This window comes from Neopelma chrysocephalum, unplaced genomic scaffold (genome assembly GCF_003984885.1).
Source record: "Neopelma chrysocephalum unplaced genomic scaffold, ASM398488v2 Primary Assembly neopelma1_73b, whole genome shotgun sequence".
NCBI classification, from domain to species: Eukaryota; Metazoa; Chordata; class Aves; order Passeriformes; family Pipridae; genus Neopelma; species Neopelma chrysocephalum.
In genome coordinates, this window is record NW_020897734.1 from 7,126,002 (window position 1) to 7,198,090 (window position 72,089).

Genomic DNA, 72,089 nt, shown 5'->3' on the forward strand with positions numbered 1-72,089 from the left:
CTGATTTGACTTCTCAGGGAAAAATATTTACATGTGTGTGCCACTAAATCACTGTTCTGGGATGGCTGAGTTCCTGGCAGGGGCTAATAAGTTACACAAGGCTCATTGTGAGTGACATAACCGTGGAGTGTAACTAAATTAGTTGATTTTGTTGGCAAAATAGCGTATAGAAAATAGCAATTGAAAATAGAAGTTAAAATGGTTACAGGGGAAGGTGGTATATTAGAACCGTTTTTATTATCTTTTTTTTAACCTTCTCTTGGCTGTGATACAGAAGAGTCCTGTTGAATTTATCTATCTTTGCCATGTATGTAGATGAACACAAACAGAAGAGTTAGGAAATCAGTCTGTCTCTCTGGAAAAGTTTGAACAAAACCTGTTACTACCATTTAAGTAAAGTTTGCTTGGTAATTTTAGTTTTATATTACTTACTCTTTTAATGTTTACTTTACACATGTACTGAGAATTTTCCCACTGTGTGAGAGAAGTTCAGGTGAAGCTGTGTGTGCCCCTGCCCCAACACCTTGTGTTCCAACCAACCAGGGGAACTGCAGCTCCTTCAGGAAGGGGAGGAACGATGAGCTGAGTGCCTTGCCTTGGCTTTTAGCACTTGAGAAAAGCAGTAATGCATGACTGAAATGTGTAAGTAACTCTTAGTGTTTCTGTCACTGGGATTAAATTTCCTTTTTTTAAATCTGCATCTACCTTGACCTTTGAGTAGTACAATAAGCTTTTTTAATGCCATCTGAAATTCTCCCCTCGCTCAAACAAGTATTTTAATGGATAAAGAAATATTAGTATGTTGTTAATTTGATTTACTGATGGTCTAATTGATCTGTGTGTGGATCAAGGGGTGCAGAGATGCAAATTGTGCTTTACAAAGCAGCCTTGTTGCTCTGGCCTTTTCTGCTCCATGTAATTCAAAACGGAAACTATTAAATGCTGAGGTAAAATGCAAGCTCTGCCAGCAAATTGAAAAGATAGATATTGACTGGGTGTTGTGTCACTAGAACCAGACATTCAGGCTCCCTGAAGTTTTAATTTTTGATTTAATTTTTTGATAATGTGTCACAGTTGTAACTATGTGTCTGAGGCAAGGAAAAAATGACAAGCTGAGCCATTAGGGAGTCTGTATCTACTCACTGTTCCCCTCCACCCCACCTGAATCCCGGTTTTCCCAAAGTAATAAAAGTATGTGATAGAACCATTATCTGACAGTAGGACAGGGACTCAAAATGATTAAACAAAAGATCACTTTAAAGCTTAAGTTGTGTGACTGATTAACAGACACATTTTTAATACACGAATACGTGGTTTTAGCTGGCTTCCAAATGTTGTATGTTTATGTGCATATCTGCTGCTCAGGTTGAGTCAGAGATTTCATAAATCTCATGGAAAGATACTTACATTTGTGGTTGATTCATATATAGGCCATGCTTTTGGAAGGGGTGCAGCATTATTCATTTTCATATGAAAAATCTTCTATGAAAATCTTTAAATGAGAAGTTAAAGCCAAGTTGTTGGCTGACTCTTGGTAGGAGTTGAGGTCCCAGGGTCAAGACAAGACACCCCTGAGTCCCTGGAGGTTTTGTTGGGTGTCATGTGATTACCCAGAAGCCACTGAACAGGACCAGCTAAAGGCAGGCTGATGTTGGCCCGATCTCAAGTGGATTTACATATTTCTCAAATCCAAGCTGTAAAAGTAACTTTTAGTAGCTGATAAATTTATATGGTAATAGGCAACAGCTTCCAATCCAAATGGTGTAAGATCTGGAAGCAGATTGGCCTCAGTTAATCAAGCCCATGGCTTTTGATGCTCTGTTAAATACTGAGAGTACCAGCAGTGCAGTTTTGGTGAGGTACTTCATGTCTGGGTGCACTTAACCACCCTGTGCATGACAGTTTGGGTAGTAGAGGATGTTATTGTTATGCTGATAAGAAGTTCTTAGAATAGATATAATATGAAGAACCATAATCTTAATGGCTTTCAGTAGCATTCAGACTGCTTTAAGTATAAAACACCTTTGTAAACAGGATTTAAGTCATTTTAGATGCTTCGTTATTATTTCATAGTCATCTTTGTCATATTCATAGGGGCTTTTTTATTCTTGTAAGTGCTGGATTATCTTACCTAGATGAAAAAAGAAATGTGAGGAAAAAGAATCATCTTCCTTCTGAAAAACTTGCTAATTTACATGTATTACAATGTAGTTTTTTTAAAAATTGAAGATGACAAAAACTTGCTATAGTTAAACAGTGAATCTGAAGAATCAAACCAATTATGCCTGTTTTATCTTCTGAATTATTTTACAAAAGTCTTGGTCACTGTCAGAGACTGAAGCAGTTAATGACTCCCATGTTCTAAGATGACCACAAACTGAAAAGAAGCAGCAGCTCACCCAGTAAAGCCCCTGAATACTGCCAAAGGATCAGAGGAGTAGGTGCCACTGTCCAGCTACCCTGGTGCAGATTCCTGCCTGAGGAAGGAAAGAGGTTAAGAGGCCAGCCCTAAAAGGCAGCAAGATCCCTTTATTGATATCAGTGTCCTCCCTTTCCATGAACTATCACCCAGCCTGGGCTGTGCACCTCAGCTGTGGGATGTCCTGGAGCAGGATTGATGCTGGTACCACAGGCAGCTGCCTTTGGAGCTGTGGAGGCTCGTGGCTCAGCCTGTGACACTGTTGTGGTACAGGGCATCCCACCCAGGCTGGAAGTGTGGAATAACTCAGAACCTCTGTGAGTGTGCAGGCTTCCCACCCCCACTGCATCACAACCATCTCTTCTGTGACTACCAAGTTCCATCACTGGGCCCAGTGGGTGCTGACTCTGTACGTTTTTCCACCCTTATCCTTTCCTTTCCCTTACTCTTATCCTGTCTTTCCCTTTTTCTCCCTTATGCATTTCCTTAAGCGTTATCTTTGTGCCATATTGCTATGGATAACACCCAAAATGGCAACATAGCTGCTTACCTTTGAAACAAAATGGTTCTAAAATAAACCCTACATATATATGTTCACAAATACCAATTACTTGATGTCATTTCACTCTAATCCACCCCAAGGGATTTATTAATAAGAACCTGGGTTACCCTCCCCTTTCTGGGGCAGGTCACAACAGTAACTGTCTGCATGAACACTAAATTTCGGGTTCCCTTTGGTAGCAGAAGTTCCTGTATATGATCTGCACAGTAAAGGAGTCAGGGCAGTGTGTTATTCAGATCTGGTTTTTGTGTACCTGCCCAATTGCAAACCCAGCACCATTCCCTGTGTTTTGGGCATCACTAATTTCTGTCCGCTTGCATTCAGCCCAATGAAGACACACAAAGGCAGTGCAGCTTCTCTCCTGCTGATTGTCTCATTAATTTCACTTTACTAACTACTTCTCATCCTCTTGCTAAATTTTCAGATTGCTGAAATAGTGCAGTTTATTTCCAGGTCCTTATTTACTTGGTGACAATTTGCATCTTTTTTTTTTAGTTAATTTAGTGGGAAAGGTCATTGCAAAAAAAAATCAGAAAACACGTGCTGGATGTTTATGTTGGGTGCAGCTTATTGATAATAAACCTATATGAGCTGGCAAATCTGTAAGCAAACAAATGAGACAAAATAAGCCTGCTGAGCAAGAGAGCCTGAATTATAAAACACATCCTAAACTTCTTGATTGTCAGGGACAAATCTTGCTGCTTGCGGGTTTCCTGCTCACATTTACAATGACGGTAAATTTTGTTCTAAAATTCCTTGATTTGTTTGCTCACCTGTCAGTTATTCATAGGTAATTTTGATGTTTGCTTTAAAACAAAGTCCTGTGGATGTTTAATACAGAGATTATTCTTTAGTAGATAGAGTGGTAAGTCAGTCTGGGTCAGAGATAACTTCTCTTTCACTTGACTTGTCCATGAAGAGGAAAACTTCTTTTTGTGGGGCACAATCTGATATTGAGTCATATGGTCAAACATCAAAGATCACAACAGGATTTGTGTCTTCCTTAGGAACAGTAACTGAAGGGCCACGACCATCAAGTGACAGACCCTCAGTGTAGTAGTGTCAGTTATTAATTTACAGTGGTGACATTTTCATGCTGTCATAGCAACAGAAGAATATAAGAGGAGTTCATGGAAGATAAAAGACTTAGAAGCAAGAATGGGGGAAGAAAAGGCTGGAAGTAGTACAGATAGCCAGAGCTGGTGTCAGCCTGACACAAACTGAATCAATCTGCAGATGTTTGTGGCATAGAGAGAATAGGCAGCACACGGTTCAGATGTGTTGGGAGAGATTATTTACTTAAACTCTGCTGTCTCCTTGTGATCCCATGAGAGCCATGTGAGGCTATTTCTACAAATGAATCTGTATTTAGAGGGTTTTATTATTTTTCTTTCTTCTGAGTACCCATAAAGAAATACTAAGTTATTCCTAGTGGAATTAGGGTCATGAAGAAAATGGAAGTCTCTGTTTCTGGAGACCCAGCCATTACTTAGAAAATAAAAGTGCATTTTTCCTGGTCCTTAAAAAAAAAGTAAATTGTGAATTGTCTTATCTTGACTTTCATAATTTTAGATCTCTTAAAAGGAGAATTTGAGAGCAGAAGGGGAATTAATATTAAATAGTACTGACGTGTTTTGGAGCTGATAGTCTCTGATGCACTTCACTTCTTTTTCAGCCACTGAAGGAATGTCTCTGTAAGGTACTCAGGATCAGTTTAGAGTCATTTATAACAACTAGACATTTAAAGTAACAGTAATTATTCCACCTAAAATACAGTTTTGAGTCAACAGATATTCATCAAATGTGGTTTAGGTACCTTAACTGGGTTTCTGTTGCGTTGCCCTAATGGCTGAAAACCTCAATGTCCTGCTGTCAGTGGAACATGGAATATCCTGGCACTGCTGGATGCAGGGGGTATTCTGCCCTCACTGGGTTGTTCTCATTTTGGTATACTTGATCATTAGTTGTTGAACTTATTTCTGCTAATAAATAACTAAAAATTAAATAACTAAAAAAAATCATTGATCAAACTTGAATTGAAAAGACTGGACAAGCATTTTAACAAGGAGTCCTAACGAAATTTTCCAGTCTCTCTGGCACCGTGAATATTTAGGGTTTGGTATGGAGTAGCACAATTCTTCTCAGAAGGACTAAAGATAACCCACCTCAGGAAGCTTAAGCTGGGCAACTGCTTTGAAAGGTGGCAGACTTCAGGTAATTAATTTTTGACACTAATTGGCTAAACTGGACTGGTAATGTTTAGACTGTGTAAAAACAAAAAGTACACAAATAGAAATACCACTGCAAACCACCTTTGAACACTCATCTTTAGAGTGTTCTCTGATATTTTCTCCTTATTTCAGAGATTTGCAATATGAGAGACTTTTCTGTGGTGAAACAGAACATGCAGAAAATGGAATGAACTGCTGGTGACTTATTGAGTTCATATGAAATGAGCAAGTTTCTTTTATATCTTGTTTAGCCTTTTGTATTCAGTGGGATGCAGTAATACTACTTTTAACATATAAAGTATGTGTCCTTTATAACTGTATGTCATGACAATCTACTAACTTCTGCAACTCGTTTGAATGGATTTTAATGGCATACAAATGTATAGATTTGATTAAGTGGTTCCAACATAAAACTCTGTAGTACAAATTCTATTATAAAACACTACTAATTTAAATATTGTTTTAATTAATTTTTTTTTTTAGATTTTAATTAAATTCTTCTTTTTACTTTCAGCCTTACTGTCTTGCATTGTTTTTACACTTTTTATTCCACAGAGATATAAAAGTAAATGGTGTTGGGTTTTGTGGTTTTTTGCTGTTGTTTTTTTTTTCCCTAAAAATGCATCTACTTTCAAACAGAAAAAGAGCATAAAGAAAAGCAGTAACAGTATTTGGTCTTGCTGCTGTCTTACCAGCTTCCCTGAACGTGTGTGTGGTTCAGTGAAAGCAGTTTCCTCAGGTTCTGTCCATTTGGACTAACTCTTTTCAGTTTTCTGGATTGAGCTTTAAAGATGAGAAAATAATCTAACAAGGTCTTTTTAAAAAGCAATGAAAGTTCTTTGAGCTTATTTTTGTAAAAGCCAGTTTTATTGTTGTAGGAGTTAGGGAATAGAGGTTATTTCCATCAGTTTTAGTGGGAAATAAAGTGGTTTAACATTCCAAGATCAGTTGGGTGCTTTAGAAGATCTCACTGGGTGGGCTGTTACTTCCCCCTGGTTTTTAATCTCTATCCCTTTCTCCAGAGCTCTGCCTTCCCCTGAGCACTCTGTCTGACCTTTCTGCTTTGTCTGTCATAACTAATTGTAATATCATCCATCTGCAGTGTGGAAAAACAAATTCTTACAGCCAATAAACTGGAGAATCTGGGAGAAAGCCCATTATTTCCTTTGATAGCGCAGCTGAATTGATCCTTTTGTATTTGTGCAGAAGTAAATGGGTTTATACCTTCCCTCTTCCAAGAGAAGTGTCCATGAGAAGTGTGTGGAGAACAGGTTTTCTGTCCTGTCCTGTGCACTGATTGTTCCTGGATCTTATGCAGTCCAACAGAAGTTTCCTTGGAAAGAAGGAACTTGTACAGCTGTGATGCTTCATTTGGGGTTGGAGGGAGAGTGCTACAGTGGTTCCTGGAAATGTAGATTATTTTCTTTCATGTCCAGCTGTATTTAAGATCAGAGGATCTTGTTTTAAACTTATTCTGGAAGATGAAACTGTCCAAGGATCTGATAATGAGTTTTACATATGAAAAACTTTGGAAAGAGAGGATCTGGAGCTTGTGTTGTCTTATCCAACCTTGTCCTAACCAAGAACTGTAATAATGGATTAATACTTCCATTCCACAAGAAATGTCCTTCTAGAAAGTACTTATATAGTTGCTGCTGTTGTATTGGAGGGAGATTTTCATAAAATACTGTGATATATCAATATGAAAATAATAATAGCTGTTAAGAAGTTATGTTTCTGCAATTGTTGCACACCTATAATACAAGCTTCTATGCAAGCTTAGTGTATTTAGCTGTTTTCTTAGCAGTAGGAACACCTAAAAATGACAACTGTGGCATATATTGAATATATCACTGCTAATTAACAAAGTCTTAAACTGTGTCATAGCTGAATAAATGATTGAAACAAGTTCTAAATTGTGTTAGGTAACTTTTGGCTAGCTTGCTTTTTAATTTGTAAACTGTCATTGTAAACATATTAATTGTTGCATGTTAAACAATGTTTGCTTCTGCCTTTCTAGGTGATAATTTGTTACTCTTGCAAGTGGTTAACAATAGCTTTTTTTTTTTGACTAGAGGTTATGGTGACAGTCTGGTACACTGATGTTCTTACCAGGATGGGTGTAACTCCTACTATCAGGATTCTGGTGCAGGTTCAAATCACAAAATCTCTTTTCAGGAACATTTGCTGGTAATTTGGGACTTGGTTGAATATTCTTGCCAATAAGTGAAGTGTTAGAAAGTCAGCAAAGCGTATGTAATGCTGTGAACACACTTGAGTCCTGAGCCACCCAATTGTGTGATCCAGTCTGCATGATTAATATAACTGCAAGGAAGGGATTCAGTCTGTCAAACTGCACTGCCAATTGCATTGATGACAACCTGGTGTCTTTTTGCAGAACAGTTTCCCTTACATAACACTGCAGGCATTTGCTGCCTGTGAAGTAGAAAAACTTGATAACAGAACAGCTTTTAAACAAAACAAACCCTGAAGGTTTGTTTTTCTTCGCTAATAGTTTGACTAGTGGAAATTTTTTTTGTTATTACTCTTTTTTTACTAAAGAAAATCTGTTAGATGTATCATTCAAGTTGAAAAATCTCTGGAGGATTCCAAACATCCTTTACCTGAAGACAGTGGTCTTGGAAAATTCAGCAGCAGTCTACTGCTTCTGTATCACTTTGTCCTAATATTAGGGGTTCTTCAGAAGTGAAGACTGAGCCAAAAGATGATTTTGATGTATCAGAGTACAGGCTGTATTTCAGAACGGTAAATATTGTTCTCATGGCACTCAGACATGAAGTGTTTAAACATTTTCCCTGGAAGTATATGGGTTCCTGGATATTTCTATGTGCTGGTTGTGAAACTATCACTGACAGAAGAGTTTTGTTTCTAGTAGAGTCACTACTGATGGGATCAGCTGAAAATTCTGGATAGTGTCTCAGCAGCACCAGGTTTCTGCTTTTGGGGTTGTGTTATTGGTGTTTCTTTGGAAAAGAACATATTTAAATCTATACAAAGAGGAGCACTTTAAGTGTTGCTTTGAATCAATCAAAAAGGAAAGTTCAGTTCATGGCAACACTCTATGGTCAAGTCGAAGATAAGGGTTTGCTTTACTTAATGTATGGAATCAGTACCTTCCTCTCCGTGTGCATTTGGACAGTCAAAAGCTTCCATTTTCAAGTGCTGTCAGTGGAAACACAAGCAGTGATTCCTGGTGCACTTGTGAATTCAGAATAGGTCATGGAAAGTTACTCTTTCAGTCTACATGAAAGGGAAAAAGTCATTATTGCAGGCTGTGGATAACATTAAGTAGAGAGGCCAGATGAAACAACAACTTAAGGCCATAAGACAGTGCTGTGCTGAATGACCCTATAGACAGTAGATAGAAATTTCTGTTTCTAATAACCGTGTTAAGTAGGAGGAAATAATACACATAGAAACATGTTCTCATGGAATAAGAAATACTTTGGTCCAACAGTATCCTGTGGCTTGCAAAAGACTATTGAAAGAGATGACTGATAGCACAGTTCTCAGCAGCATGACTATAAACAGGGTCAGATTTTTGTTCTAGTCAACAAACTGGAGCCTTTGTAAAAAGAAGACTTTAACAGGAATCCAGGCCTTTGGCTGGTGAACAAAACTGTTCAAGCCCCTGCCTTGGTATGAAACTGTGAATTAGAACTGTCATAGTGGCTTGAAACAAAACCTGTCCAGACTGATAATTGGGTAGAGGAAATCTGTACTATGATCCTAAGTGTTGGAATTATTTGCCCATAGACAGGATAAGAAGCATGAGGGGTGCAGGGGGAATGTCAGCCACGAGGCTGAAGAGATTGAACAGATTGTAGGGCAGAAAAGGAAGTTCAGCTGCTCAGTACAAGGAAAAATGTCACAGTGAATGTTATAAAATTAATTTTAAAAAACCGACAAATGAGGGAAAATTCTAAATATGGCATATTCTATCATCTTTGCTATGCACTGGTAATGTCTTGTGTAATATTGTTAACAAATCAATTTTGGTTGGAATTGTAGCTTTCTTGCAGGTATCTAAAGGTGTAATAATTTCTTTAGGCTAGGAACAATTATTTTTCACCAGATTTAACAATTGTGTTGCCCCTCTCCTTCCAGGAGGAGTTCAACTCTGGTAGCTATTAAGTTCTTTTTGTTTGTATTTGGTTTTATATCTGTAGATGTTCAAATGTAAGGAAAGAAATCCCAAAACAGCAGTAGAAGTTTGCCTCTAATTTAACTGCTTTGTATTCCTAAAGTCATTTGAAGAGTCAGCCTTAAGTAGTAGAAGCAAAAATGCGTTTTACATACCAACACTTTTAGTAGGCTAATGGTGATACTTGTGAAAATAGCAACAGCAGTCCATTCAAAACTGCTAAAAATATCACAAGGCTATTAAAGCTTAATTGTGGAGCACAAGGGGACTGGAATAACAAAGTAAAGGTCTGGCCTTGCTCCTGCCCTTCTGTGTGTGTGAATTGTAATGGATTTTGCAGAAGTCGTCATTGTTATAGCAGTGCATCTTTTATCAGCCTCTATTTCACATTCTGCACTAATGTTACTAATTCTGTAACGTGGAATATTTTCCTGAAACTGGAGTGCTTGCACGGCTTTTGCAGCCATAAGAGTTCAGTACATCCCCATAGACTTTGGACTTTTTATATTATAACTTCCTCTGATTCATGTATTTTAATATTTCTCTCAGCAGCTGCTTGCTGGAAATTCTGTTGTCAGCCATCAGTAAGTGTAATTAATCGAGTAAGAAAAATGGTGAAAGCCATCAGAGCTGTAATTTTAACTTAAGTCTTGTGTGCAAGACACATTTAATGTGTGCAAACAAGCTTTTGTTCACTTTGCTTAGACTTTTGCTTTGCTTTGGACAGGTGTGGGGTAGCAGTGTTTTGTAGACAACAGGAAGCAGGTGATAATTGCAAATTATTTAATGAAACTATGCACCATGAATATAAAGAAAATAGAAGGGAATAGCTGAAGGAAAAATAGCTGTGTCTACTTTGTCAACAGCAGTTAGGTCAGAACAGCCTGAGAGAAGAAGGTAGTGAAATAGAGAACTTGTGACTAGCCCGACTCACAAATATCCCATTTTGGATATGCTTTTGCAGTGATTGTTTCCAGATAAAGAAGCTTAGTGGGCTGTTACTGTCTTGATCTTTATGCCCAGGGCTGTAATACTTAATTCTCATTCCACCATTAGACTTTCAATCCATTTGTTTTTATTGCACTTTTATATTTTAAACCCCAAGTTTCCCAATTCTCTTTATTGTCATGGTTGTTCCCAAGGTTCTGTTCTGGTGCTGTGGGTCACATACTCTGGCTGCAGATGTGTTCATACTGTGCTGAGATTTAGGGTGGCTGATTTTGGCAAGGCTCTGAAAACAATAGTGAAGTTTTCTAAGCACAGGGATCTCTTCACAGGAAAGAAACACAGATTCATTGGTTTAAAATATAATATGGTTACAGTAATATGCTTAATAAGTTTACGAATAGCTTCTCATTGAGGGGAAAAGCTGTCACAAAGAGCCAGGCTTCCAGAGAGGCTGGCAGAGTAAACCTGGAATTGCTGAATGTTGTAGTGAACATGATTTTTTCCAGTTTTGTGAGTCTCTTAGGTAACCTCAATTACTGTCCCTATCACTGCATGACGGGGGAGGCAAATCCACCATGGGGATAGTCTCTGGCTACACACTGTGCTGCTGGCACAGTGCAAATTCAGGATGTCCATAGAGGCAGGTTTAAAAGCAGTTTTTCTTGCTAGACCTCACAAAACTTCTCTTTCTGCTACTGAGGAGAAGTGGAATAGGATGTTGTCAGAACATTCTTCAGTGTTACTGTCTACATCCACGTGAAGCAGTGCCACAAAAATCCTGATTATTATTGTGGATTGAGATGGTAAATGTGCTTGAATGCTGGATGCTGTTATGACTGTGGTATTACCTTGCCTTTTTCAGGTTTGTCAGAGTCCATCTTTTTATAGTATCTGGAAGGCTGTTCCTCTTGCAAAGCAATACCCGTATTTATTTACAGCAGCCTTTTCTTTGTGACTTGTAAAGTAAAGTCCATGTTAAAGGACACTCAGCCTTCTCAATGGTTTAGGTTGGGTTCCTGCAGAGATTCTTACTGAGGCAGTACTGCTTCCTACAGCCTGAGTCAGCAATTGGGTGTTAATTGCAAGTTGGTAGCAGGTGTCATTATGCTAATGACTTCCTAAAATGATAAGTTTTTCAGGATCAATGAAGCTGTTAAGGGTTATGAGAGTGGCAGGTTTCCCCAGAGCTGAGCAAGGATGAGAACCAGTATTTCAACCATTTGATTTCAGAAAGGTGCAAGGACAGCTTGTTCATCACAAGCAAGATGCAAAACAAAAAAAACAAAACAAAAAAAAACCACAAAAAACCCCAAACCTCACCTCAACAAACCAACCAAAAAAACACGAGCTCCCAAAACCTTGGAGAATGTAATCTATGGGAGTTAAAATGGTGAGGGGTGTTTTTATGTTTTGTGGTTTAGAGTGGGTACCCTTGCTATGACAGTTTGTTTCCACCGCTGGTAATTAATGAAGGTTGTCACTTCCATCCTTACCTTTATTCCATCCCCGGCATAGCAAGCTCTCCACTCTTTTACTGTTGTTAATTATACTCAAAATATTTCAAGTTTTACTTCTGTTCTGTAACTTTGATTATCTGAAAAGAATAAACCACAGTAACTGTAACACCCCCACACTGCTTACCCAGTCCTTTCACATACCAGACTGTTTCTTTGGTTACTCTTATCACTGACATAGCAGCATCTCTTTAACAATTATGTTTGTGGTTCAAAATGTCTTAGTTGACTTATTTACTAACTATATGGTTGATATCTGTACTATTTCCATAGCTAAAACACAGAAGTTGCTTTAACTTGGAAAAATAGGTCTTAGTGTCAATTTTCTGCTAGAAGGTTGACTCTGACCCTACCACTAAGAGTGTCTTCAAATGGAACATATGTTAGCAAATTTACTGAAAGGATTCACAATTTTAATTTAGTGTTCACTCTATTATCAATTTTTAGGCATGGCATAAACTAAACATTCCTCTCAGAATTGTAATGGAATATATTGTTTATTGACTGTCTGGTTTGACTAACATGTAATTTAGGCTTTGCAAGGAGATCCTGCGTGTGATTCCATTATAGTGTTGGTAAGAGTGGATGCAAGCTTTGATATTTATTTTTTTTTCCTCTTGAAAATCTATTGTGAGGTAAAAGCAGACCTGATAATGTCATTTTACAGTGGTGTCATATAAAAGGAAAAACCACAACTCGCCACAGGCAACAAGAGAATATCACCACTTTCAAGAAGGAAAGGTGATCGTTAGTTTTAACCACAACAAGCAAATGATGAAAGGTGGGGAACAGGAAAATGAGATTACACTGCATTTAGATAAATAGATATTTAATTTAGATGGATTGAGGCACTTCTATAAAGGTAAAATTACAACGGATTTTTGCAGGCTAAGCCAATAAAATTATTGCTCAAAATATTTCCTAGAAAACATCAATTATAAAATGACTTTAGTAATTTCCTCTGCAAGTCTGCCCTATAAACGTGCCCCATGTGTTTACTCTGCCACTAAAACCCAAGAGAATTTCTGAGAATTTTCTCAGACTCCTTTTTAAAACTAGAATTGATTATCATTGTGTGACTTTATTTGAGCTTTCATTAAAACATCTGGAAAAAAACTGGAATTGCTGGAGGATTTACTTCGTTCAAACTCTGGTGCTTTTGCGTTTCTTTGAGGGGGTGGTAATTTGATGCTCACAGTTCCATTGTGATCTGAGCGCTGGTGTAACACAAACTGTCACCACTGACACTTGTGTGCCCTGACAGCTTTGTTTCCAGTGCGTGGGTAATTGGAAATTAGGCTTATAGAGGTTTTAGCCAGAACGGAGAGACCTCTTGTTCACCTTGTTCTTGAATGTGTGCTAAGGAGATGTGCACCGCAATTACTTATTTTGTTTAAATATTTAATGTTTTACCCTTAATGTTGCACTTGTCACTGTCAATAAGTAATGATGTAACTTTAGATTACCGACTGTCAAGTTGCTTAACTGGCCTCTTTTTTTTTTTCTCCTTCCTAATATTAAGTGAAGTCTTATCAAACCTGCTTATAGTGACTCCCACAACCTTTCTGAAAGCCTCCTTCATTTTTAATGAATTAGTCAACATAATTGAATACTCTGGATATTTATACTTCATAAAAGCAAGTAATCTTCAATTGAGCTAACAAGGTAGATGTTCTTAAAATTATAATAATTTATCAGGAATTTTTTAGCTAGAATTTTTTCACTTTGCCCTGTATGATCTTTGTCATATTTGACATGACGGTTTTATTCAGTTTTCCCTATTGAAACTTCATAGTAGACTTTGAATTAAGGTTTTTTCCGAACTGTGTAAATTAAAAGTGAATTGGAAATGACTCAGCAATTTATTAAGTGCTTCCTTGGAATTTGTGCTTACTATAACTATTTTGAGAAGAGAAATAATTGTTTTGATTAACAAGTTTTCAGAATTAAATTACTGGATATATTCCTGATGCAGTGGGAAAACCAGTGGTATTTCTCCCCCTCTCTCTACTCAGTTTATCCAAGAGAAAAACTAAGCTATTTTTCCATCTGCAGCATACAGGAACACCTTTCCTGGTATGTACCAGGTAAGGTAAGAAATATGGTATTAAAAACCCCCCAAAAGCTACATAACTTGGGATTCAGGTAGGGATTGTCCTACACTGATTTTCAAACAGAAGATTGCCACCCCACTATTAAAATTACCTACAGACTGCTTGTCTACTACAGTCCTAACTCCTGTGTTTCTATCGTGTTTGAGAATTAATTCCATTTAATCTTCTTTCAGAAGTTTAGAGTATCTGAGGAGTAAAATATAGCATTGCCTAATAAAGAATAATTATCACTTATGGATTTTAATTGTCCTGTAGAATAAAAAGGAAGTGCATTCTTGGAATGTGTAGTAAAAATAGAGTTGAAATACATTTAGAAAGAATTAGTCCAAAAAGATGATTCAGATTGTGACTATGCTCATCATAACAGTTTTCTCTAATTGTGGAAATTCAGCTTTCATAGATAAGAACCTACTGAATAACTTCCTTGTGAGAAGGAATCAGTTATGCAAACTAACCAACTGCATTCTCTGCATGTGTGATTGGGAAAGCTTTAATTTTATGAACCATACTGATTTTTTGTGTGTGTGTGGAAGCAATATGAACCTGCTAATAGAATCTTAAAAATCACTTGTTATGTTCCTTTTGGAGTGTAACAATAGCATGGCTATCAAATTAAAATAGGTTAAAGTAGTAAAGCAAGTGGAACTTAACCTTCCTGAAAAGGTTTTTTTTTTTTTTTGTCGGCAGTTTCAAGTATTTCAGCTGAGTTACCAGCATTGTGGGGCTCTGGTTTTAAAGCAGGAGTGAGGGATGAAGACATTATTAATCCCTTTTATACAAAAATACTGTAGTAGAGCAACTCCTTTACTGCATGTGCTGCCAGACAGATGCAGTACTGTATTTTTCATTCAAATTCAGGATGTAAATATACTATTCCCCTTTAATCTGGCAATGCAAAAATAAAAGGAGTTCTTAAATGCCTAATTGGAGTTTCGTGCTGCAGGAATTTGATATAAGTTTACTGTATCATGACAAATGAAAGTGTGTAGAAATGTTTTGAAGGCAGTAACCTGATGTGTGTGTTTGCAGACAGGTTGAGCAGAAGTGCCTTCTGCTCGCTGTTTCTGTGAGAGAACCTGTTACCATCAGAGTTACAATTGTGTAAACGAGTCGTTAATACATGGCATAATGATCTCAGTAAAGAAAGACAGCGATCAATAACCCTTAAATCTAGAAAAGAATAACAACACATAGAGTAAACTGTGCAATTGTTAAAGAGTTTTTGGTGCAGTTGTTTGTTGTTGCCAGTTGTTTGGGTGAATGGTTTTAGATCTGAGGCAGAGCTGGTGTTGAGAAGATGGTAAACATTGAGAATTTCCTCTGACCAGAAGTGGTCATAAGATGCTGCTAGTCCAAAAGAGTTTTATGTTTACAAGGAAGACATGGAATATCTTGGAAGAATGGAGTTTGCATGAACAACAACCTAAAGTGACTTTAGTCATTCCCTTACTACAGGAGTCCAACCCGAACAAATTTTCTGTAAGAGTTGAGTGAGCTACTATTGTAAAATTGTCCTTTCATCCTACAGGAGATGCAGCAACCTAGAGCATCTTTCTGGCTTTACTATTTAGAATTCACTGTTTGTAAAGATGAAATATCTTCCTGTTGTCCATCAGAAAATCCTATAGTACAACTGTAGAAAGAAGAGGAAAATCTGTGCCCAGCAGTCTTAAACATCATACTACTAATATGCTTAAAACATTTTCCAAGGAAATTGGAGCTCTGTGACAAAGCATGTTTTCAGAGGAATTATTTGGGTGTAGGGGGAGGCTCTCAGCCAATCAAGAATATTTTTTTTGCACAGTCAGTTCATGGATTGAAAAGCAGATGCATTATTTGATTCCTGTTGATGGGAATCAGGAGGAGAATAATCAGCCAAGAGTTGTCCAGTAAGAATATGGCTGATGCACAGATAAGGATGGAAAACAGTGCAGTGTTTTCCCCTCTGGTTTATGCTCCTTGCAGTCTGAACTGCATAGATTGTTCCTGATGAATAGTGGTGCTATATGATACAGACACTAGTCTGGGAATGGAACAGCACCACAACCATTATGGGCCACTGAGAAAACATTTCAGTGCAGTGCTGCTCGTGTCCAAACTTAATCAGAATTAATTAAACAGATAATGTGGTTTGTCCATATGATAAGCATCAGTTAATGGCCTTGAGCAGGGAAGGATCTAAAGAGCTTTTCTAAGAAAAGGTAATTAGAGGCTCAGTTCTAGTATTTCCTCATCCTTTCCTCCCCCCCCACCAACTCCTGCAGTTTGGAAACCAAGAGATATTTCCACAGCAGGAGAAGAAAACCTTCTTCCCCCTAACTTGTTTTACGAGGAGAGATCACTTGGCCAGCTGGGAGCTCCGTGGATTTTTGTGCAGAGATGGGTGTGGCTGTTGGGAACCATCCTGAGTTTAGGGAGCAGAAAAGCAGCACTTGGTTGTGTTGCAAACTGAGTCCCTGTCCTACCAAGGCACAAAGGGCAAACTGGGATCGTGGTGCAGGGAGAGCTCAGTGCTGGGAGGGCTCCTCGAGGGAGGGGAGGTACTGGAGGCAAATGTGTTGCTTGTTCCTGCAATATCTGTTGGACTTCACACGGGTTATCTGTGCCTTCCATAACTTTGCACTGGACTTGGTGCAGTCAGGGAAAAAATCTTCTAAAGCAGACCTGCTACACGAGATGAAGACTTATTGAAAAAACAGCTTGCTGTTCATAGGGCACAGCAGATATTTTCCTCCTGCACCTCTACTGTACTCACCAATCATGCAGCCAAAAAGTTAAATGTAGTTCTTTTGGGCTGGGAGGAAGAACAATCTGGAGAGGGAGTAGAATATTTATATAATGAATAAAGGCTGGAACGTGCTGCAGGCTTTAATTAAGCCTCCAGAAACATTGTGTCAGAGGAAAGTAGATACCAACATGAACTGAGTACTGATCTACTATTCAGAGATCATAACCTTGGTCTAATTACATTATTAGTATATAAATTATTGCATGAATTATTTATTTAAAATTAATATTACAGATATTAGTTTTCATTAATAATGTGGAGGTGCCTTTTTGTCACAGAAGAACAGATGAACATTATAATTACTGCATGAAAAATAGATATTGATGAAAAATTGCTGTTTGAGACATATCATTGTCATTACATTATGTATTTTTTCCTATTCCCTTTTCTCTGTTCATTAGTTTGTATTTCTAATTATTGTCGTTGAGAAGAGCTGTTAACTTCGTGACTTGCTAGCAGGTATACTGATATGGGATATTTCAGCACCTGAAAGAATAAAGGTGCTTGGTAACTTGTGGAAGGTTAAGCAGAGAAAGAAAAAGTTTGCAACATGTAATAAACTAAATTGCAAGTGTTGCAGGTACAGTTCTGTGAGTCTGTGCTGAGTCTTGGTCTCAAATAAATGACTTCACATTTGTTTTCCTCCTTTGAATTTTTTCCCCTTCATCTTCTCAAAGAAGGTGAGAAGAATCAGCAGCATAATTAAAGCCATGATACACACTGCAAGGAACTAGAGGTGTTGACATTTTACTTTAATTGTTCAGTGCCAACTGTTGGGCAATATTGGCTAGACAACAATTTAACACAGGAAGGCTTCTCAGTTTGAGATCTTCAAAACAAATGTTGTGCCTATATTGTTGTGTTTGTGCGGAATCGTTAAACCCCCTCGTTGTGAGTGACCTCCTGAAGCTGTTCCCAGATGAATAATAGCTGTAGTTAACAGCTCACTGAGGAGTATCCCCTAGACTGTCTTTTGGAGTAGAGGTCTTTTGTGCTTGAATCAAAGAATCCTGATGCATCTTTGGTTAGACAAACATTTCGGCTTTAATAGCAAAGATATAACAACAATCTGCTACCCAATTATTTTAGAGAAAGAGACCAAGATAAGTTTCTATGAGTGGTTTGTCCACAGATTCTTTTTGCTCACTTACTTCCTGATACTTGACTGTATTCTGTGTATGGATGCCCTTTCAGGTGTCCTCTGTTCAGAGCCTGAGTTATACTACATTTTCTTGTTCTCTAATTGTACACCTTTTTTATCCTTCATACCGTATGTACCTCACTCTTAAGTTTTTGGGTATGGATTTCTGGGTTTTTTTTACTGCCACTGAGCAGTCATATTTCTGTTAACTCTGGGTTGTGTGGGAATGGCCCAAATTAATTATTACTTTATCACCAGAGGAAGAAGGTAACAGGGAAAGCTGTTCTGCCTTTCATGGGAGGCTGCTGTTCTTAGCACATCTGTTCTGTGAAACTGGTAAATTGGTGCTTACTGCTAAGAAGTTGCACTCTTTAAAGACGATTTCATGGTTTGTTCCTAGTTCTATGTTTTAAGATAACAGTTTTGAGGGTTTTAACAATTTTTGACTGGTTTCATTCTGTCATTGCCAAGTCTGGTGTTGACAATGATAATGAAGTTTCTAAGTATGTAGCAAGCAGCAAGTAGATTCAAACTCCTATTTTCAGCAGTTCACACATTTAATGTTCTTATTAAATGATCAAGGAGGGACATTGTGCTTTTCTAATAAAATATTTCATTGCCTTGTAAAGAACTAAACAAAGTTACTGGGTAGCAAAGATTCTGCTACATTCATGCTTAATGTGACTGACTTATAAGTGTCACTGAAATTACTACAGTATTTAGTTTTTAAAAATAGGTTTAAAAATAGTGTAACTATTAGTCTGTAATATTTTTCTTTTCCACTGGTAGTTAAAGGAAAACTGTGGTTTAAAAACTTTAAATTTCTGTCCACACTATGTCAAATAGGCTGGATGAGATCTGTGGCAACAGATAAATTATTGTGAATTGGAGTGTATTTCCACTTTGTGTAACGGGCATTTTTTCTTTAGACTTCAGTACAGTTTTCTTGCACGGAGGAATGAAAGCATTATGTGTTTGAAGGGGTACTTATTTATACAAAATACAGAAAGCATGTGTCTTGTGGTTGTCATCAGGAGTTCTGTGTTGCTCAGTAGCTTGATCAGGTTTTGACCATGATCTTCTTGTGATTAGGACATTGTTTTAGGTGGATCAGAAATACAACTATGAACTGTCTTAGTCTGAATACTTAATGTGAGGCTTTGATATTTTGCCCATTTTCTGTGGGAGCACTCTGCTGTGTGATCTGCTGGGCCTGTGCTGGTAGGGTTGTGTTTCACAGGTCAAGGAGGAGGATTACCTTGTTTATTGATCCCACCAGGGGGTTCATATTAAGTGTTGCAAACACTGACAGGAACCAGTTTCTTCTGATTGTGCACGAAAGGCTAAACAGCAACTTTGGATAGTCACTGATGAAAATCATCTTCAGGCACCACACTTAGTTGACTTAAAATCAGGTATTGTGAATGACCCTGTTAATGGTTTCAAGTCTCTCTAGAAACTGTTCTTAATGTTTTTTCTGGCACCCGTGTACCACTGTGCTTCTTAGTGTTAGTGGACTTGAGTGTTTTAATTCTTCACTCATAAAATAAGAATAAACCCCCTTTGTTGAATTACAATACTGGTTCCAGGTGCTGGGACTCTACTGCATCAAATTTTGATCAAGTACTGTTGTGACAAATGCCCTTCTCTTGCAGGACCCTGAACTCTTGGTGACAGTTTTCTGTGCCTTGCTGTGCACATTATGTAGTCTTTTTCTTAAAACACAAACACACACCCAAAACCCGATGAAAATATTAATTTCTGGCAAAGAATTTCTAGGTGTGTGGATGGAAAATGCTATGAAGGCAAGTGTGTGGGGGAGGGGGATGGTGCTATTGAGAAATACAAAAGAAAATCTAGGAAATTAAAGATACTTTTGCTTTCACCAAATTGTTTTGGTAGTTAATCCACAAGTAAGCTGTCCATGCTCAAGTCTTTGTAGATTGAACCCTGTTTCCGGTGATGTCTAATTCTGCTTCAGTGAAAATGTTTTCTATGTGTATCAGGCCAAGAAGTTCAGGAACGTAATCTTTCACTGGACAGACATTTTTGTATTGAACTCAGCAGTAGAATCTCACTGAATGCAATTGAATAAGAATGATCAGGGACTCTAGAATGTATTTGGAGGAAAAATACCATCAAGTGCAAATAGCTGCAGACAGAAGTAGGAGTCATTATGCTGTTGGAAATACATTTCTGCCCAACATTAGACTACGTAAGCTGACTTTGGGATTTCACCTAGATTGTAGCAATTCAGCAGCAAGCCACAAAATGTATCTACAAACCCAAATGCTTGCAAACAAATCCTTATGCATTAATAACAGTAGAAGGCAATTATGTGTATTACTCTTTTGGGGAAGTGGAGATTCAGTTAACTGAAGAGCAGTTTGATACTGAGATGCAGCACAAGTTGAGCTTTTTGGGCTTTTTTTGGTTGCAATTTTTTTTCTGAAGAGCAACAGTATTATATGCAAACAGTTGAAGTCCAAAAACATGATGTACCTATATACTCTGTACATATGCGTAAGACCAGTATGTTTTTTATATCTGAGAGCTCAGTTTGACTGTTACAGTTAATAATACTCTAATATTTAGACATTAAACTGTTGACATGAAAGAAATTATGTAAATAACATCTCTGTCACTACAAGCTTTTTTTCCTTCATCTTAGACATGTGTGCTCTCCTATTTTTTTTATGTCCAGGTTTGTTTCCCAGGATGACATGTGTGTTAAATTTAGGCTTTATTCTTAAACTAAACTATGTGATTCATTTAGCAGAAGCCAAGTTTGTCCTAACCCTAGAAAAAGCTACTCCCTTCCCTTTATTAGATTTTCAGGTCAGATCCTAGACTGGAGGAAGAAGAGGGGAATTCCTTTTCCCAGTAAGGCACGTGCTTACCCTCAGCACGAGTTGAACCAGTAACACTTGGGTGCCCCTTTCCCATTCCAGTACTTTAAAGATGATTCCAGTCTCAAAGGTGGCTGTAGAGAGCAGTTCAGCAGCACAGGGCATCAAGGATGTGTTGTTATGTGCACCTGTGGGACAATTGTGTAACTCCTCTGGATTTGTAAATGAAAGGTGGAAAAACTTACTTGCTCCATACCTTTTTGATAAGTGCCCCTGAATTATTTAGCTGTGTCTGGCAAGCCAATAGACCTGCAAAAGCAGGAATGTTCTAATGGAAGTGCTCTGAATCACAGTCTGGAGGACTCTGTCCCTGCCTTCCCGTTGTTTTTCTCTGCGAATTCAGCTCTGCTCCAGGGAAATGGTCACAATCACTGGGGTTGGGTTGTGGGGATTTCTCTTATTACTCATTTAGAATGTGGGAACTGTACTTCATGTCTCTTTCTGCCCAATTTTGAACTGTTACCTCTGTTTATGTCACTTTTTTGAACCCCATGGTAGAGTGTGTTCATGTTCTTATTCTTTCCTGTTAATTCCCTTCTGGCTGGTATAAACAAATACTTATTGACAACCACAATGCCCTGATTCCCAAATGAGTGTCCAAATCACCAGACAATCACACCTGGTCTTTTATTCCATCATATGTAGCTATTTTAATACAAATTGGAACAGCAGTTTGCTGTTACAGACAAGAGTCTGCCATCAGCACACCCCAGAGCTTGACATTATGAGGTCAGTCCAGCACATCCCAGAACCTGATTGCCTGTGTGAGAAATGTTGATTGAAGTCTTTGCAATTAAGTAGGCAAAGGAGGAAAAGCCAGATTTAGCTCACAGTTGCTAAAAGTGTTCTAACTCTGGAGTTTGCTCTCCTGCAAGGAAGCAGAGCTATTCCGCACATTCCCTCTTCTAGTATTTGTCTGTATTTGCTTCCACGTTTTCCCTACTTATAAGTGCTGAAAGTGAATTGTTCCATTTCGAAGTATTTTGCTTCTCATAACTACTGTTTGTTTTAGCAAACTGAGGGCAGAATAAGATTTCTGATATTCTGATTCCTGTGCTTGCAACTCAAACAGAAAATCTGTTATTGAAGGCAATTTGCTCTCAGCAAAAAAGAAATGCCTTCATATTCTGGCTTTATATGATGCCAGGAGGGGGACAAAGGAAAATGCCAAATACATGGTTATACGAGGATTTCTTTTTTTCATGTTATTAGCATTGGCTGTGTTGAGGTGCATTGGTTGCATTGTGGGGTGCATTGAGGTTTTTGTTTGTTTTATTGCTTTTTGAGTTGTTTTTCACTTTAAGGATGAGTTCTTTTTAAACTAGATTGTATCATAATGTTTTAATGTTTTCTAAATTTGAAGACAACTTTTTCTTTAGAATTAGCTCAATATGAACAGAAGTTTTTGCACTTTCTACAGTAAATGAAATAATTGTGCAGTTTACCTGGAAATTTTACGTTGGATCATTTTTTTTTTCGTATAGTCTTGGTCTTGCTATAACTGTTTCCCAATGAGATCCCGTTTGCACTGCTAATGGAATGGTTTCTATATAAAGAACTAGGGAAGGCAGAAGCCCTGTTGGGAAGGACTTGACTAACACTTCAGTGTCTTCAGCCATAGAGCTGCATCACACCAAAATCAATCATGGTCTGCTACAGCTGAGCCTTTACAATCTGCCGGAGGGCAAATAAACAGTCCTGGTGCTAATGTACATCTGTTAGGAACTGTAAGAACTGCAGAGACTGGGAAACTCAGTGGCTGAAATACCAAATGATGGTTATTCCTGTAATGTGTTTTGTGACTCTTTGGAAGCTTTCAGGAAAACATGAATGATGTAGCATGTTAATCTGCTTTTGCAAAATGTTGTTGTGTGCAACCGGGTGTATGTGAGGGGAAGATAAGTGAGAAAATGGGTATAAATGTTGGAGAGGGAGGAGAACCCATAGGAAGATGTAAAGAAGAACAGAGGGGAAGGGGTATGTGGGAGTGGATTGAGGGCTGGAATGTGAAGGAACAGACACCAGGTCAATGCTGATCCAGGATGTGAAAAAGTATAATCAGAAAAAAGTAGGAGAAAAGACATTGGGATAAACACTCACAGGAAATAATAATTAACCACTAAAAATTTGTTTTTGCTCTTTTAAGTCTAAATGCATAGGCAGGATGGTTCAACCATTTTATCTAAAATAAAAAATTCCTGTTGAGTGGGAAATGTAGCAGTTAAGCTTGTGCTGTCAATCTTTACATTTCCCTATTGTGCAATTTTGACAATGACATATTAGCAATACCTTAACACATGCCTATAATTTTGTCCAGTTCTAGCAGCCCAAATGCAAAAAACATGGCTTCAGGAATTTTCTGCCTATGCAAAAGCTGCTGGTGCTTTTCTGCAACAATGCACCGAAGTTAACAGAGAACAGTTACTTGAAAAGATGGGGAGAGAGAGCTCTGATATTTCTGTGGGGATTCCTTGGGTGTGAGCTAAACATTCATAAGGAATAAAACTTTGTCAAGGGCGTTTCAAGCAGCAGATGCTCCAGAAGAGAGGCACAGAGATTGCATTTTTACATTTTAACCTGCTTCCTTGTAAATGTGGGTTTTTACTTCAATATTGAGGAAAAAAAATATTTTTGGTTTGGTTTTGTTTTTTCCACTTCCCCCCTGCCCCCCATCAAGTCACAGAAGTGATATGCAAACATGCCTGTGATAACTGCAATGTTTAAGTGGGTGGAGGACCTCCAGGATTGCAACCCATAATTACTGAAAAATTTGTGTTCTTTTTCTGTGATCTATTCTGCCTGTTTTTCTGGAATTTAATTTCTTCTGTAGGCAATATTTAATTTGGAGAAAGTGTATTACTCCAGCTGTAAAAGGCACTGTGTTCTCACTGCACATTGTGGTTCAAGAGAGAATCACTGCATTTGGTTCATTCTTTTTATCACAATGGACTTTGTGCACAAGTGTAGAACCCTTGATAGCTGAGTAACCATAGGATACTGGATTCATCCAGATCAATTACTGGTGCTTTTCCTGTTAATTCAGGAATGTTACTGGGTTGGCTGTAAATGTTCCTGTGGAAACAAACTTCCTTCTGCTCTATGTGAAGTTAGTTAACACTTCAATTTTCACTTGGCACAGCTTCTGACTTGGTGAGGATTCCTTACACATTCCAATTTTTCTGTGCATTGCTATAATCAAGGCAGTTCCGATTGTAAAATTGGTATCCAGATTTTTAGGTTTCCTGGAAGTGTAGCAAATGCACCTCCAGCTAAAATGAGCTGAGGTTGAACAGACAGCCCAGAGAAGCAGACAGTACTTTCAAAGATTAATGCAAGATATTCAAGACGATTTTGTACTTCTCATGTATGGCCAGCATGACCTTTTCAGTGGTGGCTGAAGGATTTGTAAGGATCCCTTTTGGTTTTGAATCTGAGGAAGTGGCAGCTTTGTTAAGAAGGAGAGGGAGGACACGTAACTTGGAGGCTCTGAAGATGCAGTGGCTCAGTCTCACATAGTGCTGACTGGACTGCTCACTCTGCTGGCTGCTCCTGCTTCTTGAATTCCTGTTCCCTGCTGAGTTACATAATGAATGTTCTCTGAACTCCTACACTTTCCACATGCCTTCCCACACAGCCTCTTTCTTCTGCTAAAAAAGGATGGAAGAAGTCTAACTCACTCGTTTAAAAGCTTCACGCAATGCTGCTGAATCACATCTCAAAATAGAAACAAATCTTTCAAATTCTCTTTAAAAAAAAATCCCAAGAAACCACCAACCCAAAATCACACCACAAAACCCAACAAAGAAAAACACAAGGAGCACTGACCCACCCTCCAACAAAATTGAAAAGACATTGTAGAAGAACCTAACCATTGGTAATTCTTGCAGCACCAATATAAAAGGAATCTTGTGGGTTAGATTAGTTGCCATTTTAATAATGAAAATGTATGATATAGTTCACATAGATACCAAATGGGAACAGTCAGTGATGAACAAGTAGTACAGGTACTTGCTAGTCAGAAAAATGTGTAAAAATTCACTTTACAGTAAACATAGTAGGAAAAGCAAGAAAATTTCCAGTTGACTCTTGAATATTTGTCACTTTGCATGGTTTACAGCTAGACCCCAATGAAGGAGGTTAAAGCCCATTACAAGACCATTTACTGCCCAAATTCCAGTAGCTCTTACTTGGAAAATTACCTTGGTCTTTTGAGGACTTCATCTTCTTTTTATTGCTGGGAATCAAGGCATAGCAGTCTGACAGAAATGTACTTTATAACGAATTCTAAATATACTTAGAAACCCAGTGCAAATTCACATTTTAACTGATTCTCAAAGTGTGAAAGCTTATTAGAGCATGATTAAAGTGTAACTGGACCTTGCCAGACTGAAGTTGGAACCTGTAACCTTTATTTGAAGAATATTAATTTGCCAGGTGATATCCAAGTCTTCAGTGTCATAAGCATCATTTTCTTTATAGCAAGAGCTTACATATATTTTTTTTAAGGATGTTCTGTGGAAAACTGATATGTGGGAGAAATTGAAGTTGGAAAGCAAGCAGTTTGGGTTCTTGCAGATTGTAGCAACCTTGTCCTCTGGTCTTGCTTTTTAGCCCAGGAACTTTCAGTAGTTTCTTCTCATGCAATAAATTGGACATAATCTCTTCATTTTTTACTTCATTTCCTCGCCGTGGTGAATAAGGCCTCTGGTTTGTTCCATGTGCTTTGTAAGCCCTTATCCTCAGGTCTGTCAATCTGCACCTAAACCACATCTTTCATGCTGAAGGGATTTTTCCCTACCCTACTGTATTTATCTTTCCCAAGTGGCTGTACTTGGTTATTCTTTAGAAGAGACAATTTCTTCCCTCTGTCAATGTAGCAGCTGCACCAGATGACCCATAGGCATAACTGTGCTTTAGAGAATAAGTAAGATACACTGAGGAAATTGGGGGAAATAGATGTCACCCTGTGGTACCCTCACACTGCTGAAAACATTTTTTTCCCTTAGTGAGCTGTTTTCATGACACTTGTCAGAGTAATGTGGGAGCACTCAGTCCCTCCGGATCTGTCTGCAGTTCAATCACTGCGTTCATGTTTTGCTTTCTGGGCAGACTCATTGTACACACCTTTTTGTTCTCTCCTGGAGAGATGTTCACAGGATTGGTGCCAGTACAAAGTCTTTTTCTATGTGGGTTTTTTTTTCTAAAGATTCTCTCATGCTGTGCCCAGAGAGGGAGCTTAGTTTGTTTTCTGAGTGTGCATCACACGAGCAGACCCACATGGCTTTCTGCAAACCTCTCCTCTTCCTTCAGTATTGACAGTATTCTTCAGTGTTTATGTTTATGTGTACTCCTATCAGTGTACATAAATAATATGAATTTATACTATACTGCAGTAATTTCCTATAGGATTTTGGGAGTTATGATTGCAGTTTTTCAAACTTAATTATTTCTGTTTTCCCCTTCATAGATCTGAAAATCTTATTCTAAAGTTCTTTATTTTTTTTGTCCTGTTCTCATGATGTGTTGAAGGGCTTCAAATAGATCTGCTTTACTGTTTGTAACTTTCCAAATGTCAATCCCACTTTGACTTTTTTCTGTTTGTTTTTGTTTGTTTGTTTGTTTTGTGTTAGTTTCACTAAGTCTGTCACATTTGACAATTGAACCTTTGAGGAGGAAACGGGGCCTTTAAATGACCCGGGACATACTTCTCTACAGAGTGTCTTATTTTCTAGCTTTTACACCATATGCAAAAAATAGTTGCAACATCTATTCCTTCCTTGTTCGTAGGCAGACAAGGATTTAATTTCTATGATTTTCTTGCTAGTGATTAATGTACATGGCACCTGGGTTATGTTCTTGGACATTCTTAATTCTGGTTGGTTCCTGATGTTCCTTTTCAGTTGTTTAAGGGTGTTTGGTTATGATTTTCAGGTTTTTGATTTTTTTTTTTTTCAGTATGAATTGATAGTTGGGAAGCTGCTATTCATAGTTTAAAACAGTGCAAGGAGTTAAAAGCACTGTGACTGACTCAGCCCCTGGCTACAGCTTAATGAGTTTACACAAAACCAGAGTCCAATTATACACCGTGTTTGTTATCAACTGCAATGAGAAGATAAGCAAAGAATGGCCCAGAGGGCAGGGACTTCATATGTGTTGTGGTTTTACCCCAGATGGCAGCTCAGCCCCACACAGCTGATCACTCACTCCTGGTGGGATGGGGAGAGAATCTGGAAGGGTAAAAGTGAGAAAAGTCGTGGGTCGAGATAAAGGCAGTTTACTAAGTAAAGCAAAAGCTGTGCATGCAAGCAAAGCAAAACAAGGGAATCAGTCACTGCTTCCCACTGGCAACAGGTGCTCAGCACCCCCAGGGGAGCAGGGATCCATCACACAGTGGGTAACTGGGCAGACAATGTCAAATGGCATCACTCTGAATGTCTCCCCCTTTCTTCCCCAGCTCTATGTGCTCAACATGATGCCATATGGTCTGGAATATCCCCGGGGTCACCTGTGTCCCCTCACAGTTCCATGGGCACCCCCAGTCTTCTCACTGATGGAGTGAGGAGTGGAAAAGACGTTGACTCTGTATTTGTTCAGTAATAACAAAAACATCCCTGTGTTATCAACACTGTTTCCAGCACAAACCCAAATCCAGTTACCGTGGAAAAAATTAACTGTCTCAGTCAAAAGCAGTACAATCTGCTAACATGGTTGATAGGAAAAACATCAATAACGTTGGAGGTTTTAAGTTTAAAGGAAAACTTCTAGTTTTGGTTGGTGCGTCTTCACTGACCTGTGAATTCCAAAATCCTGTTATGTGTGTTTTGCTGTTCTAAAGTACCACATGTACACACTCCATGTTTTAGTAGAAATCAGTAGAAAATCTATGCTGACCTGGAGTATTCATGTTTGTAACTTCTGTCAATTTTTGAATTCAGGAATACACGTTGTACCATTTCACAGTGTTTGATATTTCCTTTTGAGGGGGATAACAAGTGATTATATTCTTGAATTCTAGTTCTTTCTAACTCATGGACTGTGTAAACCCTCTCATTGGAACAATTAGCTGCTTAAAGCATGATTCAGAGAAAGATCTTTTAAGTAAGCCTTAATTCAGGGAGCAAAATTAGTAAAATAAATACAAATTGGTTTGCTTCTCATTTCTGATATTGCTTACTAAGTCTGATTGCATCTGGCAGCAACTTTTGACTCCACCTAGCAGCAATTAGTGTGGGAAATTGGCCACTGGCAGGGGACTTGAGTCTCCAATGGCTCCTTTGCCAGACAAAGGTGTCAGCCAGTTTACACCCACAAAGACAAAAAGGTATTGCCTTTATTATCAGAGCACTCTCCGTATTAGAGAGACAAAACCCTTTCATTCACTGAAGCACTCTCCATATTACAGAGACAAAATCCTTTCATTGTGAGCCTTGAGTACGAGAATAGCAGCAGAGAGATGATGGGAGATGGCCACAAAACCTGGTCAGTCTTGCGTGTTGTTGGCTTGTGGTGTTCTGGGCTGCCTTGTCATCAAGTACCTGTCAGGAACCCCAGCAGCTCCTTTGCGGTGGAGCAGGTGTGTATCAGTCTCAGCTGACATCCTCTGCCTATAGATTTGCTCTTGCAAGAGTTACTGTTATGTTTAAATAATCATGGGCTCTTTACCATCCCCGAATGTCTCTGTACAAACTTAACTAAACTGCGACTTGTAGTGTCTCTGCCTTATGTTCTGTCTTTAATATTGGCTTCTCACAGCATTGATAAGATGCTGTATCTCACAGAAATGTTTGCATCTTCACTGCAGCATCTTGATGCTGGCAGAGATTTTAGAAACCTGCATGGCAGGCTGAACACACCAAACTCCTGGAGCTTGTTGCTGTTGGCTTTTTGTTTTGATTGAAGTCAATATTCTGATGTATGTTTTATTTATGGGATCAGGGAAAAGCCCACTAGCTCTATGAATCATATCTTCCCTCTCTGAAAAGTACTTGTGCTCTTATAGCGTGGAACAAATCTCCTTCATTTTGAATTAAGAATTAATAGAGTGCTGTGTTTTCTCTGTAATGTGATTTAGATTCAAAGACCACTGAATGCTGTGCTGTATATCTTAAGATAGAGATTGATCAGTTCTCCAGTGCAGGCACAAGGTAATGCTACACTGTAGATGTTGAGCAATAACTGCAATGTCAGGAGTCCCCAGCAGACCACCCAGTCTGTGCTGAATTTCCTCTGTGCTGAGGAGGAGAAGCACAAGGCTGTGCTCCAACCTTGCCTGGATGAACAAACAGCCAGCACAGCCCCGATTGAGCTGTTGTGGATCAGAGCAGCACTGAGGAGTGAGTGTGGTGTTGATAATCCTGAGAATTGAACATTGCAGGAACCCCATTCTCAGGACTGATAAGGAGAGCTGGAGCCAAAGTGCAGCTACGAATTTGGTGTTAGAGAATGATGGACAAATCAAACAAGTCTCTGTCGGACAAACTGCTTGTTTCTCATGTACACAGAGGACATAAACACAAAGGTATCCAAAGCCTTGCTCTCTTCTTCGCCATTTTTATATATTTCCTACCAGCTGTGTTGCACGTGCATCTCCAGTAATGACCTTTTCCATGCACTGCACTGTGTTATTTTGTAGTGCACATCTTGGCTTTTTCTCATCCAACTTCCTGTAGCTTTATTCATGTAGTAACTTAAGATTGTTTAGTTGCTGTGTCAGTGTAGCAATTTCCAAAATGACATAAGTGCCAATGCTATGTTACAAGGAGCAGTACTTCTGTTACTGTTCTCCCATAATACTTTCAGGAAGCTCTTAGTAATAAAATAAAAAGTAGGAAACCATTTACTGTTTTACATAAAGCGATCAACACAAAATAACTCTGGGCACAGGAAAAAAAAAAACAAACCAAAAACAACAAACCCAAAACAATAAAAACCTTAGAATTATATTATTGATTTTCCGAAACATAATGAATATGAAACTTCCAGTTCCTCCGATTTTTGTGCAAGACATTTGTTTTTTCTGGATGCCTTAAGCTCAGATTTGAGTCAAAAAAATTCTATTATTTAGATAAAATAATTTAGAATCAATTTTACATCTCATTAGAAAGAAAAAAAATATTTTCTAGAAACATCTTTTATCCTTTCACATGAGTCTCCAAAAACATGAAGTGATTTGCTCCCTTACATAGAGGTTTATTTCATCCACGTGCATGTTGTGGGTGTAAGAAGCATCTGGTGCTTAATTTATTGTTTCTAAAACAAAGAGGGTGTTTGCAGTGAGTGGGACAGTCATGACATGCCATATTAATTCTCATCCCTTTCACAGAAAATTCCTCGAAACCCGGATAAAGCCCTTTTCCCTTCCTTTGCTTTTATTTAAGAAAAATTTCAAGAGTCAACCAAAATGTAGGACATTTCTCAATTAGGAACACAGAGTTTAATTTAATGTAATTGTTTATTTTTACTCATTTTTACCATGCAGGATGTATTTGCAAAATTCATTTAATTGACTTTGAGAGTGAGAGGACTTGAACTTGAAGTTTATTTTTGACGTTCTTGGGAGAAAAATTCTGTTTCAGCTTCGTAGCGATGATTCATTCTTTTGGAGTTAAGTCCTCAGCTTAAATTAGTGTATCATTGATGTTTCTATCCTGTGAGTTTCCCATCCTTTACATTTTGCCTTCTGTTTAATCAAGCCTGGAGATATAATCTGGTACCTTTTAAAAGCCCTCCCAAACAAACAGGATGGTTCCCAAAAACAACCACAAGATTGGAATTCCAAGGCTGAGCCAGAGCAATCATTTGACTGCAGTTACTGGATTGATCTCTTGCTATATTTGCATTTCTCTGCTTCTTCCCAGAAATTTCTGGTTGGGGTACAGGACTGGAAGGATTTGAGTTTTATCTGTGGGGTTTTGTGCTTTGTCAAAATCCTGTGTAATATCCACTTGTTACTGCTGATAATTTTTGCAAGAAAATCACTGTGCTGTTTTAAGAGCATGTCTTAAACTGCAAATCTATTGATCTAATAGATATCTCAGTTACATGTAATGCAATTCTCTTATCTTAGAAAATGGAAGGTAACTGTTTTTATTATGAATATTTTAAATCCAGGTGGAAAATTATAAGAACTGAAATAGAAAATAGTGTACCTTTGACTGTGTCCCAAAGTAAGAAATAAATATATTGTGTTCTGTCTACCCCAAATTCATTCTGAGAACTGACAAGGCCTTTCTCACAGCCACCCTTTACTGACATTTGGAAGGTTGCATAGGCTAAAAGTTATGAATTGATGGTTTAGAGTATCGTGACTTTTAGTACCAAATTTTAATATCATTCAAACCAAAGACATTAGTGTTTGTACCATTTGGGGTTTTTTTATTTATAGACACTTCTTAGTAATATAGCCTTAAAACTTTTTTTGATTTATCCCCTATTCTGTTTTCCAAGTGGAAATATTTCATATTTTTTTCTAAGTGAGATTGTGTACTACTTTAAATCAGCAATAAACATGTAAGACTTTCATAGAATATAATTTTATAGGTCTTTCTTTTTAAATTTCTTGTTACTGGTGCTAATGATGTGAGAGCAGAAAATAGCAAAACACTCTACAACACTATAAAAAGCCTAAAACAGGTTCTAGGAAATTTTCATTTTGAGATTTCATTGTTCTATTCAATTATCTCCTTTCTAGTTAACTGGTGATCCCAAAGCTTTTTCTTAGAAACATGCAGAACCTGCTGGTCTTCTTGTTCTTTTCTAGGTGCTCATTTCCTTGGCCTCAGAATCCTGATTTCACTTGAACATGGACTTCTTTATTGCTCCAGGGCACTCTGTGCCCAAAGAAATCTGTTTTATGGTCAGGCTGAATTGTGACAGCACACGACTGTGGGGACAAAGCTCTGCCCTCACTGCCATTAGTGCAGTAACAGGTGTTATGCTGGGCAAGGTGCTTAATTCTCCCTCTCTTGGATGTTTTCTGAATGACATCCCACGATTTTGCACACGACTGGGGAACGCTGCAGTAAGTAATAGGCAATTCCTAAACTTGTTAGCAGCGTAAGAAATTAAATTTCAGCCTATCATTTGCAGTAAGCACAGCTTTCTGTTCCAGCTTTGTGTTCTGTTCTATAGCTTCCTAAGGACATCTGAAATTGCTGATTGGGTTACCTTGATCTCTTGGAGTATTAAGTTACTTGTGCTGTCAGAAGTTCCTGTATTCCACTTAGACCAATTACCCATTCCCTTACAAGTCAGGTAGAAAGCAAATTCAGGGAATACAGTGTGGGCTGATCATCTGTTCAGGTTAAACCACACATTGGGGAAGGACTTTGATGGAAGATCACAGAATATGCCAAGCTGGAAGTGACCCACAAGGGTCATGGAGGGCTCCTGGCCCTGCACAGGACCATCCCCAAGAGTCACACACTGTGCCTGAGAGTATCACTCAAATACTTCTTGAGCTCTGGCAGCCTTGGTGCTGTGCCCACTGCCCTGGGGAGCCTGGGCAGTGCCCAACCAGCCTCTGGGGGAAGAACCTTTTCCTGAGATCCAACCTAAACCTCCCCTGAAACAACCTCAGGCCATTCCCTCAGGTGCTGTCCCTGGTCCACACAGAGCAGAGATCAGTGCCTGCCCTTCCTCTTCCCCTCCTGAGGAAATTTTAGACTGCAATGAGGTCTCCCCTCAGTCTCCTCTTCTCCAGGCTGAACAGACCAACAGAGCAAAGATCTGCTCCTCACCTTGTGTCTTTCAGAAGCAACTTTGGCATTACCAAGGGCTAGGGGTTTTGCCAGTGAACATGAAGTTCAAATGGTGGAGCTTCTGTATGAGCTGAAAGCACAGCCAGAGGAGCACAGCACTGCTGAGTGTTTGTCTCCCTCTGCCAAATGAGGTATGAATCACTACATTGCCTCATTGTCTCGGGAGACTCCTTGTTCTGAATGATGCAACCAATCTGGACTAAATATGATGTGTTGTAGTGCTCAGATCTTGCTCCACAGTAGCAACTCTGTATCTCAGCTCTTGGAGAACAGCAGACTGTCATTGCTGTTACCTTGGTGAGTATCTCCAATTCTGTCTGTAATTAAAATTATTTGAAGAAGGAGAAGGAATATGCTAACACTTGGAGACACTGGTCATTTTTGGTGCAACAAAGGGGAGCTGGGAACATATGTGCACTTGGAGGTGCTGATAATTTTGTAGAAATAAAACCTAGAGCGGTATTAAATAGATTTTAAGAGTGTCTGGAAGGAAGGACTACTAAGAATCCTCATTTCTGTGAATTTGCGGAGCTCACTTAGGAAGGAAAATTAGTGAAACAAAGATACACACACACACACACACACACACACATATATATATATATATAAAGTATGAGGTGTTGCAAGTGTGTGAAGACCCTAATACTGACACCCATACCTGTTCCTGAGGGGTTTTGAAGGAGTGAAAATTGGCCACTTCCAAACATGCTGTTCTCCCTCTGTCTGCAGGTCCAGGACACCAAACCTTTCCAGTTCCTCATACAGTACTTTGACTGCTGTTGTGCTGTATGTCCGTAATGTGCTACCTCAGAAATAAACACATATATGTTTTTAATTTCTATTTTAATACTTTTTTCTTCTTTTTTGATTCTGCTCAGTTATGGTACCTTATGGGCCATCTATGACTAAATGTAACAAAAATGCTGCCTGCTTTCATGCCTTTCTCATGTGCCAGTAAAAACCACTGAATGAATAGTACTGTGAAGTTGGGGCAAAATAGAATAAAGCAGTAAGTATCATGATAGGAATTTTCAGCTCTGTGCTTAACTAATCCGTTTCATGCTGAGAAATAGTTTTTCCTTAGTCCATGAACACTTCATGGGGTTTTTAACCTACTTTCAGAAACTACTTCAGGTAGAGGACAGGCTTAACTTGCCTGCTTTGCTGTGTGTTTTGGAAAGGAAAGTTGAGAGCTGTGCTCTGCTCCCAGTCCAGTGCTAAATACTCATGAGGTCAGACAAAAGAGGAGACCTTGTGGCACTTGACCTCTTTGTCCGCTCCCGACGCAGTGGCAACAGTTGTCCCCAGGTAGCAAGGGAGGAGATTTGTTCTCTGCCCTGCTGATACTCGTTTAATGACTGGACAGCAATGCAAAAATATTCAGTGGTGCAAAGGTTTGAAGTCGTTGTGCTTCCTCCCTGTCACAGTTGCAAAGCTCTCCATTACAAAGATGAAAGATGAAGGATCAATGCAAAATATATAGGTAATATGTTGATAAATACTTAAAACCATACACAGCCTGCAGAGCTAATCATTAATTCGAATATGGACTGTCAGGCCACTATATCACGAAAAACAAGGCAGTTTCTTTTAATCTCGGCCTGCTGTAATCATTAATGGGTATCTTTTGTGAAATATTATTTGCCTTTTTTTCTGTCTTACAACAAACAAACAAAAAAGCCCCCACAACATATTGTTAAATTTGATATATCCTTGGGGGAGAACAGAAGTTGAAACAAAACTGAAATATTGCTTATATGCTTAAGGTTGAAATCCTGCTTGTTCAGTCATGTCTGTAAAATTCTTGGTGAATGTGCAGGTGAAATGTTTACCCTGCAAAGGTGTAATTTTTCCCAGCTGCCCAGGAAACAGAGGAATGTTAACTGTGTGCTTGCTGTAGGGGTGGACAGATCATTGGAAGTGTTTGCAGCTCTGTGTGCTGTGTGTTCTCTGACACTGAGGCATATTCTATGCACAGGAGCTACCAAATAGGGGCTGAGGGAGTCATGGGATGCTACCAGATATGAGACTCTCTGAGATATTTTAGTGCCCTGGACAGCTTTATTATTTATCTTACATCATTGCTAAGTTAGAGAAGCATAAAATATCAGCTACTCCATGTCTGTGTAATACAGAGATTTTGTCTTCTCAGAGGAGCTCAGGATTCAGATCACACCACATAATTCTTTGCTGATATGAGAAAGGTCCAGAGCACCATTTCTTTTCAGTGAAAAGAAAGAAAAGAATAAATTATAATATGTATTGTGAACAGATGATTCAAAACAGCATATCGTAATTTGCCCTTGTAGTTCCAGGATGAATGTGTGAAGAATCTTCAGAAAACACATTTGATCTGCTTTTTTAATATGCTATTTTCCCTTCCTTGTTTGGTGCTCACTGTGTTGTTTCTGAACTAGACCTTTTTTAATTTCCAGTTCCTTGTCAGTTGATGTTCATCTTTGATCTGTGTCACCACAGTTGTTGCTGGAGTAGGAGATGATGATTTCTGCCTCTGATGACACCACTTCTCTAGTTGCCAGAGCACAAGGAATTGCTGATGGGACTTGTGCTGTGGCTTGGTTATCTTCAGCCTAAGGAACAAAACCAATCAGGTTATTGTGTAGTTGAATACTAGAGAGAACTCTCTCATTTGTAGTTCAAATTGTAGCTTTGACTTTTGTTTTGAATGATACCTCCAAATTATACTGAAAATAGAAGATTAAGTTCTTGGATGAACTCAGAAGGAGTTCCATTTTTCCTTTTTGTGTTTAAAACACACCCCCACCTCACAACCACACCCCAAAACCTCAACCACCCACAATCCAATTGTGTATTTTCTAAAATACTAAGTCTCAAACCCACCTGCTATGAGGCCTATTTGTCATGTTTTAATGAGAATTAAATTTAAAGTGACAGGCAGGAGGTAAAATGTCTACACTGGCTTTTGGTGGAAAAAAAAAGCAACCAAAATCCCCAAACACTTTTGTGATCCCTCAGCTGCTGTAGCTGACATTAATGTTAATCAGCTGACTGAGGGTAAAGGTGCATCAGAATTTCTGTGCCTCTTTGCTTCTCAACAGCCTTTGTGGTCCTGTGTTTAATCTTTACTTCTTTTAGTCTCCACTGGTGGGACTGATCTCTGTGAAGATGTTGAAGGCCTGAGGAAAGGCTGGTAGTTGTTTTTGCTCCAGTTCATTTTGTTGAACTGGGGACTGTGTCAGGCATCTTTATTTTCCCCTTTTTTGTTTCCTCTTCTTCCTTTGCTCTCTTCTCTCTGGACAGTGCAACTTCAGGAAATGGAGAGACACTGCCTCCAGTTCTAATACTGTCAAGAAATCATAAAACTGGGCATCAAAACTAGATTGGCTAGTCTGTGTCTGATGAATCTCAATATAGCATTCTCATACAGAACAATGACCTCAGGAAAGAATTCTGAAAGTTACAGTAGTAGTAGGTTTATAATTGTGAGAACACTAGATGAAAGATCTAAATTTTAAATTAAATTCTTTCCTTTAAAATGTCACCGAGCCTTCTTTATTTCTGTCTGTATTGATGGTGGTACAGGTTGGTCTGAACCAAACTGTAACCCTTTTCTTCTGTTTGTTTTCCTTTCAGAAGAGAGCCTTTAGCTCAAGTTGTGGGTAGCTGCCTGGTACATGTAAATTAGGATGTTTTTCTTCATTTTTTTACTTAAAAATGAAGAGGTTATTTTTGCTTAGCAAATGTTTCAGTGCTATTTTTTCATACACTGGAACCTGTATCCTGTTATCTCAGAAGTCAAACAGCATATCATTGAAATATGAGATGAGGAACCAGTCTGTTCTCTTATCTTCCATTTCATGAATTGAAAGGGAATAGGGGCTGGGTGCCTTAGTAAAGTGTTATTGGCTGAAAATGTAATGCTACTTGATCTTCTGCATTGAAAAGAAACAAAATTCTGTTTGGTATTCTCCTTTCATCATAAGCAGTTGGATTGACTGGGAAGGTCTGGGACAAGCCTCATGTGATTACAGACTCGAGCATTTTGTGTCAATTATGTGTGTACATATATACAGTTCCTTGCTGCTGTATCCAAAAACTTCAGGCGTGAAGTGATGTGACTCAAAGCACTGGGCAAAGTGATTTTTTGGTAGTACTGCACTGTGAGCACCAGTGGTCATGGGAGGGATGGGAACCAAACAGACTGAGTGTCAGTGGTTGTTTTCAAGCAAGGTAGAGTTGCACTGTGCTTACTACAGCAGGAGTTTATTTCACTGTGTCCTGGGGATACAATACCCTCTAGTTTGCTTTTCAAAACTGAAAACAGAGCACAAAGCATCCTACTGATAATCATGGAAATGGACAGTGTCTGTGTTTAAAACCCTTGGCTACTGGACTGAAGGAGACCATGTAACCAGGACAGAAAACATGAATTATAATTACTGTATTTCATTCATGGGGAAGAGCCATCTGTAAGACAAACTTTTTGGTCTACACTAGATGTAAGAGGTCATATCTGTTCAATTGTGGAAATCTCTACAAACAATCTGTGATGGAAAAGAATAGTACACTTCCAAGTGTTCATGCTCTGCAGACAGGCTAAAACAATAAACAGAATGCTGAAGTGTGAGGACAGGAGACCCTGAAAACACGCTGAGACTGGAACTCTTGACCAAACTGTGCTGACTGTATCTCCCAACCCAATTTTGTTCTTAATATATTCCCTGTTGCTTTATTTGTTTTGTTCTGTAGAAACACCTATGTTGGGGAGAAAGGTTTAAAAATGCAATTCAAGCTCTATGGTTCCACCTGCTTACCCACCCTTGGAAATATTGGGGTTTTATGTGTTTTGAGTTGAATGCATTTGATTGTCTTTTATTTGACACTTTTATTCTAAGTGTGAAATGAACTTGGTTGTTTATTGTGATTTCAGAACCAAGTACTTGTAATCAGAGCTTTCTATGATGCAACTTCATTGTCTTTGAAGAAACATATTTGACATGACTGAATAGTAGAATTTCATATTTTGGCAAGTTGAACTGTTTGCTGGGCTCAGGGTTATGGATCTCCTGCTATTGTGCAGAAGATACAAGAGAATGCATTTAGAATACATGTGGCTTTTGGAAGCACATAAGGCAGCATCCAACTCTTGTAATTGAGCATTTCCCATTTTTTAGATTTCTGTTCTTGTCTCTGTTAATCACAGAATCATTTAGGATGGAAAAGACCTTTAAGTTCTTCAAGCCCAACCAGCAATGTAGCAATGGTTTTTTGTTTTTTTGTTTTTTTTCAGGAGAAAGTTGTTATTACATTGTGTAGTATTTATAATTGCCTTTCAAAAAGCTGAGTTCTTACTACTTGTACCTCTAAGCTGTGTGCCTTGAGCCACCAAAGCTTTGGCTATTTGCAAAACAAGATTGAAGCTTCAGGCATCAACTCATTAAAGTGGTAACCTCAATGTCTTCAAGGATGGAATTAAGATATAAACCAACAAAAGGGACTTCTTCCCTGTGTCTAAGGAATACTAGGTGTTTTTTTTTTTTGCTCATGACAGACTGTCAAGACAGTTGCTCAGTGCTCTGCCTTCCCTAAAGAATCCCACAGGCATCCCCAGGAACAGGGAGCTGTTGCACAGCACACAGGCAGGTTTGCTCTACTCTAGTTACTTATTGCTGTACTTCAAGCTAAGCAGCAGTTTCATCAAACTTTATTACTACCTGTAAGATGAAAAATTGGATTTATGATTTTCTGCACATGTAGGATGTAGTCAGCTGTTACCCGTGTGAAGCCTCAAACTAATTTCCTATTACTGTCAACACTTTCCTCATCTTCAGCTGTGTCCTGTTGTTTGAGTTATGTTGGCAGTACAAAGGTACTATCATAGCAGTTATCTTGGGTTTGGGTTCTGAACTGAATAAATAAAACTAAGATTATTCAGGAGAAATAGTAATGTTTGTTAGTCATCTTCAGTATGTCTAGGTTACTAGATTTAGAATTATCTCAGTATTCTACCCAGGTACTTTTAAAACTAAGGCCACTTGACTCACTGGACTCTGAAATCTACAGACTAGGATACTCCTTGTTGCAAGTGTAGATATAGAAGGTGTGCATGGGTTTAGTCAAAGACTCAAACAGTTAAAGAAGTGAGAACTGAGACACAGAGCATTTCTGGCTCATGCTCTGTGGACAGAAATGGACTCTGAAGAGAAAAATTGTTATATTCTTTGCCTTGTCCTAAGACTATTCTGTAGGCACCTGCTTTATGCCACAGGGGAGAAAAAGAGGAGAGACTTCAGTTTTACAAAAACTGTGTTGCTGCTGGTCTTTGATTCAATGGAGTACAGCTTACAGCTTCCTAAGGCTAGGCAGAAAAAAAGAGTGGTTCTTTTGCACAACATAAGGTCTGCTGCTGTTACTTTTTTTTAATGGGGATCTTGGAATAAGCAAAAAGAATTTTTTGTCTCCAGTAGCTATCTGAGCACTTGCAGGAAAATGTATCTGGTAGTAATACGTAAACATTATTTCAAAAACTACATTAGCCTCACAAGAGAAAATAGCATTTGTAATTGTTATCTCTCACAAAGCACATGGAGAAACACAGCATCTTGTTGGATTATGGTGGTACACAATATATAAATATGAATTTCTTTGTGATCTTTTGAACACAGAATATTAGAGCAGTGTCAAAGGTGCTGCTGCTTGATAGCTTTTCCTGGCAGATTAATGCATCCTGGTTGTAGTTAAACCTAAGCAGTAACTAATAGCTCAGAGCATCTGTGTATGGATAATTCATTCTCACTAGGTGCAGGTACTGCTGCACCAGTTGGCTCTGCTCTGAGAAGATTTAGGAATAAAATCTCCAGACCAAAACCCACTCTTCCCCTGTCATCTTCAAAGTGGTGGCAGCTGAAGGGTGTGACAATATGAGGAATGGCTGGAGGGTGGTGCTGATGCCTCCCTGACAGCTTCTTTGGGGGCTGCTGGCTCTCAGCTGCTGAAGTTTCCCATCCCTGTAGCAAAGGAACACATTCCTGCACTTGAGCTAACCCAGTTCTCAGTTTGGTTCCTGGTGTTACACCTGCCTGTGTCGGAGGCAACAGGCTCAGTCCCAGGGAGAGTTTGGGGCAGATAGTCAGCTCTAGCTACTGTAAACTGCTACAAGGTTTTCCAGGATCTGGTTCTCCAGAGCCAATTTTTGTCTCCCATCTGGATTCTGTAACTGATACCTCTTGTCTGCTCTTCCTTCTTCTAGTGTGTGACCTTGAGTGTAGTGAGAAGTGCTGTCTCCAATCATAACCCTCAGCACTTATTTCATCTCCTCTTCAGATGGACAAAGCACAATCTGTTTGAGGGTTTGTGCAAGGCAGGAAATTGTTGTTTTTAGAGCACCATTTTTATTGTCTGCAGATTGAATTTCCAGATGAAATTTCTGTAAGAAAATGTTTATTTTCTTTATCTCTGGCTTTCTGAGTATTCCATAGTTGATGAATCTGTATCTGTGTTAGTAGAGTCACTGCCAAGAGGGGTGGGGTCCAGTGGATATTTGGGAGTGTTTTAAGACGGGTGTTCATCAGAATATTCTTTATAGCTGTTTCTTCAGACATTTCTAAGGGAAGAGGAGTAAGGAACACTGTTTCTTCACCAATTTCTCCAGTCACTTTCTAGATTTTAACCCTAATAAAATCCTGCTCTGTGTAGGTGTTTGAATATCGGTTTCTAGCCAAGATTGTCATGGCATTTACATCTGGAACTTGGAGTGGAACTCTGAAAGTCTGTCAAGTTTATGAACCAGCTTTGCAGACCTGTGAAGTTTTTCTTGGCTAACATGCATTTTCTTCCATGTGACAGAGAGGAGACTGTCTCCCCAAGTCTTTTTTTTTTTCTCTTATATGAGACTGAAGAACTGAGTAAATGACAGATTTCAAACTGATTTTTAAATATCTTATTTCTTTACATTTATCCTTTTTGGATTTCATGTGGAGATACTCCTCTCTCAACTTTGCCATGCCTGTACTAGGATGGTACTTTAAAGGGATTTTATATTGAGTCTAAAGGATTCTCAATAGAGTAATTAGGTGAAGAGCCCATTTCAGACAGGTCATTGTATAAAAGAGGAGTACACTTATTCCTTCAAACTTTCTCAACTTTTGCTAATATTTTAATGAAGAAGTATTGAGGAAATATGATGAAATTTAGAGGAAAACTTGAATATCTAAGTATTTAATAAAATAGAGGAAATCTATGAAGATCCATATCTCTACCTCAGGAGGACTTCATCAAAATCACTTTATTAAAGTTAGGTCTTGTAATTGCTTCCTCCCTCATTCCTCCCAATAAATGCCTTGCCTTTATGAAGTCATTGGTGGAACTTCTCACTGGCATGTTAAGCTAAGCTTTTAAAAAAGCCTTTTTTTCCACGTTTCTGATGCTTAACAATATCTGTGTTTATCAGTAAACAAGTTGTCCTCTAAACTCATGTTATATGTTATTTCTTAAAATATTAGAAAAAAGTGAGAAGTGCAAAACAACTGCTCAGCAGAGCATGGAAGGTTTGTTTCTTCATTGAATTACTTCATTAGAAGCTTTATTGTTCCCTGGATATATTGTGTGTGCTTATTCGAATAAGCTTCAGTCTTAAAAGTTACATTTCCCACTTTGGTGAGGGTTTGAGTTTGCAATATAAAATCTCCTTTTGACTTGTCTGCTCTAAAACTCTCTGTATCTGCGTGTTTCAAGTGCAATGTGTTTCAATATGGGATATTTTAGCTTGAAATTTCATTTAACAATTAGCATTTTCTAATGCTATTTTCCAGCTGCAGGAGCCAGGCAGTCAGCCTGTCTGACTTGCAGCGACAATTTTCAAGACTAATGAAGCCAATTATAATGTCAGTGTAAAACAAATTTAAAGCAAAAAGTCTCTAGATCCTATATGAAAGTTAATAAGCATTGATTACATTTTACCTCTTTTGTTTTAGTTATCCATATGTATTCCTGTCTCTGAACTCTGGTTACTTTTATGTTTTTGCTGGTTCCTACTGTAGAAAGAGGCTAAAGATTGCTTTGGCGTTCAGTTAAAAAGGGGCATTGTCCCAAGTGTTTTTTCTGTCAATGAACACAGTATTTTGGCTGCAGAGACTTATCATATAAAAGGATATTAGAATTTTAAAAGGAAATTTTAAAATAAAGTAATAAATTCCAGCAAGGGGAGTGGGAACTGGCTTGTTAGACAAAGTGAATCATGAGGCAGAATAAGTAGCTAAATTAAGGAATATGAAATAAATTTTGGTTTACAGTATGAAACTCTAAAAGAGAGAGCATTTTAGAACTAACAAATAACACTGATTCATACCAGCTCAGGGAAATAAGGAGAACAAATCCCTTGAGTATTTCAAAGTGAGAGTTTTCAAGCAGGAATAGATTATGTGTGATGTTGGAAATCAGAGTGCAAATGCATATGTGTTACCACTAATGCTCCCTGGGTTTTACTCAGTTATCAGGAGCCCTTTGCTCCCTTCTCCTGTGGGGATATTGAAACACCAGATGAGTGGAAAAGGAATAAATGGTAAAGCCAGTACTCGAGTTCACAGCGGTTCTGCCTTGATTTTATTTTGTTTGGTCACTGTGGGTTTTCAATAGAGAACTGATAGACTGAAGGAATAGCCATGGTGGAAATGCTCCTTTCAGACACTTGGGCTACTCATTTTTCACAAGTGGTTTGGTAACTACTTTTCTTGGGCCTTACCTAATGTCAGTTAAAATAAATGTTTCAGAAAATACCAGTGAGTGATTCCACAAAGGTGGTAACTAAGTATTCCAACACTTGCTAAAACATCATCACAGTGTACATTTGATGCACTGTAACATTCTCTATAGAATAGCAGAAATTTAAGTGCAATTAAATTTTCTTTATAATAATTATAGAAAGTTCTGATTTGTGGTTACTGTTCACAGAAGTCAAATGCCCCAAATCCTCAATTAAATTCTGTTGCAGCTGAACACATCAGTACCAAGTGCATTTTTTGTTGTAACAGTCATATGTTCTAGATTTTCTCATTTTCCAACATTTGTTATAAGTTAACATTGAGAGATTTTGACATAATTATCCCAAGACTGATAAGGGAGGAGGATCTACTGGAAAACAGGAGTTCCAATCCATTTTACATGAACAAAACCATTCACACTTGTTACCATAACTGAAAATTTTGTGTTACATGAGATAGGTCTTCTTCCTGCTAAGGTACAAATACTATCAAAAGGAAGTCCAAGGGAAGCTGACAGCATTGCCCTGGGGATTCTCTAAGAGGCAAATCCCTCTTTCTCTATTTATGCTTTAAATAACACTGAAATATCTAGAAGAGAATGAGGCCATCTAGCAAGACAGCACTTTCTCATCTGTGTTGAAAATGTAAAAGGAAAATAATCCCTAAGTTATTTCCAGTAATTTTTTGAACTTTCTTTTGTCTTTGAAATCCCCAGATATTTTTAGCTTGTCCTGTGTATCACCTCTAGTGATGAGGCCTCAACAGAACAGCCTTGTGATTTACTGTTTGTCCATGTGACAGTGGAAAGGGACTGAAATCTGAACTGGTTGTCTGGAGATGCCACTTGTCCCAGCATTTGCTATGTATTTATAATAAAAAAATATACTTCAAAAAGGCTCAGTTGAATAATCTGTCTGTGTTGCTTAAGAAAATATGATTAACAGCATAAGTAAGCAAATCCAAACTAATTCCACTTTAGCCAGCATTAGTAAATATGTGGTAATTGAGCCGTGGGAGCTCCAGTGACCCATGTACAGATCTGAAGTCCTTGATGTGTTGTACTGGCTGTGCTCAGATTGCACTGCTGTCACCTCTCTGCACATGTTGCTTCTCCTTACAATTATGGTTTTAGAATATGACTGTTTCAGAGGAAATTAAAATAAATTCTGTCATGCAAGATGATGATGGTAATTAAAGACTGCTCTGGAATACTAATTTGGAGAAGTATCAATAGAAAGTAAAAGTTAACCACTAGTTAGATGATCTAACTAAGTTTAGTTAAATTTGAATATAGTTTGATTAACTTGTGGAAAATCTAAGCAGTATGACTGACCTTTACTTACAGTCCTGGACTGTTGGTTCAGGGAGTCCTTTTCACTATTAGAATTTTTGTCTTATAATCCACTGGTCAGCTCTACAGGAATTTTACTGAGGGGAAAAATTGCTATGCTGTACCATGATTTTGAGCTGTGTTGAAGTTATTTGGGAATAGGAAACGATTAGGAATAAAATAGAGATGCTTCAAGAAGCCTTCAAATGAGAAGGGGAGAAGTGATGTTTTCATTAACAAGACATAGTATGAGAAACCTGCACTGTGACACAGGGCTGACAGTGGTAACTTATGAAATTTTAAGTACAGGCTATCATTGATCTTTCTGAATCCTGTTCTGTAGAACTCAGCTTTGCATAATAGGTCTGTGCTCAGGATTAAAGCTTGAGCTCTCCTGCCCATTGTGCTTGGTCCAGCACACAGATGTGAAGCACGGGGTGATCAGGTAATGCAGCAGATATGGCTTGTGAAATCATCACCCCCATCCTGCAGTGAGTGGGTAGATTACAAAGCATTTACTCATTTCTTTGGCATTTGTAATTGAAGAGGGATAGTAACGTTAACAGAGGGATTTTGTGAGTAGTAGTGGATCTTTTTATTGACTTGTTTGAAACAAAGATCGTTCTACAGGTATTTAAGGGCATCCAAACCCCATCTCTGATAGTAGGATGTGGTAACTCTCATCAGTGGGTGAACTTGCTGTGTGCAAGGGTTCTGCAGTCCAGCACCAAAAGACTTCAGTCTGAGCTGGTTGAAGGGTTCAGGTTTCTTTTTCATGTGTGTTATGCTTTCTGTAAATGCATTTTCATTGTTTCCTTACTCTCTGATAACCAGGAGAGAAATACAACATAATTTGCACATCTTTTCTGAATGCTTCAAATCTCTTCTGTGATTTGTACCAATGGTCCTAAACAGATCTGAATGTTCTGCATTGTGTGGGAAGTAACTCTCCTTCTGGAGCTCATAATCAAATAATTTAGAAAAAAAAAATCTTCTTCCTATTTCTGTTTTATAACAAATTCCCATTAGACACCATCTCACTCTGCAGATGAAAACAATGCACTCATAATTCAGCTAAGAAAAATAAAGTATGTTGGATTTTGCTACCCATCTCCAGAGTAACTTAAACTTGCTGTTTGCAGTAAAGCTTAGTTTTTTAATGGCTTTTGCTTTGGTTGGAAGCCCACAGTACACTGTGGTGCTTCTGAGATTGCTTTCTAGAACAAGGCAAAATACAGTTATGTTGGTAATTAATTTAAAGTAGTTTTTTTGTGTGCTTTGTATTTAGAATAATAAAAAAGTGCCTTTAGATTCTGGAAAAAATATCCTTCTTTGCATGGACAAAATCTCACTTGACAGAATTAAAATCCGGTTAAAACACAGTTTTCTCATAACAGCTGCCAAGTTCTTGTACCTTATTAGTTTAAAATATGGCCTGGTGGTGGGTTTGGAGAACATGGATGCCATTTTACTGCATGGATGGCACTGGCTATAAACTGGAATTCACTTCCATACTAAATATAGGGATTATAAGCAGTATTCTAAACACATGCACAAAAATACAAGGGAGAGGAGAGCAAGATCATTAAGGTTATTCCGCAAGGCACCCAGAGCATTTTTAAATTCTTCAATATTATATCTATTACAATTAAGTTGAACTTCAAAGAAGTTTAGAATAATTTGTCTATGGGTCATTAAGTTACCAATGTCACTGTGTTCTTGCTATCTCATTTACCTTAATTAGAGTGCACTTTTATAAACGATGGTAACACTGTGTAACAAGCTGGATTTGATGGCCCTGCCAAGTGCTGGCTTTAAGATGGTTTTATTTTGCTGGCTGTATCCTTGCAGAATAATAATCTGTATCAAGTTGTTCTTGTAACAAGCTCATCATTGCTTGGGGATTTCATTTATGAGAAATATGCACTACATAAATGTTTATATAGGGAAGAAATGAATGGATTGGGGTAACTGAAGGGTGTAGATTGGAGATGGAAATGAACCTGGTACTGTGGATGTCTACATTTTTTCCCCTGGGAGAAATTCTATGTTCTTTGTAAAGAAAATTTTTGTCAGAAGAAACCTCTTATGAGTAGAGCCACTAAAAATTAAATGACTTTATTCTCACCTTTCTCATTATTAGAATGGATATATGTGTAGGAGTTTTTAGTATGGCCAGGCAAGGTGCCTCTTTTTTTCTTTGTCTCTGCAGAAGACTGGGATGATGAAAAAGGTATTTTGAAGTATCACAGTTGTTTTTTTCACTTGTGGGTGTTATGTTTATCAAAGATAGAACACTATTCAATGCTGGAGCTGATACAACTTTCACAGGAAAAAATACTTTTCTTAAAACCATTCTTTTGTTTCTTTGGGGACCTTTTCCAGGGAGCTGCTGCTCAGATTGCAGAGAGCTCTTCCTGAAAGCTTAACTAAATGAAATCATTCAATTCATTGATGTCAGATACATATGAAAGAAACATGAATTGCCAGTTCTTTGATTTCTCATGTTTTGAATGCTCAGGCTGATGCCTTAATGATATAGTTACTTTTGATCTGTCACTACAAACATGGCTTACATAAATTATCTCCACTGTTGTGGTTCCTGTTACAAAAGGTAATTCGTTCAGAGACCTAATGATGGAAAGTCCAGAAGATAAAGAAAGCATTGGGTTCAGTGTGATTTTACTTTAGCTTTAATACTTTTGGAGTTCTTGATATTTAAAAAAAACCACAAAACATGGAGAGAATCTGCATAATTAAAACACCTTCTTGATCAGATTGTGCTGATACACAACACTGCTGTTCTAAGTGCTCATTGCTCAAAGAGCATGGAGGGGGTCAAAACATCTTGTTCTTATTGATTTAAAAAACAAAACACTCCAGAATGCACGTAGAGATAATTCAAAGGCTACTGCAAGCATGCTTAAACTAGTTAAATCATAGTAACCACTGGTGATGCTCCATGACTGAGCAGAGATGACTAATTAACTTAAAAATAAATTTAAAAAGTGAAGTTAGCTTTTTTAGCACTGAACAATAGCTGTCTTATAATCCAGAAGCCCCTCTCTATAGCTGCAATATGTTCTCAGTGCTACAAATAATGTCTAATTAACTCTACAGAATACAGAGCAATACCAAACAACTGTTATATACATTAAGCTTCAAGGCTTCCTCTCTTAATTTCTTCCCTAAAGAATGCTTATCCACTGTAGAACTTGTCATTGCTGTTCCATGCAGCAACTGAGGGCCTTTGCTCAAAGATGACACCAGGCTTGGGTGGTACATGGGCCAGTCAGTATTACAGTGTCAGTATAATTTCTTTACTTCGTCTTTTAGTATTCCTGTCCCACTATCAGCACCTTTTATATGTGAACATTCAAGATGAAATGTTTACTTGAAGACTGGAGTTTTACAGTGAGAGGTTTAGACTGACTTTAAAATATGTGTTGGTTGCTGTGGCCTGGAAAATCACTTGGTAAGAGTTTACATTGCATAGGTTTACATAACATTGCATGAAATCCATGAAAAAAATTTGGGAACCAAAAGACAAAGGAAAAACCAGATGGCAGATGGTAATTATGTGGCAATGCTGGTTTGTACATTCAAAGCAAACAAACACTTCTCTATATATGGGGGAAAAAATATGCTCTTCCCTGTGACAAAGCAGGTAAAGGAATACCTGTGTTTGGGACATGTATTATCTCACTTTCACTGGTACTATCCCTCAGCTGAGTGTATGGCAGGAGAGGTCCTGGATCCTGGTGGGATGTGATGGGAAATGAGGTGTGAATGCTGATCCATCACTCCCTCATATTTCTGCTGAAATCATCATGCATACCATCAATAAATCTGTTTAATAGCTATACTATTGTGCTGAAGAGGAAAAAATCCCCAGGAAGCAAAGTGTGCTTTCTTTATTCTATGGATAATGTCCTCAGGAATATCAAATTCCTCTTGCTTCTACATCACACTGTAACTCACCTAGTCTCTTATGTGTCTGGGGAAAAACAGGTTTCTTAAAAAACGCCTGAAACTGAAATCAAACCTAACTTTTAGAATCTTGTAATGTTGGAAGCCACATGAGGACAAATTAGAGATATGAGACATGCGAAGTCATAGAGGAAGTGTTTCCTTTCCCAACTCATGAACTTCTTTCTGATTCACTTCTACTGCTGACTACCCTTGATTAGAGGTAGATCACCAGTACAGCAAAAGTAGTTTTCTCTTAGAGTCTGGGTAGTCTAGGAGATCTACAATCTCACTTTTCACAGCTTTGGACCGCTCCATGTCCCTTGAGTGAAATCTTGTCATGTTGAACACTGAAGTCCGGTGGATGTTCTGTAATAGGAGCTGTTCTTGTTTTGCTTTCAAACAGGTCAGCTTGGTCTTCTTCACATCTAGTGATAGTAAAATAGGAGGCAATGCTTACTGAATTTGGAGTGACTATTAAGGTTTGTGCACTAAGCTGTATTACATTTGCCTAGGTAAATTCAAGCTCTTCAGTTAAATACTGCTATAGAGCTAAACTGTGTCTGTATCTGGACATACATGTACTTATCTAACAGTTTCTCTTAAACATTATATTTTACTTGATTTTTTTTTTTTGTTCTTAATGCTTTAGATTTAGGTTTAATTTTTGTGCTTCTCTAATGGATGAATGATGAGAAGGTAGACCTTGGAAGCAAGATTGTTTGAACTCTATGCTCTAAAGAACAGGTAGTTTTACATGTAATATACTTAGAGACTTCAGCTCTTGTATGCAGGTATGGAATATCATGTTCATTGTACATTTACTAGCATACAACATGGAAGATAAAATTAGACACCACTCAGTTTTTACAGAAATAAGATTAGATGTCTACAAATCACCCTCTGGAGTAAATCAGATTACCAGCACTGTCTGGCCAAAAAGCCATGAGAGAAGACAGCTGGAATCAAATACTTCAGTGGCACATAGTAATGCAGAGCCAAATCTCAGATTCCATACTTTGCCTGTAGTAAGGAGAGAGAACTTAGAAAAATATACCAACATATATATGTGTGGTTTAATTCAGCTGAATAGTTAAAGGAACAAGGAAATTATGCCTGCCTTTCTGGTTATCATTTCCAGTTTTTCCATCTCTTTGTTCCTTGTGGCTTCCTCAGTGTGGATGGGGATTTATCTGAAAGAACTTTGGAACCATGAAGCTTGCTTTAAAGGGAGTGAGGAAGTGGAAGCCATGTTCAATACCTGTAGGAATGGTGCAGAATTCCCATGAAATGTCAGTGTATGTTTATACTGTAATGGTGGAGAGGAAGACTCATACTCCATGCTTGTTAAGCTAATTGAGAGTTCCTGTTTTGCCAGTGAATACAGACATATTCTTTTCATATCAGAAATTCTTTTAGAAATTAAAGTCATGCTGTCTGTAGAATAAGTGTTTCCCTAATTATTATACATCATGTCCACTTTACTAATATTCAGACTATTTAGTAACTCTCTCCAAACAGCTCTTTGCCTTGGCTATCCCCTGGTGTGTGCTTAAGAAAATCAACTCCAAGCAGAAACCATAAAATGCAATCCTAATGAAATGAAAGCCCAAATTAACTCTTTAGGAAAAATCCCTGTTGTTGTTCCTTTAAGCTAGGTGTATGCTTTCCAGCAGTGTTCTACTGGTGGAAGTAGATGTATATTTCTACTTTACTTACATTAAATTTTTTAATTATATATTTCTATAGACACCACCCATCTAGAATTTAAGTAGTAGATAGAAAGACTACTAGCAAATAAAGTAAAAATGGTTCCTGTCTGTAATTGTCAGGAAATCTCAAAAAACCAGAAGGGTGTCCCAGGTTCTTATAAGGAAAACCTGAATCCAGTCAAACACTGGACTGGAACCTAGAATTCTTCAGGTTCAAGAAGCACTGGTTTTAGTTTTTAAGTTGCCCTGGATATAGAAATCACCATAAGAAAGAATGGCTTTGGTCTTTCTCTCCTGGGTTAGTTTCATGCTTGATGAATACTCCTTTTTTCCCCCCTTAGTACTGTTACATCTCTTACATTATCAATTTTATGTTAGATGAAGGGACAGTCAAAAGGTAGGGATCACTTTTGCTCTCACTGATCTGAAGTTTAGCATGGAGCCCTTATCTGAGGTCACAGTTTTCTTCAGTGACTGAATACAGCAGTAAAAATGACTAAAAGGAGAAAAAGGAACACAAGCCTGACTTAAGTTTGAATTCATTCACAAGGTGAGGGGAGAGTCTGGTTTTGAGAGTGATTACCAAAGAGACATTTTACTGAAGAAAAATTAGACCAGTTGGACAAAGCTACTGTGTGCTACTGTGTGAGCAAAACCAGATGAATGCAAGGAGACTGGATTGAGGAACTTTGCAGTCACCAGTAGGATACTAATTGTAGCACTGAGCTTTATTGTTTGGTTTTTTTTTTCTCCTGTCAAGTTAATAACAAATCTAACTCTGGTCTGCTTTGTCTTTTGCCATTAGGATTTCAGCTCTAACCTACAATGTGCGATGAAAATAACAGCCCCTTATGTGACAGATACTGTGCAATGTTATCATCATTCTGGTGCTTTCTGGTGTTGTTTGCAAATAGTAACTAGTGGCAACACCAGCATTTGTGTTCCACATGTAAGTTGTGTTCATTGCAGTTGAGGTACTACAGTCACTTTTTAGTTAAATGAGTAAAATGGTAACATTGTCCTCTATAAAAGTACCTTGAGAATTCAGTATTTTAATTATTTTTTTTTTCTTCTGGTAAGGATCAAAAGGGAATGGGGAGGTCCTAGAAGCCTATGTTAAAACATAAAGAAAATGATGATGTGTTAGTGTTTGTGCTGACATGGACCTTCAATCCTATGCAATGACTTTAGACTTTAGAAGCTCTTCTAATTTCTCCATAGGGAGCATTTTACTGATTCCTGTGTGCTTTTAATTGCAATCTAATTTATGCTTTGCTGCAGGCCTTGAAATCACTTCATCACACTCTGGCAAGGAATGGTTTCTACTTTAAATGAGATCTATGGTCAGCTGAACTGCTGACTTTACAGCTGGGGCCAGGGGTTTGAGGGGTTATAAACTGATGGCTGCAGAGGCTCTTGTGTATTGAGTGTTCCCACCCTGTCACTGAATGTCCCTCAGAGTCACATTCCTGTGAAGAGGGACAGTGGTAACTATGGATCCTTTTTGAAAAGAAAGATCCTGCACATCCAGTGCTGTATAAGACAGCACATTTCCATAACCTTCTTCTGTTTTGTTGACAAAAATCATAAAATTCTTGTTTTCTGGCCGACACATGGTAACAACAGCCACATCCTACCGTGACAATTTCCACAGTGTAACAGCTGTGTTATGGATAATGGGAGTCCTTGTGTTCCAGAGAATACCAACTGGTTAAGCAGTGGCAAGCTCTGGAGTGATTAGTGGGATGTGTTCTCTTTTCTTGTGTTGGATTTGATTGGTAAATCTCACACTAGAACCGCTGACAAAACTGGAATTCTGGAAGATGAAACATATTTTTTGAAACTTTTCCACCAGATTCTTCATGAAGGACCATCCTACTTGAAAATTTTCTTCTTATAAGGACATCTTGAAAAAATGTTTCTGCTCTTATCCAATATTCAGATGATTTTTCATCATTTTGCACAAATAGGGTAAAGCTTTGCCTGAGACACTGATGTTAATGATTTATTCTGAGAGTAAGGGGTTGAGGTCACAGCATTTTTTGACTATGAGTAAGTGGCTTCCAAACTAGGAAACATTGCTCAATCAATAAACCAGTTCAGTATGCAAAGAACAAAACCCTAGCTAGGTTGTCTTTTTTTGTAAAGTAGGGAAAACACTGAGGAAAAGGTTACCTGATTAAAGTGTTTCCTCTTGGAGAGGTCTGAGTTGTTCATGTAAATTTACTTTCATCAGGTCCAATGACAAACCAATAATTCATAATAAACATATTTTGAAATGGAAATGGAATATATTTCATTCAAAGGGCTGTGGGAGCTCAGGTCATCAATCACTTCTCCCACAATTCTCATTTTAAGCTGTCTGCCTAACAAGAAACATTATAGTGCAGTTGCATATTAAACAGAGCTCTGGGAGGGGAAGAGGAAAGTGCATTTGTAAAGACCACTGAAGCTGCTCAGTTTTATTTTCATTGCTTGGTCATTATGAGTGGCTCGTAGGAGTCAGTACAAATTCTGTGCCTTGCAAATTAAAAAATAATTCCCTAAAAACAATACTAGTGTATGTTTCTCTTTCCCATAGAATTTCAGTATGGATTTGGTGGAGATCAGTCTCTTACATTACGTCACAGCAGAGTTGCTTTGACTTTTTAAATAATCTCTGCACAGGAGATGGATCACAGTTGGACTGTCTGGCTTATGAATTACTGTGTTGTGAAACTAATTCTGCCTAGCATTTGGTCCCAGCATGGGAAGCAAGAGTGACACAAGTGATCCATGCAGGGGCTGTGTCTTTTTTTTTACATTTTAAGAATAACTTCAGTATTATGATATCATTAACTTTCAAGTCAAGGTTAAAAGAGTCTTTCCTTAGCCTCTGCTTTGCAACATGTAAAATAGCTAAATAGCTTTTCCTACTTTTTGTGGTACATTTCCAGCAATACTTAGATTGGTTTAGTTCCTTTCTATTTCACCCTTTTTTTGTTAATAGTCTAATTCTTCATTTCAGGTAAAATTGTGTTTTCCTCTTGAGGAGGGAGAACATTCATTAAAACTAACTTTTATCTTGAGAGAAATTACCCTCCTATTTTTGCCTTCACAATCAAGAGATTATTTGATGTACTGATTCTGAAGGGATTAAATTAGTCTCTGAATAATATTATGAAGTCTTCTCCTTAGCCTCCTCCTTGCATATTTTCCTCCAAGTACAATTATCTTTTGAAGCAAGCCCTTCACTTTTCTTTTTTTCTCCAAACATGGGGAGCCTTGTGCTGTCACACTATAGCACCACAGAAGGGAAAACAGCTGGAGAGAGTATGTGCTTTACAATGGAAATGTGCTTTTTTTTCTTCTTCCAGTGATTGGGCTTTCTACAGTCGTCCTTCTCTGTCCCTTGTGTGATGCTAATAATGAGATTTAATAGGGATGCAAAATTTGTGGTAACAAAGATGAGCATTGATCTTGCCACTTCTGCCTTCAAATAGCCTCAAATTAAGTCTGGTTGCCTATTTAGACCTAATTAATTATCTCATGGCTATCTAGTCCATGATGCTGTTGATACTCTGACTTCTGCACAATGATATGATGTCCTTAGACCAGGTTTGATACTGGGGCACAGACTCTACCTGTGACATTCCTGATCAGGACCCATAAACCACACTCTACCAACACTAATATTACTGAAAGAAAAACCTGTCACCAATATTTAACACTCCTGAGGTGTATATAAACCATTCTTCAGAGGAAATGTCAGTTTGATAAACACGCACACACCCCAGCACACACAGTGTGTGCACCCAACTTTGGGAACACTTTTGCTTCTGCTTTTTAACTTCTTGGAGTGTAAATGAGTTCACTAGTTTTTGGATCCAGTACAAGGCAAGGTGCTGCCCAGCTGCTTTTGGAGGGTTAAAATGTGAGCATGGAGGCAGCAGAGATAATGGCACATGGCTGAGCTGCCTTGGCACTGCAACTGCTGATCCTTCTGGCTGCTAAACTGCAATTTGGAGGCTGCCAAGCTTGACTTGGGCTCCCTGTCTGCCTAAAGGGGGTTTTCCCTGCCTGTGTTACAGGCTCCTGCTGTTGAACATATAATTTTCATTTTACAAATAGATTGGTTTTATGTACCTTAATTTTTAGAGATTTACTCTCTTTATGATTTATTTTCTTTACATAGATTTCAAAGACAGATTATTTTTTACCCCCTCCCAAGTCAACCAGCCCATCCCTGCAACTCATTTACACTTCTAAAAAGCTGGCCATAAAATCCTATCCATGAAACAATCAATGGATACAGTTAATATTTCTTAAAAATAAATATCACCTTCCTTAGTAAGATCTGAAGGGTTTGTATGGAATTTTATAGCTCTATAAATGATGTTTTCTTCCTTTGTTTTCATCACTGTTAACTTCTTTAATTTGCATCATATACCCTTGTCATGAATCTAAAGCAAGACACAAAAAAAACAAAAGTGAAAAAGATCAAAAAGCTCTTTGTCTAGTTTAAAGTCAAATTAAAAATGGTAGAAAAATCTACAAGGGAAAGGGGAATAGCTTTTAACCACATTTGGAAGGCTTAGTACTGTGAGTTCTGTTTCACTTATCAGTTCTTTTTGGTGCTGATCAAGCCTTAAGATTTACCCAATGAAAAAATCCATTCAAATCCTTGCAATCCATCCAAAACAAAAGCTTAACACTAAGCCCTATTTCATCAGTGCCTGAAGGGTCTTTTCTCCTAAGTGGTGTGGAAATTTTTTTTTCTGGTTCTGTAACAGAGTATTTCTCATATACTCTGCCTGGCATTTCATCTTTGACAGTAAGACAACAGGATGCAAAACAACAGTTTGGAAATTCTATCATTTAATTCACATTGAAGTCAGTGGGAACCCAAATCTAAGGATTTGAACTGTAGTTCACTTAAGTCTTTGAGCTTTTGGACTATGAGCTGTATAATGTTATTTGAGAGACACCAGTAAACTCATGTACCAGTGACAGTGTGGCCACTGCCCAGGGCAGTGACTGTCCCCTGTGCTGGGCACCAGTGAGGCTCTGCAAATTCTGTGCCCAGTTCTGGGCCCCTCAGGACAAGAAAGACATTGAGGGGTTGGATCCACGTCCAGCGAAGGGAATGGAGGTGGGGAAGGGTTTGGAGCACCAGGAGTGGCTGAGGGAGCTGGAGGGGCTCAGCCTGGAGAAAAGGAGTCTTAGGGGAAATGTTATTGCTCTCCACAACTGCCTGACAGGAGGTTGTAGCCAGGTGGGGGTCAGACTCTTCTGCTGAGTAACAAGTGATAAGTCAGGGGGAAATGGCCTCAAGTTGCACCAGAGGAGGTTCAGATTTGGAGGAAAAAATTTCTTCCTAGAAAGGGCTGTCAATCCCAGGGCAGCTGTGGAGTCGCTGTCCCCAAAGGTATTTAAGACATGTGGATGTGGCACTTGGGGACATGGTTTGGTGGTGAGGTTGGCAGTGCTGAGTTAACAGTTGAACTTATTGGTTTAAAAAGTCCTTTCCAACTTCCAACATAGATTCTATGCTTCTGTAAGTGCCAGCTTGTAGTGGTGGCCAAAAAGAGTTTAAGTTAATTTTCTAATACAAAATCCAGAACAAAATTAGACAACGACTGATAACTGCTTTTTGCCCTGATTCCCAATTTGCAATTCTGCCTGCAGGAGTGTGCAGAACCACAGAAATTGTTGTGCCATGTCCTTTCCAAGAAGCTCCAAGGGCAGTGCTCCCTTCCACAGATCTCTTATGATCTACATGTAAGAAAGGGCTTCACCATTAAATAGAACATAAAATTGGAAGCAGAGGTGATAAAAAGATCTGACAAGGCAAATATCTAAGCCTTGCAGTGAAGTCAGTATCAATAATTGGAGCTGGCTGTGGCAAAGGTGGGTTCCTCTCTTCCCCTTCCCAGCAGTGTCAGTGCAGTGGATGATGAACAGCTTCATGGGGCTGTTTCCAGCAATGACATCTTTATACAGTTGGTTAAGGTGTCAGGCCATGAGCAATGGTTGAGGGATGGCTATAAATACAAGGCTGACTTCTGAGCTGATTGCAGTTATACTGACCATAATTCTCCACCAGTTGTCTCAACTGTAGTTAGAAATATTTTAGTGAATATACACTGAAGTCTTTGCAACTATTTCCTGGTTTTTTCCCATCAAAGAGTCTCTGAGCTTAGTTAGCAGGAAGGTGGGATTCAAATAAATTCTCATATCCTTTTCTAAAATTTCTGCTAAAAAAATTATTAGTTTTTCTACAGAATTTTCAAAACAACTCTTCAAGGTAGAATTAATATTGCAGTGTCTACCTGCACTGCAATTTAACCTTGAGCCAAAACACAATTCAGGGGTTTAATGCATTAGGCTCTGGGCAAAGAAATTTGATTTCAGCTTTCTAAAATGAATTTTTCCCTTGAGAATAATTCTTATGTGGTTAGTAAACATATTTGTAGAAGTGTTAACTTCCTCTTGCTGATTTTATATTTTTAAATCTATTTGCTGATCTAATATTCTACTATTTGTGGGTTTGGGGGAAGCAGATGAAACCATTTTGCCAGAACATGCAGTTCTGTGAAAACTCTATTTTACTGAAATTGTTTTGGGGAAGGGAGAAGATGATACTGCTTTTTTTGTAACATAACTTCAGCAATCAACTTTTCTGTGTAATATTTAAGAAAGAATATGGAATTCTGAAAGAAAAATATTTTAATTTTTCTGAAAAGTGTTTATATTCCACTCCTCTCCCCATACTGCCAGGTTCAGTGTAAAGACCAGTTTTTTTAAAGATTGAAATCACCTTTATTCTTCATTTTGGTGGGGTTTTTTGGCATGGTGTTAGTGCCTCTGCATATGGTTCTGGTCTCATTTAGAGATAGATGACATAAATATACATAACATTTTACTAGTTTTTTTTAGCTGTTACTCTCTTATTTTTTTTCCAGTGGTTTTAGCATAACTTGATAAATGCTTAATTTGGCTATTTGGAGTTAGTGGTACTTTGTAGGCATTCCAGGAGATAGTGGTGCCATTTCAGACCAAAAGCTGGTTACACAGATAATCCTGATGACTTCAGTAAGATTTCTCATGACTTGGTGCACCCTTTTGTTATGGGATTTTGCTCTGCTTTTGGTCTCAGGACTGAGTGCCATCCTTCCAGTGGTGGTGGTTTGCTGCTGTAGTACTGCCTCGTGCATAAAACAGTATTTCTAGACTAAAAATGTAAAATTATTTGAAGCTAACGAGCTGTGAAGAAACATAATGTTTACTCTCTGCTGCTTGCTTTCTGGAAGAACCTGTCCACTATCAACTGAGAAGAAAGAAAAGGCAGCAAATGTCCTAAGACACAGAAATGTATATAGAATTGTACTTGCATTGTATAGATGGAAAGCTATTACCTTTATTTTAATGCATGTTTGCATGCTTGTTTTTATTTTTCTTCATTATTAGTAACTCAGCTGCATTATTGAACTGAAGGATGATTACTTTCTATTAAAAGACTTAGTGTTAACATCAAATGTAGAGTCACCTCTGACACAGGTAGCTTGGGAGATGCACCATTTTTAGCAGCAGACAAGCCTCATTCCCTGTAAAAAACAAAGACAAGGAGAGACCCTGCTGCAGGAACCATCACTGGTTGATTCTGCAGTTCCAGACAACAAAGCTGTACCACAGGAATGAATCACTGCCAGACTCTGAGGGCTTTAGGGCATTTTGCTCTGCACAGGAGAGTTTTACAGCATCCAAAAGATGAAAAATAACCTTCTGAGAAGATGTGACATGCTGTAGTGGCAAAGAGGTTTGTGTCTCATCAAGGGTTTTCCAAATCTCGCTGCCTTCCTGTGATTAGGGAAAGCTTTGTTGTCAATTTGCAAAGTGAAGATGGGGGTGTGCATGTTTTCTTTTAAAGGACACATACTGTTCTACATTTGTACACCAAGATTTAATATAAGTAAGTTAAAAGTCACCCAGTATTATTGCTGAACTTTGATCACAAGGAATTTTATTTAATTAGTTGTTGCTGCTCCTGACAGAGCATCTAGTTATTATTATCTGGGTGTCTGTTCTGTCATTCACTCTGTACTTGTTTACTTGTAGTCCAAGGGAAAAATCATGTCTGTTCCCAAATCCATTGAGATCATAAGAGTAACTTCTGGATCCAGGGAGTTGAGAACCTTCTGTGAAGGGGAGTGAATCAGGCATGAGAATTTGGGTTTGCTCTGGGTTTCAGCATCAGTCACTGTTGACTGATGAGCATGTCTGTGGAGATAAAATCTTCCTTGTAAAGCTCTTTTTCCCTCACTGAATGAAGGCACTAAAAATTTTTGAAGTGTTAAGCATTGAGATGACTCAGATGTGATTAATAAACCTCCTCCTCCATAAAAGACTCTCAGCAAACAAATAAACAGAAAAAGTAAAATAAAAAGCTCTTTGAAAACCAAAACACGAAGAAGGAAAAAGGAAAAAAAAAAGGGAAATTATTAGGATATATTTGCCCAATCAAATACCTGAAGTTTCTCTGCAAAAGTATATGTGTATTAACTTTTTTCCAATTTAAAATGTATCCATTATGAATGTTTTTGAAATATTCAGAGTAGAGCAAGAAAAATTTTTCTTTAAAAATCACGTGCTGACAGACCTTTACTGATTTCCTCACTGGAGATGTCTGGATAGCTACAATGGGTTTTAGATACTCAGCTAAACAATTAGACTCTGCCTTGACCCAACTTCAGTTATTTTTGAGACCTCACTTTTACTGGAATTCAGCCATGGAATGCCTATGGCAAAAGTCCCACACATCATCACTTCATTACTCTTGGTAGTCCAAGGTACAAAGTCAGAGCCAGGAGGTGTTATCTAAAATCCTGTGGTTATCTTCAACACGTAATGTTAGCTAAGAGAAAGTCAGAGCTGGTTTTAGTAGCCTGAATAACAGGCAAACAGCTCAAATGTTATTTCCAATCCAAGTATGTTCTAACCTACAGACATGACTGTGGGAAGTGTTGAAGGCTTCAGTGGGCACCTTTCATAAAAATTAGCAGAGAAACAGACTGAATGGCAAAGAAGAAAATTAAATTCTAGTGATTTTGTATGCAGTGAAGACTCCAAGGCTGCAGATGAACAAGGTTCTTTTGGGTTGTCTAATGCTGTGCCAGGAGGACTACACAGAATGTAAGGAATGAGCAAAAAAGTGCCATATGAGTTTCTGTGTGGATAAATTTAATGTAATAAATCTGGAGAAAAAAAAATCTTATCTAAACCTGATAAGATGCTGACAGATTTCAGAAAGCAGAACCCAGAGTCACTGCTAACATTTTCTGAAATCGCTGGCTCAGTGAATACCTGCTCTCCCAAAAAATATCTTTGGCATTATCAGGAAAAGTATTGAGAAAGAGATAAAGGCTATTTAAAACCTTCTACTCGTATCTTGAGTGCTCTAAGAAGGACACAGTGAAGTTAGGTTACAGAAGTTCATAGGATAATTTAGAGGATGGAAGAAGCCTCCTTGTGAGTAAAGGCTAAAAAGCCTGAAATTCTTCAGTTAGGCAAGTAGAAAACTGAAAAGGGGGGAATTTGAGGATTATTGAATCATAAAGGCAGTGAGTAAAGTAAATATTGAATGTTTACTCAACAAATCTTGGTACTAGAACTAGAGGCACTAATTAAAACTGACAGGACATCAATTTAAAATAGAATCATAGAAACATAGAGTACTTTGTGTTGGAAGGACCTTAAATCCATCTCATTCCACTCCCTGCCATGGGCCAGGAGCACCTTCCACTAGACCAGGTTTGCTCCAAGCCCCATCCAACCTGTTCTGGGATGCTTCCAGGGATGGGGCAGCCACAGCTTCCCTGGACATATTCCATGAAGTACTTCTGCATGGAAAGCTTAAGGAATCAGTTGACAGGAATTTTGGAGAAAGAAAGGTTCAGAAAGGGATTTCAGAAATCTCTGGATAGGTAGTCCATGAGCAGATGGGAAATGACGTGGGCAACCCTAATCCAGTGATTCCTGATGCTTGGGGAGTGTTTGAGGGCAGTGAACTGCAGAGCCTGGGCTCTCCCAGAAGGATTATCCCTGCCTCTTGGCTCTCTGAGCCAGGTGAAATATGGGTGTTGTGGGTGTTTCTGTCTGTCCTGCAGCCCAGGTCATGCTGGGGGGATTCCAGAGGAAGGCACTGGGTGCCTGTTTGTGTCACCAGCCTGTTCTCCCAGTGTTACAAAGGCCAAAGAATGCCATGTGTTCAGCCATGCACCTTTCCAATTGCTTACTGTAACAAATGGCTATGTACCAGGAAGAACAGAAATACCAATTTAATTTTACTTAATGTTGTTACAGGAGCTATTGGTTTTATCTTTACTGTTAAATTCTGTTTTTATGTGGAGCAGTCTAGGACCAGGATCAGATAACAGAAACGTCAAAGGTACTAAATTAAGCTTTGATTCCTATAATTATTATTTATGAACTTGTAGGATTTCCTGCGTCTAACCTCTTGTTTCCACTTTTTTACTATCAAAAATTATTTTTGGTTTTCAAACTTGATGTGTTATATCTTTATTTCCTTTTGTATCCATGTGTGTCTGAATGTTACATTCAAATACCGTATTGATAAGTGTTGTCAGTTTATATCTGTTGTATCTGGTAGGTTGCAGGAAAAGTAGACATTAATTTTAGGTATTTCAAAGTATCCAAAGAAACTTAAATCAGCTGGTTGCAGATACTGCATTTCTTACCAGTCATTGCTATTTTCCTCTTCTGATTTTTTTAATGTCCAAAATTCTAGTATTCTTTTTGACTATCTCAAATATTCTTAATTCCATCAATTTAAAAACAAACAAGTCAGTAATGTAATGGAAGAGAATTTCTCAAGATTGTTTGGGGAGGCTCATGTTGGATACTTACCAAAATCCTAAGGAACGTCTTTATAGCATGGAAATGGTTGTATCCCTTGGCTTTTTGAGATTCTGAAAGGAACACGCAATTTCATGAGTATATGTTTATGCATCTTGGCAGTTTATTAAACAATGATTTGAGCACTAGTACTTTGTGATGTTCAGGTGGAACATTTAATTTACAAATTGTAGTTGAATATTTTCATATCTCAATATATTTTCTTCAAAGTCCCTGCAGTATGTGTACACTGAATTCTTAAGACATGTTTAATTATCTAAGGAAGGAGCTTCACTGGAATGATTTGGTTAAAATTCTGCTTTATTCAGTGGTCAAAGCTTCATAGCAAAGTGGCTATTGAGACTATGTTTTAGTAGCCATTTTGAATCATTTTTTATTAGCAGTACTAAATGACATACCTGCTAATTGTCTGCATTGTGAGGGATTGTGGTTAGCTGCTTCTTGGGGCTGCAAGTTGTTTGATATGTTCAATGTGATTGCTGCTAATGGTTTGTGATTTAAGTGATTACTGGGCATGAAGAACAGTTTTGTAATTTGTTCTCCCCAGTGAATAATCTTTGGTTTCCTGGATACATTTTTACTGTTTATCAGCTGGTTAACTTCGGGTAAATGAAAGAGAGGAGAGCATAAAGCTACATCAAAGTACAGTCTGAACTAGGCAGGCTTGATTTCCTCTCTGCACAGGGAAGTGTATTTTCCTTTTTGCAGGTTTGCTCTGTAGAGCAGGGCTTCTTTGAGATATTGCATTTGACACAAATGGTGGGAAACTTCTGAATTTATTAAAGGAAGCTGGTACACTGAAGAGCTGAAATAGTGAGACTTGTGGGCTATTTATGGCATACTCTAATTTGGCCAGTGTGATTGTTATCTTCATAGGCATGTGATGGGAAGAAAAGGCATTGTTTCCTTTACCCAGCTGTAGTTATTATCTACTAACTGGACTTGTAAAAGAGCTGCACTACACAAAATGCATGACAGTGCTGTATGATACAAAGGGGTTTAGCAAACTGTTGGAATAGTTCTGCTGCTCTGGACTGACAGAGCTGTGATGAGCTATTCAGGGCACTTGAAACAAGCACCGACAAAAGCTCTACAGTAACTGCACTCTGGGTTCTATCTATTTAAAAAAAAAACCCTCTCCTTCTCTAAAAAGAAATAGTATTTGTTTCAATGGAGTGGTTTTTTTCCACCTATCCCTTTGCTAAGTGAACATTAGGTCCCACTGTTTCACTGCCATGTCAGATAGAGGAAAAGGAATGCTTTTATGTGTTTTTAAAAATTTTCTGGAAAACAGATCTTTTTAACAGAATAATCTATTTTACAGTTTCAGGTGTGAGAATTTGGATTCATTTCTTGTTGAAATAAAGTTCTTGTTTATAGTAGTTTTAAACTTTAGAAGGTAAATAATTTCCTATATTAAATATAATTTTTTTTTTGGTCACAATAAACAGCTCTTGCATGAGACGCACCAGATCAGGGCTGCCTAGTTCTCCCTGACACGCAAGAAAACCATCAGTTAACGTTTACAAGTTATGGAATTTTGATGGCTCTGAAATTGAGACAATGAGTTCTACACATACTTCCTATATACAGATACACATGTGCCCCTGTAAGCATTTTTCTAATGATAACACTGGTACACTGTATCCAACTAGGATCCCCAGTCACTACACAAACCTCTTGAGAGAAATTTCAATTCCAAGGCAGATGAGAGGAAGCCTTACAATTGTCATCACCTGGAACACAATACCTGGCTTATGATTTGAGTTCTCTACAGGAGTAGTTTATACATGTTGGATTCTCAGTTCTGGGTAAAACTGGAGAAAGCAAACAAAACAATATCCTCACCTATTTTCACACTAGCAATAGGATTTTGAAATTCTGGTTTTGCTACATTCCTGTGTTCCCTATCAATTGCTTTTACAAGCAGTGTTTTGCTTTTGTGAATATCTTTAAGAAAGTAGATTTAGGTGAACTTTCTCCTTCTCATATCTAATGTAGCCAGACTCATCCATTCTTTGACTTCATTAGCCTTGATAGATTCTCATGTTTGGAGAATATCTAATGTTTAGAGGCTGTTAGACATGACAATAAGCAGTACCCTCAGGTCTTGCTTACCACTGTAATCAGGATTTTTTAATCAGCCAGACATTATGCAAGGAAGAGAATGATTATAGCATCACCTCAAATATGATGCCAGAGTAAGTTAATTTCCTGGGCTGGAAAACTTTCTTTAGTGGATGAATGTACCCTTGTAGCTTAAGGCTGAATTCAGAAATCCTCTAAAAAAAAGCTTCATTTTAAGTTAGAGAAATGACTGAAATTGTAGGTTGGTAGATTTATTTCTGCTGTATGGTTATCTGAGGGCACAGGTGTCACATACACCTTGGTATTTAATATGGTACACTCTGGGCTTGCCATGATCAAGCACAGGGTGATCCCAGAGGCCCCAGGGTTATAAGTAACTCAGGTGTACAGTCAATGACTGGGTGTTAAGTGAAAGCAACCAGGAGAGCATTGGAAAACCAGTTTTAGACGTAACAAAGTGAACAGGAATGGTATCCAGCAGAGAAAAATCAGATGTTATGTGGAACTGCAGACCAGTGAAGACAGAATTAATAACTTGTTCACCAGGTCCCTGCCCAGCCTGAATTGCTGCTGGGGCAGTTCCATCCCAGATCCAAGGCTTTGCACTCACCTGGGTTGAACTTCATGAGCTTCCCAGCAGCGATTCCCCAGCCTGTTCAAATCCATGTGGAGAAGCTGTCTCCTCCATCCCACCCCTCAGGAGCAGCCTGATGTATGGTAATGAGTGATTTGAATGAACACATAAGTGGGCACACTGTTTTTTGGGTTTGTTTTTTTTTTTCTTTCAGCAGACTTACTAATTTTCTTACTAAATCTTTTTTTGTCAGCAGCTCTCAATGAAATAAGAGATCATCTTGATTATATTCTAGTTTTACTTCAATGGTTTGGGTTCACATCTTGAGTTATTCCAGTCCAATGTTCATATATAAACATGCCCTAAGGAGTTCTACTTGATTCCAGAAGGCTTTTATTGTTCCTGGGGTAGTTCCTGTAATACACCAGTGCCAAATAACCAAAGAAAAGGGTATAAAGATGACTTGTAACAGTGGGAGAGTTAGACTTGCAGGGATGCCTTGTGAGGAGCCATCAGAAAGAAGGATGTCAGACAGCTGGCTGCAGTCTGAACATGTAGTGGCCATGGGAGAAGGAATTTGAAGGTAAAGTGTCTCTGTGCAGTAGTTGTACTCAAGTGACTTTTAAAATGAGTCTTACAGTTTTTATTTCTACTTAAAGCAGAAAAAAGTGCTTGCCTTGCTGCCTTACTGAGTGACTGGAAGGACTTTTTGAAAGTCCAGCATCTGTTTTTTCAAGTTCCCCTCAAATTTGAAGGTTAATGCTATTTCTATTTTGCAAGATTATTAATTTCTGACCAGAAAGCTGTTTTAGATTAAAAGCACTGTGGTAGTGATATGAAAACAATTATAATGTATTTTATTGTGACCTAATAAAATGAAGTATCACTTTGGGGCTGTAGGGGAGAAGGACTATTTTAAGTCTGTGTTTTTCTGCAGTGCTCTGTGTTCCTAATTGCATAAGACTGACTCAATATAAATATCCAATCTTATTATTTATTTCTTATCTGTATTTTTTCCTCATCCTTCTATTAGCTGTTGCTACCATATGCCTGTATTTTCTACTACTTATATGCACATTAGTCTTCGAGTAAGATTTAAGGGAAGTTCTTGGCAGGAAATCTTTTGCTAACCTGCTGTAGGAAAGCACAAGGCAGTCAAGGCTGAGCAGCACATCTAGAAGTGTAAAACAAAGTTTCTTTCCATTATGGAAGAAAGCCAGATACTTGTTTGAGCCCTGAAACTCAGAATAAATTCTAAAGTTTATTCCTACTGAGATCTATATGTTTATTAGATTTGTGTTTTCTAAATTAATGCTGGATTTATCTTGCTGTCTAATAATAGTTTTCAGGAGTTTATATAAAGGACAAAAGGATCTTAGTGTTTAAGGTAATACAATAGAAATTATTTTCTTGACTTGATCAAAGATACATAGCCAATTTATCACCAAAAGTCCTTTTATTTCAAAAAGAAATAAATTGCTGTAAATACATTAATTAATATAGAAAATAGAAAGTGAAAAATATATTCCAAATGTTTTACCTGTTGATTTATGGATTATTCTTTCTTTGGTATACTTAAATAATATATCAAAGAAAATATCTGTTTTAAAGTCATTGGAAAATGGAAACAAAATTAAATAGTGTGGAAGAAGTGGAGAAAGTGTGATTAATATTATCAATGTAAGCTTCAAACATGAGATAAAAAACTGGTTTAACATATGCTTAAAATTAGCAATCACAGGACATTTATTGAAGACAAAATGTATTTTCTCTTCCAATAGAAAATTATTTAAAAACTTCCCCTGGCAATGATGTTAATCAGTGTATTGTTATAAGATACCTGGAATGGAGGTGTTAAAGCTGCCATTAACAAAATAGAAAAACTTCTTCTGGATTGTTAACAAATATATTTTGACTTAAACATTGACATTAACATTTGACATAAGTACTTTGAGCAATGAAAAACCTGACAATGATGCTCATATTCAAAATTTAGGAGTACTCATTTTGAAGAATATTTTTACTTTTTTATATTATTTAAAAACACTTCCTACTTTCTCTGCCTCTGTGTTGCTGCTTGGTTTTATGCATCCAGCCCAAAACCAAAAGAAATTCAATTCACCTTTACCCTTATGAATTCATTATGTCAATGCAATTTTTTAGTGAACAATTCACTGAAATGATAGAACAGTGTGTTGCAGTTGAATTTTTTTTTTAAAGGATCTTTTATGAAAGCTGTAAGTAAAAACTATTAAGTGAGAAATCTTATGATAGATGTGAGATAGTTAAAAGCACAACTTCCAAGTTTTTTTTTTTTTCAAAAATAGAGTTTCATGATTCTATCTGTCCTACTGATAATATTTGGGAAAGCATTCTGTTTAAATTCCTCCACCTGCCCAACAGCGTAGTGGTTCTGTCCTGGTGTGCTTCATTAATGTATTGTAAGAGTCATTTTTATTGGTACTTTGATGGGAGTACCTTGGATGGGAGTCTTTTAGTGCAAACAGTATTTTTTTATTTTGTTCACAATCAAGCACATTTAAAACACAATCTTTTCAGGAAATCAAGGTGAGGAGGTCACCAAAGTTCAGGAAAATAGATTATGTATATACATGCACACATGTATTTCTTTTATTGATACTGAGAGCATTTCTGTCACCATCTCTGGGATTGCTGTGATGATAGTGCTGAGAGGCCCCAGCTGGGATCAGAACCCCATTGTGCCAGGATTGTACAATCCCAGAGTAAAAAATAGAGCAACTGAGAAGAAACATCAGCAGAGATAGTTTATAATCAGTAGGACAGTAAACATATTTATTTATTTGCAAAGTATCCTACTGGTTATAAAGCAGTTTTCTTAATGCCTGTTTCAGTGGTTCATTTCTGTGCACATTAACTTGTATCCCCATGTCTTTAAAATGTTCCTGTGGGTGTTTTCTTGAGAGACAGAACCATTGCTGGTTTTTTTATTGGAGATTCAGTTTGCTTTTCTTTTGTTTCACTCTAGTTAAGGTAGAAGTGATGGCAGTAGGTGAACTTCTGTCTTTTGGCATGAGCAAGTTTAAGTGAGAAGGTAAACATATTTGTTTTCAAAATACTTTGAATATTAATTGATTATCCAGTGTCATAGGTGTTATGAGTAGGGAAGATGGAAATTGCGTTGATATCAAGAGTTTCCATGTTTCCAGTTCCCTAAAGATACCAAAAGGCTTTGACTTTCAAAGACTGAGCTTTATGAAGATAAAAACTTGAACAAGAAATAAAAAGTTGAGAATTTTTTAATATCTCCTTGCTTGTCAGATTTCCAGGCCTTTAATGTTCAGTGGCTTTGTGAATTGCACAAAAATTCTTTTTTAGGCCAAAAGAAGATGCTTCCCATCACTTTTGAGGTCTGCCTGTGTATCTGCTCTAGTTTCCTTTCCACAGTGTCTCTCCTCTAGCTGGTTGCTGGCATTATTTGTGTTTAAAGGAGTAATAAAGGTAGTAGCCACAATAAAGGCTTTTCAGTCAACATCTTGCAAGAGTACAGTAATCTGAAAGAGAGGATCATTACCCTTAATTGTTTCCATTGTAAGCTTAGAAGTGTTGTGCAGTCCTTGAGCAATCCACAGCCAGAGTCTATTATAAGAAAACACTGAAGGTGCTTAAACAGTGTTTCTACAGTACAGGTTCTGTAACTGCTGCTTTGAGTGTCTGAGCTGTTTCACAGAAACAGCTTCCTCTTCACTTCTGATATGAAGAGTAAAGTTAAATACAAAATTGAATGTTTTATGTTTCAAATCTGTAAACAAAAATTAAAGTGCCAGCCAATGAATGAATTTACTAAAATTTCCAGCTTAGAAAAAATCCCCTTAGAAATCAAACAATTAATATTATCATTAAGGTATCAACATTCATATTTCAGTACAATCAAACACCCTCTGATGATTAAATACTTGTTTGGGGAATGTTTTTTAGCATATGTACCTAGAAACTTAAGTGGATGACTTGGTCTCAAAACATGCCTAAAATGGAACAGATTTCTGCTAAAGGAACTCTGTTTCAACATACCTGTTTATTACATCTCTGCTTAAATTAATGTTGATCATAAGTGTGTGTAGTAATAAATGGTAAAAAGAAACACAGCTAAAGTGCATCTATTGGACAGCCACAGATTTTTAATGAAAAGTATTTGAAAATGATTATTAAACAACAGAAAATTCTAGGGCATGTAGTCTTTAAAGGTATCCATAGCATTGCAAAAAAAAAAAAGGCAATTAAGCATTACATCACAGTAAAGAGTGTGCATCTATGCTGAGTTTAATGGTTTTGAGACACTAAACACTCTCATGGTTTGTAGTACCTTGAAGACTTGTAACTAACTCTACTTGCCTGCTTGTTTATTGGAGTGTTTGAATTTGAATGAATGTCTTCTACTAAAAACCCTGGAGAAAAGAAAGTTTGAGCTTTCCAGTATTTCCCTGGAATCCTGAAAGAGACTCTGGAGTCTCAAGTGGCTGTTTCATAACAATACCCTAAAACAGTAGATATGTTTCCTATTTCCCATAAGTGGGAGCCTGTCAACAGCTATTTCCATTCCAGCACTTTTCTTATATCATATTCAAACTATTCATGCTCAAAATCAAGTGGCTACATAATTGGAACAGCTTGGAATAAAATGATTGTCAGTTTGCTTTTTCTTTTTTAGCTAGAATAACTGAATCCTATAAATCAGAGTAAAGGAGCTGTGAGAATCCCGGTTCCTCCTTATAAAAATAGATATTTGTGTAATATTAGACAACAATTACACAGACACATAATGAATACAGCCAGAAGTGTGCTGTAGTCAGCAGGGCTACCTTGTTTGTACCAAAGGCTACCTTGGCTGTTCACTTCCAGGCTCCACCAAAGTCACATTTTCTGTGACTTCACCTCCTCAGTATTTTAATTCTAACACATCCGGAAAGAAAAAGTTGATATATGTCAACTTAGCAATTAATTTCCTAGTACTGCCTTGAGATACTGATATCTATCTAGTCATCATTTATGCAGATTACCTGAAATACAGGGTTTCTGTTTGGTACAAATCTCAGGACCAAAGGCTGGGGACCACTAGACTTTGTACATTTGACTATTTGCAATTTCATGTATTGATGCAAATCCATCAGTTATATATAGTATTCATTTTATGGATGGATGTAAGCAAGCTTCTGTGTGTTATAAATCAAACACACTGAATGAAATTCTTTCTTCAGAAGATTTTTACCTCTTGAAAAAACTGAATTCTCTTTGTTATTGCCTACATTTTTAGTGCTTGGTTTTTTTTCTTATTTATTTTTCCACCCCTCCCCTTTATGTTTGTGAGGGATAAACATTTGTTTTGAATGGTGCTTAAAGTAGAGGAGAACCGGATTCTGTTTCTTTCTTTGTTACTGACCAGTGGTGAGAAATTTTCTGGGTCATATAATGTCCTTCATATCACCATCCTCTGGTGTAAAATGAAGCAAATCTTCTTTTAATAATACTGGAAGAAAAATTCTGGCCTTTACAGTGTGTATGGAGTTCCACTGGCAAAGACATCATTAAAAAAATCCTTACGTTCCTAAATGCAGTTCTCTCTATTTATGCTGTCAGGTCTTCAGGTAGTAATCATTAATTTTTTTGAGATCTCATGTGATTATCCTTTTAGCAAATTATTCTGTGAATTTAAGTGTGTTTGACATATGAAATAAATACATACACATAATTGATGCTATTTTGAGCAAAGGTGTTTATGTCCAAGTGTTGAGTGCAATGTGTATAGAGCAAAGCCCACCTGTGCTAGGAAAGAAATAGGATTAAGTAGCATTCTTAAATTTAGAAAAGCATTTAAGTTGGAGTTGATGTAATTTATGAAGGCAAGACAAATAATAGTAGGGGAAGTAAAGTTTTTCTTCAGATATATTTATTTTTAAGGTATTTTGTTGCAACAAACAGCAGGAAAAGACTTGGAATTTTAAAATCTGCTAACATAAGAAGGATGTGGAGCTGCTGGAGTGGATCCAGAGGAGGCCATAAAGATGCTTGGAAGGCTGGAGCCCCTCTGCTCTGGGGCCAGGCTGGGAGAGCTGGGGGGGTTCACCTGGAGAAGGTTCTGGGAGACCTTAGAGCACCTTACAGGGCCTAAAGGGGCTCCAAGAGAGCTGGAGAGGGGTTTTGGGACAAGGGATGGAGGGACAGGACAAGAGGGAGTGGATTTAAACTGTCAGTGGGTTGATTTGGATTAGATATAAGGAAAAAATTCTGCACTGTGGGAATGTCGAGCCAGTGGCACAGGCTGCCTAAAGAAGCTGTGGCTGCCCCACCCCTGGAAGGGTCCCAGGCCAGGCTGGATGGGGCTTGGAGCAGCCTGGGCTAGTGGAAGGTGTCCATACCCATGGCAGGGGGTGGAATGAGAGATTCTTTACTGTCCCTTCCAACTCAAACCATATGAAGTGCGCTTGATATCTGTGCAGCTTATTATTTGCAAAAGTGTAGTCACCAAGCCTGATTTTAAGAGCCTCAGTCTTCTCTGGTCTTTCATAATGAAAGCAGCACCTTGAGTAACTTTTTGTTCTTTTTTTTTTTTGTTTGTTTGTTTGTTAGTCTTGGTCTTGTGAATATAGGCTTTAACCTTTATTAAAATTTATACTTTCAGAAAATTGTTATAGCATTTGATGTGTCCTGAGAACTGAGGTCTATGTAGGTGAAATTTTCCAGGATATGTGACAATGATTCTGACTTCAGTCTGTGTCTCACAGACCAAGGAAGCTGGAGATCTCCTTTTTCCAGTGCTTAGAAGTGTTAAGAATCTTGCCATTAGCAACTCAGCAATTTGCACATTAGACAAATAATTTGCAGTGCTCTGCCTGAATCACAGAAGAACAGTGACCTTGCACATGTTCATGCTGCTCTGGTGCTGGATTTTATCTTCACATGAGCAGATTTTTCTAGTTGAAGTGTTAAAATACATTCTCAGAAAAGAAACTGTATAAATGTTCTTAGGATGAGGATAATTTCAGTTTCAGATGTGCTCATCTCTTCTTTATAAGTGAGTAAATTTAATTGGAACAAGAGACAAACATAATAGTTTAACTAGAAGCACCCATAATATTATTACTTTTTAAAAGACACTGCTGTAATGAAGTGGCTTTAAATTACTGAGTGGATAGATTGGGAAGCTTGTTCTTTTTAATGGCCAAAGAGCAATATGCTTAACTTTATCTGATGGCCTGGGTGTGCTCCAATATTTGACTGAACTACCTTTTATATTTTATGTGACATGGTCTCACAAGTAGCCAGCCCATACTGTCTGACACCTGCAATATGTTAGTGCCCAAAAGTTTTAAATCACAAATATATCTAAATTTAATCATTAAAAAAGAAAAAGAGGGTATTTAACCATCTAGTTTTTTGATGTTTTTCCTTTCTCTTCTCCTCTCTTCCTTTGGGATTTTTGAGAAACATGGAAAATTAACTAAATCATAAACTTTAATGTGAATCAAGTAGAGGATGAATTTTGCTCCTGTCCATGTGATCAGATCCTTTTTTATTTACAGTCTCTCACTTAATGTTTTTCAATGGTAATCTGCACCACTGCTGGTTTATGCTCATCTCTAGTGAGAAAAAAGATTATAATAACTTCTTAGTATTGGTGGTAGAATGCTCAACTCAAATGTTTTCCATTATAGACAGGTTTCCATTCTCCATTAGGTTTTTTTAATAGTTCTCCTCACAAAATAACAACCCAACTTTTACTGTGTGTATCCAACCTGACCTTGTTCATGAGGTTCGCTATGTACACCTCAATTCCTTTGTTCATTTTTCCATTAGAAATTAAAGCTTGTAGAAAGTCTTTTGAAGAGGATTTTCTCACCAATGTGTAGCTTGATGATTAAATTGAGCATTCAGCGAGTGGGTTACTCAGATTGCAGCACATCAGCTTAATTCACACAGGGAATATGAATCAGGATCTGAATGCGTTGTCTGCAATGAACATTTTCTTAATGCCCCATCTTTCTGAGCTGATTGTGATTGCATGGCTCAGCTTGTGTGACCCATAAGAAGACAGACATGGCATAACCCATGAGTTTTTAAGCATTTCTGGCTGTTGAGAAGGAAAGGTTGCCAAAGAGCCTTTTTCAGGCCAAAAATAAGCTTACCTGGTAAATACCGTGGCTGCAAGTGTGAATGCAGGATTTATTTGCTTGATTTTACTGATTTAAGAAGTCTGAAACTGTCTGCAGTACAACAGCCTCGAGAAACTGCTCTGTTTAAGTCCAGTAGGGTGATTTTCATAAGCCATGTTCTACCTTCATAAAGAATGAGCCTCATTCCTGAGTTTGACTATAGTCAGGGAAGTATTAGATCGTGTTCAGCAGGGCTTGGCCATGATGGGTCTGGGTATTGATGTTCATGTGGCAGTGTTCTGGGAAGTTAACAGGAACCTGCATTAAGTAAGAATCATCTCTGCCATCCCCAGGTGAAACTACAAAGATCTTTGATCCTTTGCAGATTTAATTTATGGAATGGCCAGAGGGGTTGCAGAAAACTGTAAATTAAATATATGACCATGACTCATGACTAAAGCGATTTTGCACAGGCAGCATTGGGGATATTACATACTAATACACCCCCAAAATGGTGTTTGCCATCTTTCTGTATTGGTGTAATGGAATAGATACTGTATATTCTGTTCTTGGTGTGTAGAGGGGTAGTACTGATTAACTAAGGACACATTGTTTTTTGAGGTATTGAAAGTAAATATGTTGCAGCCATAAAAATAAACCTTTAAAAATATTTTCTCTATCATAACATGACTTGTCCTGCAACTCTATGGTGTGCACACCTTTGCCTGCTGAGACATTCGCAGGTACAGGAAATATTCAGTGTATCCATGTCCAAACAGTAGGGAGAGGGGAACATTAAACAGGTCCCGATGTTAATTCTCATGAAAACCTTCCTGTTCTGGATGTTTTCTCCCTTGAGCTGTCATCCCTGGAGAAATCAGGTTGAAACTGTGCTGTAAGATGGAGCAGCATCCTTCCTGTCAGAGCTGGTTATATAGTGCAGGGCTGGCTGCTTTGACCACCACATCACCAATTTCCTGGGAGAAAGTTATTGAAAGAAATGAGCATTCTCTTGAAGTGGCAAGGTTAATACAGACTCTGACCCATGTTCAAGTTCTGCTGTGTTTATTTGAGATGTTTTTCAGA